Raw genomic sequence first — 72,089 nt, forward strand, 5'->3', positions numbered from 1 at the left:
AGACTAGGTGACCTGATTAGTATGACGGTTTCTGTTTACTATTGCCTGTAGTTAGTCGTACTCACTTAGCTTCGTGCTAACCCCCTCCTCTTCCCTGCAGGTTGACTGTTGCATACTTGATAGATTCCAGGGAGACGGATTCTTGGGAGATATGTTTGACTAGTCAGAACTCTGATGTCGCGTCTTTTCTATAAAAGTTGTAACTACGTTTAATATAACACCCGGTCATTTATTTATTGACGTGTTTATTATTAAGGGGATTTTATACATATAATATATCTATAAATTGGTCTTCCGCTGTATAAAAAAATCTGGGGTGTTATAAGTTGGTATCAGAGCTGGTTTAACCTGACTGACAGGTTAATCGTAAAGGGGGTTCTCACAGTGGCGACCTGTGATGAAGCATTGGCTCTTACCCTTTGCGATCCCTTTATGTGTAAAGGGTTGGCCGGCTGTGCGGAGACACGAGCTGTAAAACCAGGCTTTGAGATACACTCAGTGGTCACCCTGTGTGCAGGAACATCACTGAGTGGGATGCGTCCCCAACTTGTTTTATAAGTTGGTATCAGAGCGTAGGTTGGGCAGCATGCGCACGGAAGTGACATGTTCCCAAACTGTGTGTCGAGTCAAACATATCTTGGAGGTGTGTTAAGTGAGCGAAGTAGGTATTGATTAGTTAGTTGGCGGAAACTAACAGGTTATCTACTAAGCTTTTGTGTGTGAGATGTTGTGATAAGACAGGTATGAAAATCGATTCCACCCTGCTGGTGCCCCATTGACCCTCAGTACTGACAGAACTTCGGTGGATGCGTTATGCTGATTTTGATGAAGGATTTGACGAGTATTAGTTGACGTGGCTCCAATGATGAGGATTCAGTTGCAGAGTTGATGAGGGTTAAGGGTGCGGGTGCGATCGAGGTGTTGATAGAAACAGAAGATGTCTTCTTATTCATAATGGTACATTCTTGTTACATTACTGTAACTATTATTATTATTGAACCTGTAGATTGTGTTCATGTCTTTGTCAAATTTTGTATGTATTGTTAGGATAATCTGTGATGAGTAGTGATTCTAGTTGCGATTGACTAATTATTCCTGTAAGATAGAAGTAGATGATAGTTGACGGATCTAGTTACGACGATTGTGTCTGGAACTACCCTTGCCACTATCGGGATTTTATTCCCTTAGACTGACTGCCATGTTCTGTAAGACTTTATAGACATGACCTTTGGAATATTGGGTCATGCTGTTGTGAATTGTTGTTATATGGCCTGTTATACTATACGTGAGACTACTGTTGACCTAGACTGGAAGAATTGAGGTGAATAATTTGGAGTATTAACCAAGATGAATATTAAATCTTATCTTTACAATTGACTGTTGGGACACGTGTAGTGACCCATAGAGATTGATTAGGGTAGTGACCCCTTGATGATTGGTGAAGGTCCCGAAACCTATTGTGTAACTATGTGAAGTGGAGATTTAATGCTTGTAAACCGTGACTGAAACAGTAGATGACGGATTCGATGATATTGTAGTATGACGAGACTTGTTGTGTTGGACTTAGATGAAATGTAATTCCATTCCATAGATCGACGGGACACACTTAGTGGCCCGTAAGGATTGGGATAGAGTAGTAGTTTTCTTTTCTTCTAATAAGAGGACCCCGACCCTGTTTGTTACTGTCGTATGTATGTGGTTGCGTGTCATGTATGATGTAGATTTTTGGTTCATATGTTTGTGATCGTAGTAAGACCTTGAGGATTCGCTTTTCCTGCCTTAGACTCCTGTGAGTTGGTGGTGATCTTTAAGAAGTATGTTTGAAAGGAACTTTTCATGTAGTCTTGACTGAAGATAGGAAAATTATGTTTTGTTGTTATGTGAGGATTATTACTAGCCTGACTGTACCGTTGCAGGATTTGACTAACTATGTAGGACTCGTAGAGTTGTCCTGAGAAGTTGTTGACTTTTGTGAATTGATGTGACTCATTAGATGTCAGTATAGGAGACGTTCGTTTAGTGACTTTTTTGGAAGTGGAGAAGACTTTAATCGGAATAGGAATTCAGTTCCAACTGAATTGTGATGAATCTTGAATAGTCAGGAGACGTGATTAGGACAAGTGATCATATTACTGTTAAGGTAGAATCATGGATTTGATAGTTCGATAGTGACTAATGTGAATATCTTATCTTTTGAAGATTTGAATGCAAGTTTGAGGACGGACAATAATAGTATTTCAAATAAGACGAAGTAAGTAGGTATAGTTTATTGAATGTTGGATCGGATTTTCAAATGTGGTTGCTAAAAAGGACTTAGTAGAATTAGGATCGTGCTAGAACCGAGTTAGGTGTTTACTTACAAGACTTCTTGCGGTTTTGATAGTCTTAGATTGTAAAATCTATTTGATTGGGGTATAGTGGAGAATTTATAACTACAAGTGACTTGAGAAAATAGATTCTGTTGTATCGATGAACTCTATTAAGGTCTTGTTCCGAAATACTCGAAATGAAAGTGTGATTTAGAATGATGTATTACGTCTGGCCAACAGAAATACATAGTAGTAAATCATACAGTAGTTTCGAGAGTCGGAAGAGATGTAACGAGTGTTAGATTGGGTGTTGTTTGACGATGAATGTGATTTTCGATGAACTGTTGACCGAGAGTAGACTTTTCTGACATAGTAATGTTAGTTGAACAATATTTGGACCTAGACTATTGATGATCAAATAAGCTTTAGTTTTGAGTTCTGATGAAGTTCGAAGTAAAATTAAGTCGATGCAGAGATCATTTTAGTGGTGTCAAACGCGTGTATTGATATTGTTTGATGGACTTAATTGTTAAATGGATGTTTATTGCTTGTGATAGTGGATATCGTTGACTTGAAATCCATGTTCGAATGATTAATGTTGGTTTAATATTGCATTTGTAAGTGTTTCTTCTAATGATGATATGAATAAAGTTATGCTTTAAGTGATGAATTTTGGGTAAGTATCAACCTAGATAAGTGATTCATGATGAAACCCTTAAATATCGAACTTGAACTAGGTATTTAATTGCGGGTTCTGGTAGCATTTTAACCAAGTGACGATCTTTCTGATGTAACTGTAACATTGGTGGGCATGTGTATTGATGTTACTTGAGGAAATTAATACTTGGATAATTACTTTCAGAATGTGTGGACAATTATTCTTTACTCAAGATTTGTGATGTAATAATTGAATTGATTTGAAATCGGGTTGGTAAGCATTTCTACTATGATTGAGTTAACCAGAATCACGATTTAGTCGTTGAATAATTGGGTGAATATTGAACCAAATAAGCTAATTTCAACGAAATTCTGAATATCGGGATTGAAACAAGTATTAAATTACGGAATTTGGGTAATTTAGTGTAATCCGAGTTGATTCGGCTATGTTGTAGTGATGAAATTAGCTAAGTTTGTGTATTCTAAGGTAAATGATAGCCATTATTCAGTGTTTTAGAGTGAGTTGATTTAGGAAATTCGAAGAAGGTGACTCGGGGATAACCTCAAAACATGATATCAGGTAGTGGGTCATTAGTAGTGACTTGAGAGTTAGTGTGTAAAATCTAGACATGAGATGGAATTTTTGTGGTATTTTGTAAGATTAATGATAGATTAAGTTTGGAATTTAGACGAAATTAGACTTGTTCAGTTATTAGATAGCGGTAGGTTGTCAGCATTGAATTTCTGTAGCTCGTGGTAAAGACTATTTCTAAGACCAGAATGTGAGGAACAGTGCAGATATCGTGTAGTGTAAGTAAGTAAGTTTGCAGATCAGTATATGGCGGGTCTTTGACCCTTGGATAGTAGACTAGTAGATGATGTGTTTGGCCTTAGACCGATAAGTTAGCTTTTGACCTACGAGAATGGACGGAGCTTTGAAAGGTGTATGATCGTTGGACATGTTTTGACTTAGATTATGTTGTGGCCCGTTGTGGTGGTTTGTAATACCCATGACCTTTGTTGATTTGATGATATAGAATTGTGGGCTAAACTGAGTTTTATCTTCATGTGACACGTGGGCAATAAACAGATGACTTAGAATAAACTGAATGGGATATTGGTGGATCAGTCCGATTCAATGAAATTGACAGTGTATAACCGCTGGTATCTTCAGAAAGTGGTGTGTAGTGACAGTTTGACGTGAAACTTTTCGTGGAAAACCAAGGAATGCAGACTGATTGATGTAAATTAGAGGACTAAATGATGGATAGTTACATATGATTCGAGAATACGATATGTAAGCGGAAACTTGTTGTGAATCATTTCGTGGAAGTCAATTAAGTTGATGATGGGTCTATATAATACTTTTGGGTTGTCTTGTATTTGAATGAATGTTGATTGCATCTAGTGTTGAATTGTTTGATCGTTATCCTCATAGCTTAGCTTTAGGATAAATGATGATGTGCATGGAACCTTGTTAAACTGTAGATTGTTGGTACTTGGTTACCCCTTCAAGCGATAATTATGATGCTATAGACAATTGTGGGATAAATTATCTGAATGTTGTGTTGCGTGATTAGAGTTGGTCGTAACAGAACGGGTTGGCATTGAATTGGTGGGTTTTTAAATTGATGATTTTTGGCTTATGGATTGACAGATGAGAATACTAATGAACCTTGGCAATGCTTGTTATCTTAGGATGTGTTTTGGTGTAGCTATCGGTGTGACCAATTGTGTTGGTATTTGTTACCTGTGACTCGTGTTGGCTATGACTTAGTAGATTCCGAGGAAATCTCTTTAAGGGGGGTAGATTTGTAACACCCTCAAAGCGGGCCTAGCTATTATATTACTATTTTGCCCTCAGGTTGTGTGGTGTTATTATATGCTTTTATTCTAATTTTATATTTTGTATTATTTAATGATGTGGATAGGACCAGTTTGTGACAACGGTCACATAACAGGTTTGTTTATTTAATTTGGACTCCGTTAGGGCAGTCAAATTAGGTACGAAAGATATCAGATAACTGATAAATACCCGTGTGTTACGGGGTATTATGTTTAACCTATGTATAAAAGCAAGAAACTACTTCTTCTCTCATTTTCTTGAAGCTTCCAAAATAATACCCCGTACCTAATTCTTTCTCCTTTGAAGCCATAATCATCAAAACTTGTTCTTGGGCTCAAATTGATCTTAGAATCGTTTTCTTTGTTGTCTACTGATTCTAACAAGGTAAGAATCACAAGCTTTCATACTTTAATCTTTGAGAAAATGGAGTTTTTGTGTTAGTTTTTACAAAGTGTGTAATTTGGGTCAAAATGGTTAGATTTGATGTTGTTTGAGTCCAACTCTTGTGAGTTTATGTTTCTACATGTTTAGTGTCTTTGATTTGGTCAGTTTTGAGGTCGTAATCGAGCTCTAGAGCAAGAATTGGTTGAATTTGGGCGAAACCCGTCAATTAGTTCTTCAGATTCTGCAGATAAACACAGTCGGCCGAGTGTCTCGAGACACTCGACCGACCGACTCGACCATCGACCGAGTGTGTCTGTGAAGGACCATCAACCGAGTGACTAGACACTCGACTGAGTGAGTGTAGACAGTCGGCCGACTGTATCTGACAGTCGACCGAGTGTCTTTGGTAGTCAATATTTTACTAAGTGTTGATTTTTTAGCCGTTATGCTGCCCGTTTGTATATTGATGATCATGATATTATAACTAACTTGTGAGTATTGTTTTCAGGTGATACAGATGAGGAGAATACTCGGTGACATTAGGCTATCGAGTGATGTCGGTATCGGTGAGTGGGACTAACTGGAGAACATAGTATATAGTAGCATGTTATGTTATGATTGCCATGCTTGTTAGATATGTTATGGGATTGTATACATATAATATATCTATAAATTGGTCTTCCGCTGTATAAAAAAAAAATCTGGGGTGTTATACAATAGCCCTATGGTGACGGTGGGTAAAGGATGTCCATTATATGGGACACCTGGTCCTCGAGCTCAGTTACCCGAGCACGGAGGATATGCACTTCCCTCGTCAGTTCCTCGACGACGGGGGATGCTGGTGGGGGAGGCAGTGCAGATGGTACAGGTGGAGCTGGTGGTGCAGATGATGCTGGTGGAGCTGGTGGTGCAGACGGTCCAGCACCAGAAGTAGACGGTGCATAACGGGAAGTCTTACGCATGAATGGATCAGCAGGGTAAGGCACAACCCACTTACGGGCGGTAACCCTAACCAACTGTCCGCGTGCGTCCACGAACGGTCTACCTCCGTTAACCCCTGGAATAACAGTACCATCGAAACGATACCGCTTCTTCAGCAGGGTAGAGGGCGGCTGCACGGGCGCCTCCTCAGGGTCCTCGTCGGAATCCTCGTCAGAATCCTCCTCGCTGGAGTGATCGGATGATGAGTCATCTGAATCATCTGAGGGTGGTTCTGCTCGACCGGTTGTGATGACCCGGAAATTTCTGACCAAATTTAAACTTAATCTTTGTATGATTAACATTTCCGACACGATAAGCAAAGTCTGTAAAACTGAATCTCAAAATTTTTGAACTACTTTCATATATTCAAATACCTTTCGGTTGCTCTTGACGATTCACGAACAATTATACGTATATAGATACATATATATTTACTATAACTTGAAAACGTAACAATGTATTAATTGTTTGATACCGTACATTAAACTTATTGGTTTAAATATTTATTTGAATATATATGATAAGTTGGAATATTAATTATGTGAATAACTTGCGACGTATATATAAAACGTGTTTATGAATGTTGAAAATATATATTAACTTGGTCATAAAACGATTTGTTATTATATATATATTAACAAATAGCGAGACAATGATTTATAGAAGTAAATGACCAAAACATTCGAAAGTTTAAGATACACTTTGAATGATATAGTTTATTGATAATTTAAGACTATATTTTGACAAAGGTATGAGTCACAAAACGTAAATTACGAGTTTTCTAAGCGTACGAAAATGCGTTCAAGAAACCGGAACTGGGACATAAGTCGAGTGACAACGTATGAGTCATCGGAACGAAAATTACAATTCAACTATGCACATGAATTTAATATAATATATAATTAATTATTTAAATTATATATATATTATATATATTATATAATAGTATGTCGACAAACAAGAAAATAAAAACATTTTGAGCTGGATCAGGTGGCCATGCGATCGCATGGAAAATACACTAAAAACCCATGCGATCGCATGGGCATCAGATTCCAAAAAGTTGCCTATAAAAGGCCAGTTTCTGCTCGAGTTTTGTTTACACATATACTACTCCCTCTATAATATTATTATTATTTATTATTTATATTAATATTATTAATATTATTATTATTAAGATTATTATTATTATTTTTTTATTATTATTAGTAGTATTATTATTATTACTAATTATATCACTTAAAATACTACGACGAGGTCCTGAGCGTGTCACTTTCAAAATGGGTTTTCAAGCGGGATAGAGCTAAGGAAACTATGGGTTATTACTAAAGAGGTTTAGGGTATTGTTCAAGGGTTTTGCTCGTGAGTCAAACTAGTATTTATCATCTCCGTTGCGTCTACGTACTTTCCTACAATATTGAATCACAATATTGATACGTAAGCATTTATATCTTATCTATTATATATTAATTGTGTATCCATTTCTAGTGCTCGAGTATATATATTTATGCATGCTTGTATGCTAAATTTCATCGTTAAATAGTTATGATGAATCACGAAGTAAATACATATATTACTGATAAAAGGTATATGATATGCATGTTTTTGAAAAGCTGGCGAAAAATCAATAACTTTTCATTTAGAAATCGCGTAATTTCGGTGAACGAATTAAAAGATATGATCAACTGAATTATAATTGACATTAATTGAAATTGCTTTTGAAACTTGTTTGTAAGATTGATAAATTGGATTTTTGAATATTACTAGCCAAGTAAATGAATCCTTATATAAGACACGTCTCGTTTTGTTGAATTATTGTCAAAATTGACTTTTTGAAACGACTTTGGATAACTTTTGTATGTCGATCTCGAGCATTAGGATTGTGATACACTATGACCTGACCTAGCTTGATAGATATTTATTAACCAACATATGTTCTCTAGGTTGAGATCTATGGTTATTTGGTAATCCGAGTTTCGATCACATTTTGGTGAACGACTTTATATGTTGCTAAGGTGAGTTTCATTGCTCCCTTTTTAAATGCTTTTGCAATATATATTTTTGGGCTGAGAATACATGCACTTTATTTTAAATGCAATGGACATAAGTACATACTAAATTCTACACCGAGTTTGAACTGAAAATCCCTTAGCTTTGGTAACTAGTAACTGCCAGTTATAAGAACTGGTGGGCGCGAGTAGTTATATATGGATCCATAGGGCTTGACATCCCCGTCTGTTCCAGGTATAGAAACCCTAGCCTGAACTATAAAACAGACGTATGCTATTTGATTTTAGTACACGTTGGATTACGTGTATTGTACATGTTGGTTGCATGTATGTTAAAACAGGGGTACTTATTATAACGTTAAAGTTTAGTTACCAGGGTGCTCAATTTTTTAGAATATTTTGATAAACATTTCTGGATGAAACAACTGAAATCTTATGATCCACCTTTATGTACAGATTATGCAAAACATTAAAACTATGAACTCACCAACCTTTGTGTTGACACTTGAAAGCATGTTTATTCTCAGATTCCCTAGAAGTCTTCCACTGTTTACTTATATGTTAGACAAGCTATGTGCATGGAGTCTTACATGGCATATTTTTCAAGGAAACGTTGCATTCACCAAATCATCACCATGTATCTTATTTTGACTGCATTGTCAACGGAAGTACTGTTGTAAACTATTATTTATGGTGATTGTCTATATGTAGAAATCATCAGATGTCGAAAACCTTTGATTTAAATATTCATTTATGGTGTGCCTTTTCAAAAGAATGCAATATTTACAAAACGTATCATATAGAGGTCAAATACCTCGCAATGAAATCGATGAATGACGTGTTCGTCCATATAGATTTGGAGCGATCGTCACACCGGTGGTCATAAGTCGATATCTTCTAGGCGGGATCGGCATGACACGTCCATCAGCAAGGCGTCTGACCCAATGTCCTCGCTCACTACGGAAAGGACCGTCCTCATTTCCCCCAGGAATCACAGCACCACCGGAATGGTGTTGTGGCTCCGGGAGTCCTGGGCTAGGTGGAGCTGGAATCTCCTCTAGGTCCTCGTCTCCGTCTGAGATGATCATCAGGTCAGGTGCATGGCTACTGTCCCCAGAGGACGAATCGCCAGAGTCACTGGAGCGTAGCGATGATGGGATCTGTAAGTCAGCAGTAGTAGCAGGCGAGGTGGCAGATGAATCTGAGTCGCTCTCCAAGTCAATGATAATGAGCGGGATATCCAACATCTGAACAAGGAAAAATAACTTTTTCCATGTCAGTAAGTCATATAGCAAGTACGTATTAGGCAAAGTAACTACGACAGTCTAGATCATCTATAGCAGTAAATAGCATGGCAATAATAACAAACCCTACAGAAGTATCATGCAATCTATAACAACCCTCACTTTTTGACTTCTGAAATTACTGAAATGACCCTAGGGTTTACTGTCTGACTATACGTATTAATTATTTAAGGGTTGTTATATACACAATCAATTTAACGTTGACCAAATAATAAACTTTTATTCGACACTCGCTGCTAATTAAAATTTATGCATTTCAGTAATATTATTTATAACTATTAATCTATAAGTAATAAATAAAAAGTGACATTTATATAAATAATAAAACAATTGGGAACTAAATAAAAATAAATACAAGTCATGAATTAGTAAAAAGAAAATAATACTTATCATGTAGTAAATGTAAAAATAATAATAATAATAATAATAATAATAATAATAATAATAATAATAATAATAATAATAATAATAATAATAATAATAATAATAATAATAATAATAATAATAATAATAATAATAATAATAATAATAGTAGTAATAATAATGAGACTAAAGAATCTTAAACAATTACATCCTTATGTTGACTAAAAATAAAGTATAAACTAGTACATCCTTATGTTGACTAATTATAAACTAGTACCACCTTTTGTTGACTAAAAATTATAAAATAAAATAAAATCATTAATTAGAACATCTTTATGTTGACTAACACTCTAATACTTGCACTATATAAACACACCTAGACTCCTAGTTTCTCATTCACAAATCACACCAAAATCCTCTCTCAAAAACAATCTCTCCCTTTCCCTCTCTTGTGGTATTCGAATCTTCAAGCTTGTTCTTTGTGTTCTTCAAGAATCTTCAAGGAGTTCTTCAAGATTTTCAAGGCTTTGATCTTCCATATTCATCGTGTTCATCTTTTCTTTGTTAATTATCTTGAATCTTCAAAGGTATAACATAAACCCTAAACTATTTACATAAACTTTAATCTTTGTTAATTCATATTCATATTATAAACTTGTTATTCATAAGTATATACATAAACACACCTAGATTTATATATACATATATACATGTAAAAACAATATTTATATATATATATATATACATATATATACGAATTATATATACATATACATATTAAAACCTTAAACCCTGATACTACTTATACTAGTACTTAACATGTATACACTATTACTATTACTAGCACCTATAACCTACTACTTATATTGTAGCACAAAAACATTTTGGGATATGTATTAGAGATGTATAGATCTTCGAACTTTCTTGACGAATGGTTTCTACGAGATTCTAGGCAGAGGGTTTGGATTTCCAATTTAAAGGGTCCTATGGCTCAAGCCCCTAGATCTAAATTAGTCATTCGAAGGGAAAGGAGTGATTGGAAGCTTATCTAATACGGCAAGTATCCTAAAATGGAAAACACTCATAAAAGTAGAAACTCTCTAGTCATAGAAGCTTAGTAAAATAAGAAACTTTCTAAAAATGGAAACTTTATAAAAATAGTAACGTACTAGGAATAGAAACTTAGTTAAACAAACTATACTTAAACACATACTTAAACTTAAACATGGGCAAAACACTTAACTACTCTTAAATGTCAATAGGTTGACTTTCCTGCTCACTCGTTCAACTCTTTATTCCGAGGAATAACTCTCTCTCTCTACTTACTAAGGTGAATTCATAGCCCCACTCTTTATTGCTAGCAAACTTACTTACTTTACTTGGGGTGAGACCCATGCTGTTTTTACTTTTTACAATTTAGACACAAGTACCAAACTGTTAAACTATGCTATACCCGGATATGTCCGACTAAGTCCCTACAGTGATATTTTTAATTGCTGCTGCATGCTTAATTATTGGGGGTAGTCCTATCGGGAGGAAAGTCCCCGATACATTTGACTAAGTCTTTGTATTACTTGATAATGAAATTAAATCGACAAGGACAGACACAACTTGTCATGGGGCAAACTTGAACGTTTAGTCTAAATATCACGCACTGGCATGACTTTTTGATCCTGCGGGAGATCAACGTTACAAACTAAATCTTGTGGTCTAAAACAACGATAACTACTTTTGTTAAACCTATGAACTTCACTCAACCTTTTTGGTTGACACTTTAGCATGTTTTGTCTCAGGTGCTATTTGATTTAAGCTTTCTTATCCACTACTTATGTGATGCTACTTGGACTTAGGATCAAGAGATATCGCATTTATTACTTCTGCATATGAACAATTACTTTATCGTTATTTCCATTATTGTAACGACATTTCATTTTTCGCTGCGTACTCAATAAAGTTAAATTTTCTCATTTAGTATTGTTTCTCGTATTATAATATGTTGGTTTATTTGATATTAGTAACGTTTCTTCCAGACCCTATTGGGAGGATGTTACAGATTGGTATCAGAGCATAACCAGGCTGTTATAGAGAACCAGGATTGCATTTTTATGTGTACCTTACTTGCTAGCTAGGGTGCCTTAGCAATCTAGAAAACTATAACCTTTCCTGCCTTAGACTTAAAGCACTTAGGATTGCCTTATAATCTTAACAATCATGCTTTACCAAACTTGACTTAAAGATTCTAATCAAAGTCTCTTTCCTAATGTATGACTACAACTTTCCTTGATCATAGTGCCTTTAATTGTTGCCTTTAACTGTTAAATGCTACACTATACTTTAGAAACTTTACTTATCTTAGAATGCCGAGCTAATCTAAGAACTCTGCTCACTTTCCTGAGTACTATCCAATTACACCACCGCATCTAAATGATACACAATGATTTCAGAAATTCTTGATATTCATAAGTCATCTATCATGGTTATGTGTATTACATATGTATTACATGAAATATTATCCATGATTTTAAAACTCTTATAATTGTTACTACTCACACTCAAACGTATATAACTCCCTGTTATATCACGTACCTATATGCCTTATGCCTTTATGCATCGGTTTGCGAATCAAAAAATGTCATTGGGTTATCACAGTATACGAATTGAAAGTCTTTAATCAAAAGATTATTAGATTACATACTTATCACTTTATGATCTCGGCACGTCATACTACCATTATTAAAGTATAGACACATCATATCTTATTATATCTTATCGTATCTATCCCAATAGATTTTGTCTAACACTTTTCCTAAATTCCATCCGTAAATTACGGAAATCTTTTTGCTATGACGAATATATCATCCAGTATTCAACACTAATCTCATATCAAAAACCCTAATTCCAAACACATAATATGGATTCCTCGAACTCTTCAAGCTCCAATGGCAGCGTAACCGGAATGAACCAACCAATTAGCCATCATCTATTTTGGATGAATTGGGGATGGGTTCGTAGTAAACTTAATCAATGGAGACAAGAAGAAGGTGATCCCTTCCACCAACCGAATTCACCTCTTGGTGAAGAACCTGAAGCAATTACTGGCGAACCCGTTCGGAACACTATTTTCACCCTCATTTCCAGGATATCCAGTCACGAATATATAATATATAAAATTTTAGATCTTATTCATCCACTTGTACGAACCGCCAATCATCCCGGAATAATAGAAGAAGTCAACGAGCTTCACGCTCGAGTAGTGGCTCTGGAGAATATGGTGCGAAACCTACGAACACCAGCAGCAGAACCAGCAGCAGAACCAGTACCACCAGTACCATCGGCATCACCACCAACATCACCAGCTTCACCAACGACAACATCCGCAATCCACGCCTCAACATCACACTCAGTACCTCAAACATCAACAACATACGCCCCATAGGTACCAAGGAATATTAGTAATAATGAGTTAAGATGTATTGACTCATTCTTCCTGAAGAATTACGTATGTATACTTTATATATATGGATTTGAACAATAATAAATCTTTTCGTACTAAGCTATTACGTGTGAATCTTAACTAGTATGTACTACATGGTTAATTCATATCACAATATGCTATGATGTACATCTTTTGTTAATAACTTAACAATCGTTAATCATTGCTTCAACACAATAAACTCCATTTCGTAATAAACCAAGTGTATTACTCAAATACATGATTGATTGTATAATTTAATTTTCGATGTACTCGAAACTTTCTAGAAAACATCATTAGTGCCTTATGAATTTCACAAGAATTCCACGAGCACCAACATCATATACCGAAGTATATCAATAACAATGAACGATGAAGTATTGATTCATAACTTCATTAGCGAAATATTTCACGACAATTATGAAATCTCTAAGGTTTTGGAGATTATTTATTCTCGTTTCAACAGCAAATCAAATGAGTTTAATATTATATTAACTCATTAAAACCATGATTACATCTGAAGAATATATATATGAACGTATACCTTCTCTTTTGTACAAACTGTTAATTGTAAAAAATATTTTAACGGGTAGGTAAAACCCGAGAGATATTCATATCTCATATAAATATGTTACATTGTACATTCTTCCATTCTGATTCAGCAGTTGTTAACTATACTACTTACATTCACATGATATATGTATATGTTCACCAAAGAACAACCATTTTCATACAAATTCAGTTACATATTCTGATTTTGACATATCGGAACTTAAGTAAAGCTTTAGTAAGTGTTATCTTCCTAAAGATCACTACATTCATGAATTATATTCATTCGTATTCTATGATGAATTATCACATCAAACCACCGAACTTACCATTCCTTACTTTTGAAAATCACAACATTTCTTCGTCAACCGTTAGATCCATTTATGGATGCATCTTACGCTTAAACGCTTCAAATTCAAAATTCTTGAAAACATCCTTTGAATCTTGACGATCGCAATCAGCGTTTAATCATCTAAAAATGAAATTTCTTGAAACCATCTCGGATTCATAACCGATGATTCAAATATGGCTGCATTAAATGCAGAGGAAACAGAAAAATTGTAGATGGTCTTAAGGGCCAACAGTTTGATAATAAAGAATGGTACGTTGGAAAAGCTCAAAAGAAAATTTGGAACTGAAAAACGGATTGAGCTAACCATGGAGGAGACCAAGGACAAACACAAGGGCCAAACCCTATATTCAAAGAATCCAGGTAATTCTGGATCCGGTGAAATCTTTAGAGAATATCTTGCTCCGAAGTCATATTAAAAGCTTGCGGAAAATTTTTCTTCATCAACTTTCGAACTTAGAAATTCCAAAATATCATCATAAATATCCTCTATATTTCGAAAGATATCTTCATAACGATTCATGTCCGCAATTAAGTATCTCCTTGCGATATCTTTATAAAGGAAACTGTTTTAGTTTCTATATTCTGTAAAATTCGAGTTTAAATTATAAATGCTTTGAAGAAGTGTTGGGAATTGAAGCATGAGTTAGTATAATATAATGACGTCAGGCCAACGTGATTATATTACAGTAAGTCATGCTAAGTTTTTAATGGAAGATGATGATTCATAGATTTTATAATCATCATTTGCCATGTTACTCGACTCTTACATTCTATTTAACCTCTAAACATATCAAGAAAATATTTTTCTTGATGATTCGGTCTTTTCCGGATATTCTGGTAATATGACAAATCAAATCGTGCTATTACCTTTCCTTTCTACTTTATATATTATGATCATTTGAAACTTCATACCTATGAATTCTGGACCATTACTCGCTTGACTTGAAGTCGGGAAGAAGAAACAAAAGCATAAAGCTCCGACATATAAGGGAAAATATAAAGCTCGATAACGACTCCGAAATTACAAACCGTGTATATCAATGCGTATAGCAATATAAAGACACGGGATAATTAAAAACACTATAACCCCAAGAGCATAGTAGAAGTAAACAGATTCCTCTGGCGGTAAAAGAAAAAGAAGAATGACTGCATATATGGTCACTATAATAACCAGGATCAGAACTAGATTAAGCATTTTCTTAATCTTTTGGAAGTTTTATTTGAGGAAGAAAGTATAGAAGTGGTGAAGATAATGAAACGGAAGAAGCTAATTTATAGCAAAATTCTAAACACAACAATCGAGACAATCCACCGCATTTAATCAAAGAAAATCTCAAATTCCTTAATTACCGGAGAATCAAATCTTATAGATTACGAAGATTTCCTTTAATTCCGGAAATCAATCGTGACTACGTCAAAAGTTAAGGCGAACATTTAATTTTCTCATTTCACTCTTTTATGATAGCTTCGTTTATACTCTTCCTATAAACGAATCGTTTTATCCATATTATTCAATAGTAATAAAACTTTATTTTTCAACTTATATTCATCATTAAAATATTCTTGTTGTAAACAATGAAGATCTCTATCAAATTGCATGACTGTGATTTTCACGAACTCCTCTCTGTTTGTCTGCCCTAATATTGTGGCATAAAATGCTCAAGGTTTTAAATGAGCTCAATACTATTCATAACACATTTCATGAATCCAATTTACTGAAATGACTTGTATAACATCATCATTTTGAATGATCTTCGCATTAATGATAAAATGCACTTCGTTGAAGAACCTATAGAAATCATGGAAGGAGAGGTCAAACAAACGCGTAAAAGCAACATACCTATCAGTAAAGTCTGTTGGAATTCGCGTAGAGGCCCCGAATATACCTGGGAACGCAAAGACCATATGAAACGGAAATATCCCCATCTCTTCTCAACTGCTGATGCATCCGAGAAGTCTACCTAAAACTTCGGGACGAAGTTTTTATTAACGGGGAGGTACTATAACAACCCTCACTTTTTGACTTCTGAAATTACTGAAATGACCCTAGGGTTTACTGTCTGACTATACGTATTAATTATTTAAGGGTTGTTATATACACAATCAATTTAACGTTGACCAAATAATAAACTTTTATTCGACACTCACTGCTAATTAAAATTTATGCATTTCAGTAATATTATTTATAACTATTAATCTATAAGTAATAAATAAAAAGTGACATTTATATAAATAATAAAACAATTGGGAACTAAATAAAAATAAATACAAGTCATGAATTAGTAAAAAGAAAATAATACTTATCATGTAGTAAATGTAAAAATAATAATAATAATAATAATAATAATAATAGTAATAATAATAATAATAATAATAATAATAATAATAATAATAATAATAATAATAATAATAATAATAATAATAATAATAATAATAGTAATAATAATGAGACTAAAGAATCTTAAACAATTACATCCTTATGTTGACTAAAAATAAAGTATAAACTAGTACATCCTTATGTTGACTAATTATAAACTAGTACCACCTTTTGTTGACTAAAAATTATAAAACAAAATAAAATCATTAATTAGAACATCCTTATGTTGACTAACACTCTAATACTTGCACTATATAAACACTCCTAGACTCCTAGTTTCTCATTCACAAATCACACCAAAATCCTCTCTCAAGAACAATCTCTCCCTTTCCCTCTCTTGTGGTATTCGAATCTTCAAGCTTGTTCTTCGTGTTCTTCAAGAATCTTCAAGGAGTTCTTCAAGATTTTCAAGGCTTTGATCTTCCATCTTCACCGTGTTCATCTTTTCTTTGTTAATTATCTTGAATCTTCAAAGGTATAACATAAACCCTAAACTATTTACATAAACTTTAATCTTTGTTAATTCATATTCATATTATAAACTTGTTATTCATAAGTATATACATAAACACACCTAGATTTATATATACATATATACATGTAAAATATATATATATATATATATATATATATATATATATATATATATATATATATATATATATATATATATATATATATATATATATATACATATATATACAAATTATATATACATATACATATTAAAACCTTAAACCCTGATACTACTTATACTAGTATTTAACATGTATACGCTATTACTATTACTAGCACCTATAACCTACTACTTATATTGTAGCACAAAAACATTTTGGGATATGTATTAGAGATGTATAGATCTTCGAACTTTCTTGACGAATGGTTTCTACGAGATTCTAGGCAGAGGGTTTGGATTTCCGATTTAAAGGGTCCTATGGTTCAAGCCCCTAGATCTAAATTAGCCATTCGAAGGGAAAGGGGTGATTGGAAGCTTATCTAATACGGCAAGTATCCTAAAATGGAAAACACTCATAAAAGTAGAAACTCTCTAGTCATAGAAGCTTAGTAAAATAAGAAACTTTCTAAAAATGGAAACTTTATAAAAATAGTAACGTACTAGGAATAGAAACTTAGTAAAATAAACTATACTTAAACACATACTTAAACTTAAACATATGCAAAACACTTAACTACTCTTAAATGTCAATAGGTTGACTTTCCTGCTCACTCGTTCAACTCTTTATTCCGAGGAATAACTCTCTCTCTACTTACTAAGGTGAATTCATAGCCCCCTTCTTTATTGCTAGCAAACTTACTTACTTTACTTAGGGTGAGACCCATGCTGTTTTTACTTTTTACAATTTAGACACAAGTACCAAACTGTTAAACTATGCTATACCCGGATATGTCCGACTAAGTCCCTATAGTGATATTTTTAATTGCTGCTGCATGCTTAATTATTGGGGGTAGGCCTATCGGGAGTAACGTCCCCGATACATTTGACTAAGTCTTTGTATTACTTGATAATGAAATTAAATCAACAAGGACAGACACAACTTGTCATGGGGCAAACTTGAACGTTTAGTCTAAATATCACGCACTGGCATAACTTTTTGATCCTGCGGGAGATCAACGTTACAAACTAAATCTTGTGGTCTAAAACAACGATAACTACTTTTGTTAAACCTATGAACTTCACTCAACCTTTTTGGTTGACACTTTAGCATGTTTTGTCTCAGGTGCTATTTGATTCAAGCTTTCTTATCTACTACTTATGTGATGCTACTTGGACTTAGGATCAAGAGATATCGCATTTATTACTTCTGCATATGAACAATTACTTTATCGTTATTTCCATTATTGTAATGACATTTTATTTTTCGCTGCATACTCAATAAAGTTAAATTTTCTCATTTAGTATTGTTTCTCGTATTATAATATGTTGGTTTATTTGATATTAGTAACGTTTCTTCCAGACCCTATTGGGAGGATGTTACACAATCGAACACAGATAGTAGCATGCAGTAGTGAAAACAAGTAGCAGTATTTGACATATAGCAGTAAAAGCAAGCAGCAGCATGCAGCAAGTTCCGCAGAAACAAGTAAACTAGCAAGTTGTAGATTAGTCCTATTAGTGAATCCTACTCGGTCCGGTCTAGACTCACTAATGCGGCCTAATTCCCTACAACCAATGCTCTGATACCAAATGTGACGCCCTGTACAAAATTAACATGTACGGATCATCAACAAAAGGATCATTACAAGGTCAAACACTATATGTTGTTTTAAAATAAGTTTGCATTCATAAGAAAGGGTGACGTCATAACCAACATCAAAAGTTTTACAAACGATAGTAGGATTCTACGAATAGAAGCAATTAACAATAGTACGAGACCCAATGGTCATTAAAAATTCATTGTTTCAAAAGTAACATAGTTGTGAATGCAAGGTAAACGTTTCATGCAGAGACATCTCTAACAAAAGCAGCGGGAGTCTACATAGCAAGACTACTACAGCGAAAGCATCAAACCTCTAAGCACCTGAGAAAACATGCTTAAAAATGTCAACACGAATGTTGGTGAGCTATAGTTTAAATTGTAACAGTAATGTAAGGTAGGCCACGAGATTTCGTATTTCAAAATAGTATGAAAAGTATATGTTCAACCGTGGGCACTTGGTAACTAACTTAACGTAATAACACCCCCTAAAAGTACACTTGGTGAGTGCGTAAGTTTACGAAGTATTTAACACCCGTTAAATGCTAGCGCGACTAGCCCGAGTGGGGATGTCAAACCCTATGGATCCATATCTAAGATTCGCGTTCACTGGTTCAAAAACCAATGACTAAACGTTACCGAGCTAAGGGGAAAGTTTATGCCGTTATATAACCCACACATATATAAAGTTTAAGTACTCGTGCCTAGTATGTAAAACGTAAAAAGCGCATGTATTCTCAGTTCCCAAAATAGTTAAAGTAAAAAGGGATGTTATAACTCATAGTGAAAAGTAGTAAAGTCGGTACGAGATAAGTAAGCAAGTAGTTGGTCCGAAAGGTCCTCAACCTAAGTCAAAAGTTACTAAGTCAATAAATCGTTCCCAAAGGTTTAAAAGTATGTAAATTAGGTCTTAAGTATCATCATCATTCAACAACATAAGTAAAAAGTAAAGTAAGTTTTCAATCAAGAATAGAGATCGAAACAAAGGCTTATTTCATTCAGCTGCCATGACCTCTATACAAACTGAAATGAGGTGAGACCAGTGGCTACGGCTCCGTATGTGAGTCCTTTAACCACTGACCAATTTTCAGAAAGAAACCCGTCTTCGTTTGACCGTGGCAATAGTTTAAGTGCGAGTAGGTCAGAAATTTCAGCACAACGTTAAAAGGGCGTAGTGACTTTCGGAAGGCTATAAATCCTAAACCGTAAATCGGATTAAGATGAGGCCTAAACGGAAAATCATATACTCGAACCGAACTTACTGGAAATCAACTTTTCAGTAGCCTAGGGAGTTTGATCAGACCCAGAAAACATTAAGTAAAGTGCTCCGGTGGGGTTCTTGGTGCATGATGTTCATCACGGTTCTCATCCTTAATGCTTGTAGCTTCAAGTGTACAACTCGTTGATGTTTTTGCATCACCTTAACCAAGTTTTGACCATCATAACACTAGTGTATGTCTAAGATAAATAGAACAACTCATTTAAGGGTTGTAAAAAGGTTGATGAACCAAAGTTACATCAAGATCTTAGATCCGACACATACATGAGTTCTAATAGTAATATTAAGCTATAAACTTGAATGTAAACTAAATTGATATTGCTTTAGACATACATATATTTCAACATAATATCATTTATATTTCATCGACTTTTACCGAAACGAAGACATTCAAATGCATAATTCACGAGGAAAACGGCAAAAGTAAACGCGAGCTTAAAGTAAGAAGAAATTCGATAAAACAACAGATTTAAACCAAATATATATCAAGATAATGTTTACCTGAATACAAGTTCAAGATGATCGAAGAGAAAGAGTTCAAATGAAAAGTTCCAAGTCGATATACATCAACACGGGATCAACAAAGAACAAACGAAAAAATAAAAATAAGAAAACAGTCGTTTACTCCTACGCGAAACGTGTGCAAAGCTACGCGAAACGCGTAGTATTTTAGTCCTATGCGAAACGTGTGGGTGTCTACGCGAAACGCGTAATTTTGAGTCAAGATTCAGATCCGAATTACAAATGGGACGGTTGTTTTTTGGTTTTATATTACAACTTTACACTTTACATCATAAAAAGAGGAATATTACAGATTCAACTATTGGCCACCTACTCTTCTCAATGTTATACATATGGAGTTCTGTGACAGAAAGAAAAATATATTTGAAGAGAGGAAACAGTACAATATACACACTCCTCAAATTTCCATTTTTTAGGAGTTAGTAGAGTAGGACTTAGGATAGTAGAGAAAGAATACTGTCCATTTTCAATTCTAAAACTTCAATCCGTATCATCTATTTTTATTTTTCATTCCGTACCAAATTAAATTTCAAATTCAAATAGAATAGTTTCAGTATTGTATGGGTATTATTGTTCATGTGCACGGGTGCTGTCATTTCCATTTCTTACCATTTATAATCATTAAATTGAAGACCTTTTGTAAGTTTGTTACTTTCATTTTTATTATTGTTATTGTTACTTATTATTATGTTTATGTTTATGTATTATTATATTTACTCCCGTACCATTATCATGATTAGTTAGTAAATTCCCATAGTGTTCGCTTAGATGTAGAGCCCCCTAGTGAAATGGATTGTTATCATTTGTAAAAATTAAAATGTAACTTAAGTATTTTTAACATTGAGCCTAATTAAAAGAACCATAATTATGTATCTAGATATTTAACCCTTGTCACATAATTTATTAGATTCAAATAACGAAAGTTATTTTTATTTATATAAATTAAGCTTCAACATTAAAAGTGATTTAGACGAACTTATGAATAGGTTATTAACACTAATTTAGAAATAAAGTTCGGTGGTTTGGGTAATATCATTAGTTATATAAAAGTGAAATTGTAAAAAGGGAAACCGTTATGATTTGGGTTTTAGCGAAAGTCAAAACTAGATTGGGTCTCAATCTAAATACTTGAGAAATAGTAAACTACCTAAATAAGGTTAAATGAAAATGAGATTTAATTTAGCTAGTTAAACCTTTATTTATTCGAAAGAAAAATATTAAGTTTATACTAAAACCTTTTAATAGAGCTTAACTTTAAAACAATCCATGGATCTAGAGGTGAAACATTTAAGTGAACACTCCCATTTATTTATTGCAAATAATTATTATTATTATTTTTACTTATTATTACTCACAAAATTAAAATACAAATAGATTTTCTTCAGTTCAAATACGTACTGTTTTGTCACATCAAACATAACATACGCGTATCACGTATAATTTCACACGAACCGCGTATAGTTGAAAGTATACGCGAAACGCGTATATACGTACACGAAACGCGTAAGTGTATATACAGTACTGTTACGATTTTAGTTTAAATTCCAAGTTTTAATTAAATCTTTTTATTATTATTTCCCTTTTCTACTAGATTAACTATTGGTAATTTAATCTCTTGAACTCCATTCTCCCTGTGAAACTAACCGAATTTACCAACAAACTAAACTATGCGGATAGGACTAGTTGCCTATATGTGTGAAATCAACCTGAATTCATTAAAACACCATATATACAATAAAACAATTCGTGTAACAAAATAACTCAAATCCGTTCATAAAATAAAGGTACTGTTTCAAACCATCAACTTTTTGGCGCCGCTGCCGGGGAGAAATTGTTCATTCAGGGATTTAATTACTTCTAGTTATTTGATCCTTTCGTCGGGATTTATTTTCCTACGAAAGTTCTGTTTTATTTTTCTCTTTGTTCTTTTTAAATTTCAACTAGGTTCCAGTCATACTGTAATATGGATGATTTTGAGAATATGACCATGAAAAATTTTTTTAATGCCCAACAATTTAATCAATACTCTCAAACAAGTTTTGATGATAATTGGTGCGATTCATCTATGTTTAATAGGGTTGAAACTACATATATTTGTGAAAATTGTGGAGGTTACCATTTGACTTGGGAATGTGATTATCATATTTCCATGGATCAAATGGAGAGTTATGAACCCATGAACTATATATGGAATGAATATCAAGAGAATAACTCGAATCCAGATTTTTATTATCTAAACCAACCTTATTACAATTCCCCACAAAATTATCAACAATACCAATTTTCTAACCAAATGCCACAAAATTTTCAACAAACTCAAAATGAAGAAAATTACTCGTATGATTTTCAAAATATTATGATGAGTTTTATTGGAAGTCAAACCGAAACTAGGGAATTACTAATTCAACAATGGCAACAAAATCAAACATCTATTCAAAATCTAGAAAGAGAAATGGAGCATTTGTTTACTATTCTTTCAGAAAGACAATCAGACGATTCATCGTTTGAGTCTTCATATTGTTATCATAACCCTATTTTACAGGTTCCAAATGAACAAACAGTTGAGGATAAGGTGCAAATTGAAATTGTAAAAATAAATTCACATGAACCTCTTGAATTAAAAGAATATGAAACCTCTATGAAATATATAAATAGGATAAGTCAAAATGAATATGTAGTGAATGGAAAGAATAATGATGACGATTTTAATTCCGAGGTCGAAGTGGTAGAACCGGTTATTCATACACTCGAGAACTTTTCAGTTTATAATAATTCACTCGGGTATAGTTGTGATAATGAGGAGGTCGAGTTGATGAAATCATCAGGGATCATTGGGGATGAGGAGTTTAATATATTAAAATAACTTGAGGAGTCACCTTCTCATGTTGAATTTGTATATCCTCAAGAGGTTAACACTTGGAATACCTTGAAAGATGACCCATTTGGGAAGGATCCACCTAGGAGAATAAAATTTTTATTGCAAGCCACACTTAGAGAAGAGTTGTGCGTTGACTCTCGGGTTGAGTCATTCTTTTTCAGTCAACTGAAAAAGGATTTATCTGATATATTATATACCACCCGAGATGTAAATGAATGGCTCACTCTTCTAAATCGTGGAACTTTCTCCACTGATTTTACATGTCGTTCGATAAATATAGAGAAATTTGACCCCGCTAGGCAATAAATTATGGGGTCGAGTCGAAAAAAATGACTTGTTAAAAAAATCATGTTTTTAATTGTGCCTTTTATTCATTATGAGATTTATAAATTTAAAAATCTAAAAATATAAAATAATAATAATAATAATAATAATAATAATAATAATAATAATAATAATAATAATAATAATAATAATAATAATAATAATAATAATAAAGGTGTTTATTTCTATTATTGTTTCTCAAAAATTTTAAAAATTTTAACTTTTTAATACAATAATTTTAAAAATTGAATTTTAAAATTTATGAAAAGATAAAGATCAGGTATAAACAACCGAACTTTCCGTTATAAGAAATATAAATTTTATAAATGATATTTTAAAAATTCAATTAGTTACTAAGTTGAAAAAAAAAATTTATTGTGTTTTTAGTTTATTATATTTTTGTTTATTTATATATATACAAAAATTATAAGTGTGGGGTAAAATTTTTGTACTACTAAAGTACAACCCCATCTTGTGTGTGATTAACATGTTTGTTGACAGGTACTTATGATGATGTTGCATTCGACATAACGAAACACTACATTTATATTGTGATAAAGGGATTGGATATATTCATACGATAAGCATTTTACAATGTCCAATTACTTAACAAAGGAAGTTCTAAATACTTTACACTTTTTGTCCTCTCAAATTTATACATTTAATCTGATTTTATGTAATGAGGGTATTACATAATCTTAAGTGTGGGGTGGGAATATATAAATTCTTGAGAACTTATAACTTGGTGGTTTTTATGAAAAATTTTGAAAATTTTTAAACAAATATATCTAGTCAATTTTTTAGGTAATTATGAGCAATTAAAGATTAGGTGTCAAAAACCGAAATTATTGTCTCCATACATTAAAAATACATAAGATTATTCGATTAAAACCTATAAAAAAAACCCAAGTATAACAGAATTTATAAACCCATATTTTAGAAACCATTTATCACATGTTTCTATGAAGTTTATTGCAGATACCATTGCTTTGAAATGTATAAACCTGAATATCCTATTAAGGAAGTAAAGTCTTCCAAAATGACACACTTGCTAACTTATGTTAGAAGATGTAGTCCAGAACAGCTGTAGGTTGACGAAAAATCTTGAAAAGTCATCTCTATCATCGGCTAGAAATCCACCTCACCTCAGCATCAAACAGGGTTTTTGGTGGTCAGACTAATCCTAACCATGAGATGGATATGTCTCATACAATGGGGGGCACATTGCAAATTAGCTTTTAAGACTAATGGATCTAATCCCCAGATGGATGATCTCCGTAAAGATCAACCGCATCTATGCTTGATCGCGGTCAACATACATATGCCATAACAAATTGAGGTGTGCAAACTCATGGTTCACCGATGATATTTGGACACGATATAATTTTATTCTAAAACTTATGCTATTTTATGAATTATATTGTGTAAAACCATTTTTAGGACATTCGGATTCAAGTTCCATGATACTTCAATTATGGGGGCGGATAGCTTGCTAATCGCCGACTGAGACTACAGTTTTCAGTTACCCTCAACCGGAATTTGAGGTTAAAACCGGAAAACGTGTCTACTGTAAAAACTAGCATGCCATTTTATAAAATCTTAAAACGTTTTCACAAGGTCCAATTTTCCCTAAGGATCCAAATTTTTAAACCTTAATCACGAGTTTCTACTTTGTTTCTGTTGTCAGAATCTCATTTCGTGTGGTGTGCGTGTGATCCAATAAATATTGTGTAGTGTTTCCAACTTATTCCATATAGCGTGTGTTTCATTTCGTGTAGCGTGTGTTGTGTGAGTTAATGTTCGATATGGAAAAAATATGTAATGTTCCGATTCTATTTAGAAGATGTAATTGCTTGAGGACAAGCAACGTTCAAGTGTGGGGTATTTTGATATTGCTTTAAACATACATATATTTCAACGCAATATCATTTATATTTCATCGGCTTTTACCAAAACGAAGACATTCAAATGCATAATTCACGAGGAAAACGGCAAAAGTAAACGCGAGCTTAAAGTAAGAAGAAATTCGATAAAACAACGGATTTAAACCAAATATATATCAAGATAATGTTTACCTGAATATAAGTTCAAGATGATCGAAGAGAAAGAGTTCAAATGAAAATTCCAAGTCGATATACGTCAACACGGGATCAACAAAGAACAAACGAAAAAATAAAAATAAGAAAACTGTCGTTTACTCCTACGCGAAACGTGTGCAAAGCTATGCGAAACGCGTAGTATTTTAGTCCTACGCGAAACGTGTGGGTGTCTACGCGAAACGCGTAATTTTGAGTCCAGATTCAGATCCGAATTACAAATGGGACGGTTGCTTTTTGGTTTTATATTACAACTTTACACTTTACAGCATAAAAAGAGGAATATTACAGATTCAACTATTGGCCACGTACTCTTCTCAATGTTATACATATGGAGTACTTTGACAGAAAGAAAAATATATTTGAAGAGAGGAAATAGTACAATATACACACTCCTCAAATTTTCATTTTTTAGGAGTTAGTAGAGTAGGACTTAGGATAGTAGAGAAAGAATACTGTCCATTTTCAATTCTAAAACTTCAATCCGTATCATCTATTTTTATTTTTCATTCCGTACCAAATTAAATTTCAAATTCAAATAGGATAGTTTCAGTATTGTATGGGTATTATTGTTCGTGTGCACGGGTGCTGTCATTTCCATTTCTTACCATTTATAATCATTAAATTGAAGACCTTTTGTAAGTTTGTTACTTTCATTTTTATTATTGTTATTGTTACTTATTATTATGTTTATGTTTATTTATTATTATTTTTACTCCCGTACCATTATCATGATTAGTTAGTAAATTCCCATAGTGTTCGCTTAGATGTAGAGCCCCCTAGTGAAATGGATTGTTATCATTTGTAAAAATTAAAATGTAACTTAAGTATTTTTAACATTGAGCCTAATTAAAAGAACCATAATTATGTATCTAGATATTTAACCCTTGTCACTTAATTTATTAGATTCAAATAACGAAAGTTATTTTTATTTATATAAATTAAGCTTCAACATTAAAAGTGATTTAGACGAACTTATGAATAGGTTATTAACACTAATTTAGAAATAAAGTTCGGTGGTTTGGGTAATATCATTAGTTATATAAAAGTGAAATTGTAAGTTATGATTTGGGTTTTAGCGAAAGTCAAAACTAGATTGGGTCTCAATCTAAATACTTGAGAAATAGTAAACTACCTAAATAAGGTCAAATGAAAATGAGATTTAATTTAGCTAGTTAAACCTTTATTTATTCGGAAAAAAAAATATTAAGTTTATACTAAAACCTTTTAATAGAGCTTAACTTTAAAACAATCCATGGATCTAGAGGTGAAACATTTAAGTGAACACTCCCATTTATTTATTGCAAATAATTATTATTATTATTTTTACTTATTATTACTCACAAAATTAAAATACAAATAGATTTTCTTCAGTTCAAATACGTACTGTTTTGTCACATCAAACATAACATACGCGTATCGCGTATAATTTCACACGAACCGCGTATAGTTGAAAGTATACGCGAAATGCATATATACGTACACGAAACGCGTAAGTGTAGATACAGTACTGTTACGATTTTAGTTTAAATTCCAAGTTTTAATTAAATCTTTTTATTATTATTTCCCTTTTCTACTAGATTAACTATCGGTAATTTAATCTCTTGAACTCCATTCTCCCTGTGGAACGAACTGGATTTACCAACAAACTAAACTACGCGGATAGGTCTAATTGCCTATATGTGTGAAATCAACCTGAATTCATTAAAACACCATATATACAATAAAACAATTCGTGTAATAAAATAACTCAAATCCGTTCATAAAATAAAGGTACTGTTTCAAACCATCATAAATAAACAAGATTTTAAGTTATAGAACTTAGATCTTAGTTAGATCTTGAAGATCCTAGACTAAAAAGTCTAGATCTAATGTTCTTAAGTTAAACCCTAAGTTATGGAACTTGGATCCTTACTTTAATAAAACCATAAGTTATGAAACTTAGATTTTAATCTTGTAGAATGTATATATAAGCTTATAAGCTTTTGTTTTAGACAAAATTGGAAGGCCATAAGCTAGAGAAACTTAGATCCAACATAAGTGTATAAAGTTATAACTAGAAAGTTTAACTTCCATGTTCTTGAACTTACAAAGTTTAAACTTTAGTTTCAAGAAAAATGAGATCAAGTTTAACTAATAATACTTGACCAATATTATACAATCACGAAATAAATAAATAAATAAAAGGAAGAAATAAACTAAAGTTACAAGTAACAAGTTCATGTTTGTTTCATACTTAAGGAGATTCAAGTCAAGGCTTGGATCTTAAGACAATAAACCTTAAGTTTCCAAAACATGAACACAAGTAAGATCCTAAAGCTTATGAACTTTAGATATTTATAATATTTCAAGTGTAGAACCATAAGCTAACAAGCTTAGATCCATGTGCTTGGTTCCTCATCAAACAAAGGATGGAAGAAGCAAGATTACATGAAGATACAAAATAGGAAGCTTGATCTTTAACAACAAACAACAAGCAAGTAACACGATGATGATACTTGGCGATTTTTAAAGAAAGAAAGAAGAAAGAAAAACAAAGTTTTTACTTACAATTTAGAGAGAAAAGTTTAGAGTAAAAGTGGTGTAAGAAGATATGTGTAAAATGGGGTTCAAACTAGCTTATAAATAACAAAAAAGAAAAATTTTGAACTCCCTCCCCATGCCAAAAAGGCCGACGGTTTATGGCTCCCAAAGGGGGTGGTCAATGTTCATCTTTCAAGTGTGGGAGGGTGGTGTATGCTAGGAAGGAGTATAAGTCAAATACATAGGAAAGAGGTGCATGCATGCTTGAGACATCTTTGTCTCCTACACCTTAATTAATCTTGTTTAATCTTAATTTATCACTAGCATAAAAATGGGCTTACTAATTAGTCCATTAAGTGGTGTAGGGTGGGCCTTGATAGCCCAAGTCCAATAATGAAAGCCCATGTATAAGTATGCAACAAATTAGTAAAAGCCCAAGTAATTAACTACTTATATTAGTTAATTAGAAATAATTAATAATAATTAATTATGAACGTAAATAATATTCGAAATATTATTCGTGAAAAGCACGTGTCGAAAAGACGAGTCGGGACATGGAAAGTCAATTACGGTGACAAGGAAAATGTATAAGAATACATTTATTAACACGCAAGTATTAATAACAAATATTAATAATATAAGTTGGAAAATTCAGGGTCGTTACACGTTGTACGATGTTACAAGTTGGTATCAGAGTATAGGTTTGACAACATGCACACTTGGGTGTCGTGTTCCTAAACCATGACTTGAGTTGTGTCAAAAGTATTGGTGAGGATGGGGTTAAGTGAATGTAGTGGTCTTATGTGTTAACCGAGAAGACGTGTATGGCTAATTAAGACTGGAATGCAACTAACCCCTCGACTCCTGGAATCTTCAGAGCACCTGTCGAAGGGTATGTTTTAGATTACTGTCATAACAGCCATATCCTCGATCGAAATATAACTAGAGAAACCTCCGCCTTATTTACTTTTACACATTTTAATTTATTAGTTTTGAAACCTATAAAACCTCACTTTAAACCTTATCTAATCAACCAAAGATTTTTTAATTGCCTAACTTTAAATGCTACACTTTTTAAAGAATGACCCTACGTCATACTACCGCTACCACCCAATATGAACAGAAGTGATAGTTAGATTTAGTTCCTAGCCTTATCAATAAGTTCTACCCGATTTACTGAAGATTGTCCTTACGCTTAACGACACGTAAAAAAATTGACTACTCTGGGTGTATCCAGAAGGCTAAACAAAGTGAAAAAACTGCCACTGTTCTCGTTTTGAGGCTCAACCGATCAATCATGAGTCGCAAACACAACAAAGACCAACTCCACCGTCAATCTCATCTACCATACCACCAGTAGTTTAAATAAAACCTCCTAATTAATCAGGTCTACCTGGAGAATCAACTGAGCATGCCAGTATACTGAGAACCATGTTGATAAAAGTAATGGCTTGTTAATCAGAATTTGAAAGCTGAGGTGACCGGTCAAGTTTAGACCATTAAGAATCAGACAAAATTGATTGATAAATTAGCCAAACATTTTAAAGCTATGGATGACAAGATTGCTACATTATCAAACATAATTATTGAGCAAGGCGCAAAAATAAAAGCTTTTACCGGAATAGTTGATAACTAGGATACTTTGATACTCACAACTGTAGCATCAACTCGGTAATGTGATGAAAGGTTAAAAGCTACAGAAGACAAAATGTTTGCTGAGCCTAAGGTTTATTTGAGCATTAAGTGTGTTGGGTTAGCAAAGAAAAGGTTGATGAAGGTAGTGATGGGTCTGGTATATATTTAGAAGAGTCTGATGATGAAGAAACAGAAAATGATACTGTAGAGGTACATATAGATGCTGATGCAAGCAAAAAATATGGTGTAGGCACGCGTGATGATCCTGTATACATAACACCTCCTCAAATAAATAATCGTTTAAACATATTTTGGATATGCAGGGTGATATTATGCATTCTGTCATGAATGATACAAAGGAAGGAGAAATCCTTTACAATCTCTTTGTAGATCAGATGGTTGAGGTGATGGGTCAAGATCAAAGAATAGTTGAGCAAGATAAAGACCCATCGTCAGCATTTGATGTACTTTCTCCTGAGCACGTTTAAGATGAAGATATTGAGGTAGTTGAGATAGAAGATATTACTGTAGAAGAATATCCCACTTATAGAAATTCTAACATTGAAGACCTGCCTTGTACTACCGTTGATTTCAATCAATCGGAAGACGAATTAAAGAGAAAATTTGAAGAGTAAGACAATGCTAGAGCTAAAGAAAGAAAAGCTGATAAAGTTAGTGCCACTACAACACAAGGAAGGATCCAAGGACTGGATTACCTTTAAAGGTTGTACAAACTAGTGCGCATCATTAAGAAAGTTCATATCAGAAGAATGCCACATAGTATTCATCAAAGGTTCAAATGGTGGTACTTTGACGACCGATTGGAGGAAGCAGTCATAGAATTGGGAAAAGACGGAGATAATGAATGTGAGAAGATTCAGATTTTTATCTGATGTGGCTGAGGAATCTAGCAGAAGAAGATGTATATGTTTTGTATGATAGGAAGATTCTTTGTCGACTCGAGAATTGCAAACAGGTAATATAATATCAGAGAGTGATCCTTATATGTTATGTTTTGGACCTTGCTTAAGTGATATAGACACATAGACAAATTGAGAACAAATGGCTGAAGACATAAGTGTTTGATGAACTGGCTCCTAAGGAGAGTTTGTAAGTGCATATTGCAAGTCCCATGTTCACAATCCGTTTAATCCAATCATTATGTTTGAATAACTGATGTAAATGGACTTTAAACATTTTGGTTAAGTTTGTTTAAGTTATGTTTGAATGATTATGTATGTTTGCATGTTTATATAATCGTAAATCTTTCAGGAATAAACATAAATGTATTAAACATCTCTTAAAGTTTACAAGGTCATTGCACGAATGACAGACTTATTCGCACGAATGAGTCTTGTTGGTGTAATGTTATATCATACTTTTCATTCGCATGAATGTGTGAGACATCCGTACGAATGTCTTACGACCTGATAGATTATAAATTAGGGGTGTTTATCGGTTCAGTTTTCGGTTTGTTCGATGTATTCGGTTTTGAAATTTTTTTGGCAAAACCAAAAACCGAATTCAAATTGATAACCGAACCGAAAGTGAAAATCGAATTCAAATTCGGTTCAGTTTCGGTTGAAACCGAAAATCATGAAAAAATTCAAAACTATGATAGTTTTATTGTGGCGTTACTGATGTCTTAGTTATTTACAACCTAAAACAATGACGTACTATTAAATAATCAAGAATTCAATGATTTATTACTATTTAAAGTTTAAATGTGATGTCTGCTACTTCCGTTATTAAGAAGATGAACATAACAATTTAAGTAACATAAATATAATGTAGCCCACATAATCGTCATATGACTGAGAACCTATTTAGATGATTGGATCTCAAAATATAATGACATTTAAACATAAATATACAATTTATATATATTAAAATTTTTGATTTCGGTTTTGCATTCAGTTTTTGGTTTAACCGAATTCAGAATTTCTAAAACCGAGAACCAAACCGCAAAAACGAATTCAATTTCGGTTTCAGTTTTACTCGATCCGAAAATCGTTTTTCAAATTCGATTTCTGTTTGGTTCCGGTTTAGTTTTTGGGTTTAACGGTTTCAAACCAAATATATGTTTTGGACCTTCATGCTTGAGTGATATAGACACATCGACAAATTTTGAAAACAAATGGTTGAAGACATAAGCGTTTGATGAACTAGCTCCTAAGGGGAGTTTGTTAGTGTATATTGTAAGTCTCAATTTCATAATCCATTTAATTCAGTCATTATGTTTGAACAATTGATGTAAATGGACTTTGAACATTTTGGTCAAGTTTGTTTATGTTATGTTTGAATAATTATGTATGTTTGCATGTTTATATAATCGTAAATCGTTCAGGAATAAAATGTAAATGTATTAAACATCTCTTAACGTTTACAAGGTCATTCGCACGAATGACACACTTATTCGCACCAATGAGTCTTGTCGGTGTAATGTTATATCAGACTTTACATTCGCATGAATCTATGAGACATCCGTACGAATGTCTTGAGACCTGATAGACTATAAATAGAGGTTACGAGTTTCTTTCGCATATTAGACACTTTCACAAACCCTAGCCGACTTAAACTTTGTGATTTCGTTCTTGTTCATTACATTCTCAATACGAATATACAATTCTAGGTGTCGATATAATCCATTACTAAGCTAATAGGTTTGATTTAGTAGATTCTGCGAGTAAAGTTATTTGATAATAACTTATGTTATTGATTTCGGCTCAATTGATCGAGGGTACATTTATTTTCAAGATCATTAGTTATGACACATCCAAACAAAAGAAAAGAACTTGATTTAAATATATTAAACTCCATGAGAATCTGGCAACTAAATACGGCCCGAAAGTTGCTTAATGAGCCCAAAATAGATATTTGACAAATTTAGCACGTTATCACATCGGGCCGGTGGTGGTGATTAATTGCTCAATATGTCAAAATTCATTATCGAGTACCAAAACAAGTTGTGTATCTTTAGTTAGTTAACAACATAATTTCATTACCTTAAGTAGAAAAATTTAAATACTATGATACGTACTTCTTATAAACCTACACCAATATATTAAGCAAAACATGAATTACATGTTTAAATTGAAATAAAATCAATCCGTCCAAACAATTGTAGTAAAAATTAAAATTAGATTTAAATATGTGGTTAAATCGTAAAATGAAAATCAATTTTGGTGTTTAATTTGTTGATATTAGTCGACTTAAAAATAAGTTACTAATAGTCAGATTAATACAAATACTTTAGTATTTGATTCTGGCTGTGAGATTAAGAACATCAACTTGATGTGAAGGAGTGGGATTATACAATCACCAATTATATAATTAATGATGCATACTTTAATGGCAATTAATATTACTATTGCTTTATGTTAAACTAATAATTTTCGTACGTATAACTAATAATTTTCTTGCTCGATAATCTTACTAAAATAAAAAGAAAATACCCTTTACATGTTACCTATGATAATGAACTATTATTAAGAAAGTATTGACGTTTCAAGAAGTCCATGTTTTTATGTCCATATCTTATCTCTAACGTTTCTAACTTTCCAATGTCGACTAGTTTTATACTTTTATGTTAACGAATCTAAAAACGATTTTTCAACTGAATTTAACGGGTATCGTTATCTATCTAACCAAAACACAAAAAACAAACTAAGGAATATCACTTAAGTATAGAAACAATCATGTCAATTTCATCAACTTTGGTTTTTAGGTACTTCACTTCATTCTAAGATCTGTTTCTTATTTTTTATATTGAATCTGATTGTCTAAATAATACTCCCTATATGATGTATTTAAGAGATAAGTGATTAACAAATATTTATTATTCATTTTACATATTAAAAATTTGTATAAACAATAGAAACTATCAAATTAACCCTTTGTGTGAGAGAGTTAAAAAAAACCAATTAATACTAATTGTCTAAATTAATTTGATTGTTTAAATTAATACTCCCTATATGATGTATTTAAGAGATAAGTGATTAACAAATATTTATTATTCATTTTACATATCTCTTAAATCCAAAGAAAAGTCAAACCAGACAATCTTTTTGGGATGGAGGGAGTATCAAATTAACCTTTTATGTGAGATAGTTAAAAAACCAATTAAAAAGTCATGATATAAATATAAATTTACTCTTATTTAAATATATTTTTACGACGTACTTATATCTTATTTAATAAGTCATAAACAAGTACACTTGAGTGATTCTCCATATTGAGTTCAATACTACTAAAGATACTTCTATCTTAGCCACATTTAATTGAACTTTTTTTTTTCAAATTAACACCAACTCTTTTCATTTTCTTTTAACTTAACCGTCCCTATCTTACATTTTTACCTCAAACTTTAAACTAATTAGATTAAGTTTTAAATACACTAAATAATTAATAAATAAAAATAATACGTTAATAAAAATTACATTAACCTAAAAACATTACATTAATAATTAAAATCATTACATAAATAAATAAAAAATTATATTGATAACTAAATTTCAAAACAATAATAAATTATACGAAACGTATAAAAATAAAACTAATCGAGATTAGATTATTCTTCGTCTTCGTCTTTGGGTGGCGGTTGTAGTAATTGTGCTTTAAGACTTTCGCGGTAATACGAAAGAAGTTTTTGCTCTTTTGTTGAAAATTTCGGATTAATGGTGATGTTGAGCAACTTAAACGCTGACTCATTCGCTTGATAATTGACGATTACGTTTTTTTTGTTGAGTTTTCACAATTTCTTATTTGGATATGATGATCTGAGAACAAGCGTCATCAGACGAGTAACATGAGGAAGCGACATAGAACGATCCTGAACTTTTAGGAATTTTTCAGCTAAATCCTCGATCGGGTGGACGACGGATGGGGTCGTCCGCGAATAAATCAGCAACACTCGGGTTTATATCAACCCTCAACGGTTCGTCACCTTCTTAAATGATCAGTGGTTCCGGTACTCGGCGTCTTTGGTAGCTCATAATGTTTTCCATAGAGTTAGACTTCCGGCAGTCACAAACAACTGTCCATGTGTCTTGGTGAGTAAAATCTTGACCCATACGACCTCGAAATCCCGTACGTGAAACTTCCATGATATCTAAGTCGTTAGCCCCACTGCGGCTGTTCTTTTTTATAGCGATTGTGAATAGAAACAAATATCTTAATGTCTTTTGACATTTTCCCCCATTCTCCCGTTAGTTGGTCAATGTCCCTTTTGCGATCAACCAAACGATTATAGTTGGCTAATATCGTATTCCAAAAGAATTCATAGTTTTAGATTTTCCAATTTAAGGATTTACTAAAGTATCGCGACAACGTTCCTCTAAATATTTTCTCTCTATCCGGTGTCTAATGCATTACTTGACGTTTTGAGCATTCACTTGTGGAATGTAAGATATTTGTTATGAAATGAATGTTTGTGTTAATTTAATGAAAATGGTTGTTTTTGTGAAATATATGGGGTTGTATGATACTTGTTGTGGGTTAAATGGCATTTGTTGTTGTTACATGAATTGTTGTTGATAGAATGCGTTTGGATTGTGCAAATTTTGAAAACGTTGTTTGACTTGGAGTCGAATGAGAAGGTGACGGGATAGGATTTTTTTACCATATTGTAAAAATCATTAAGTGAATTGTTGTTGTTGAGTTGACAAAATTTATTGTGAAATTTTGGTGCAAAAAGTTAAAAGAATTGTAGTGCTTTTTATATAAAAGAGTTGTGTAAAATGTGTATGATATTAGTTGTACTTATAGTTGAACGCGAGTATTTTAAAAACATTATATATTGTGACAATATTTTTAAGTTTTTTATAATCTAACGGTTCTTATAAAAAATTTCATGTAGGACCCGTCCTGTCGGCGCCAAGCAGCGTCAAGCCCTTAGCTGGCGCACCCTTTAACTTTTTTTAAGGCAAGGCGCCAAAGCGTAGCTAGTGAGGATTGAACATTAGTCTCTTTTGGAGATTTTCAAGTACTCAACCACTAAGACGCTTCTTATCTTCTTGAAGTCGTCACTAACAAATGGGTTGGCGTAACTCTCACTTTTCACGTAGATTAGCACGGGCTCGTCAAGTGTTGTGCTAGTCAGTGGCTTAATGTTAGAAAAAACTGTGTTGGGGGAGAATGTGAGTTAATGTGGGATTATGCTAAATGACTATACTAATCTTAACCCATAACAATAAGTGTTTTGATAATGACATATGCACACAACTAGAAGGTGATGGTAGACATCTTGACATAAATATACAAGTTCACTAATCCACACTTACTCTAGCAAAAGACCAAAATCAAACAAAGCTTAAAAGGAAAATGTAAGCTACACGGTTAGGTCCACGGTCGACCGCAGGTCAGACCGTGTAACCTTGCACCCTGGTTTATGAAACTAAGCGTGCATGGTCGACTCCACGGTCAACCGTGGGTCGACCGTAAAAGGTTATGTCCTAATTTCCACCAATTTTAGTTCGACCACTTTGGGACATCTATAATTTATGAAACTTATTTAAACATGCTTAGAATAGTTGCCACCTTCATACCCAAAGGAGTTTTGGTCACTAGAACACTAATCTTGGTTAATCACACCTAATGACACCTTAATGACGATTAAGCCTTGATTAAGGATAACACATAAGTGTTATACGAAAACATGTACATCTAAAATGTATCTAGACATACTTAGGATGGTCACCAAGTTCCAACCAAGAGTTGCTCCTTCCTTGTGCATGTGTTGGACATTAATGTATACTTATACATTAATCTTGCAAAAGCCACTTTGCAAGTAAAAACTACATAGCCTTAGTTCAATGCTATGCTATCACTATATGTTTAATCCTATATTAATCAGTGATCTCTTGCTAGTCATTACATGAATATTACTTGACTCCTTGCTATTAATACATGTGTATTATTTGACTATGTGCTAAATGTTAAATGCTAAATACTAAGTAGTTACTTAATATGTATATGTATTGTAACGACCCTGGATTTTCCGACTTATATTTATTAATATTTATTATTAATACTTGCGTGTTAATAAATGTATTTTTATACATTTACTTGTTGCCGTATTTGACTTTACATGCCCGACTTGTCTTTGTGACACACGTACTTTTCACGAATAATATTTGGAATATTATTTACATTCATGATTAATTATTATTAATCATTTTAGTTAACTAATGCAAGTAGTTAATTACTTGGGCTTTTTAATTATTTGTTGGTTACTTGAACTTGGACTTTTATTATATGGACTTGGAAGCCCACCCTACACACTTAATGGACTAGTAAGCCCATCTTTTAAGCTAATGAATCATTAAGGAAAAGCATGGTTAATTAAACTAATTAGGAGACTTGTTACTAGCATACTTACACCTCTTTCCCATGCCATTTAACTTTATTACTACTTCTAGCTTACACCATCTCCCCATGCATGAAAGATTGCTTTTGACCTTGCCCCATTTGGCCCCATGGCCGACGGTTTGCATACATGGGAGGGTGATCCATTTTCATTTTTTTAGCTACTTATTTGTTAGTTTACTTCATTTTTCACACACACACTTACTTACACTTCATTTTCTCTCATCTTTTCTCTCAATATTGTAAGTAACAAGCTTTACTTTCCTTTCTTTTTTTTCTTCTTGAAACCGAAACATAAATATCATCATTCTTCTTGTTTAGTTACTTGTTGTTGTTTGTTGTTGTTAAAGATCAAGTTCTATAACTTGTATCTTCATGTAATCTTGGTTACTTCCATCTTTTGTTTGATGAAGAACCAAGAACAAGAATCTAAACTTGTTAGTTTATGGTTCTACACTTAAATGTTATAATATTTAAAGTTCATAAACTTTAAAATCATACTTGTGTTCATGTTTTGTAGACTTAAATTCTTAAGATCCAAGCTTGACTTGAATCTTCTTAAGTATGAAACAAACATGAATATAATACTTGTAACTTCAGTTTATTTCTTTCTTTTGTAAGTACTTTAAGTTGATATGTTGTTAAATTTGGTCAAGTATTACTAGTTAAGCTTGATCTCATATTTCTTGAAACTAAAGTTAACTTTATAAGTTCAAGAACATGGAAGTATAACTTTTTAGTTATAACTTCATACACTTGTGTTTAATCTAAGTTTCTATAGCTTATGGTCTTCCAAATTTGTTGTAAACAAGAGCTTATAAACTTATATACATTTTACAAGTTGAAAATCAAAGTTTCATAACTTATGGTTTCATTAAAGTGAAGATCCAAGTTCTATAACTTAGGATCTAACTTAAGAACACTAGATTTAGACTTTCTAGTCTAGGATCTTTAAGATCTAACTAAAATCTAAGTTCTACCACTTAAGATCTCGTTTATTTAGATTACTTTCAAGTTTGTAGCTTAATATTACTAGTAGAACTCATGTATGTGTCGGATCTAAGATCTTGATGTAACTTTGGTTCATCAAACTACTTACAACCCTTAATTGAGTTGTGCTACATATCTTAGACTTACACTAGTGTTATGATGGTCAAAACTTGGTTAAGATGATGCAAACACATCAACGAGTTGTACACTTGAAGCTATAAGCATCAAGGATGAGAACCGTGATGAGCATCAAGCACCAAGAGCCCACCGGAACACATTACTTACTGTTTTCTGAAACTGATCGGTAACCTGGGCTACTGGAAAGGTTGATTTCAAGCTAGTTCGGTTCGATTATATGATTTTCCGTTTATACCTCATCTTAATCCGAGTTACGGTTTAGGATATATGGCCGTCCGAAAGTAACTACACCCTTTTAACGTTGTGCTGAAATTTCTGACCTACTCGCACTTAAACCGTCGCCACGGTCAAACTAAGACGATTTTGGTTCTGGAAATTGGTCAGCCTCTAGGGGACTCATATACGGAGCCATGGCCACTAGTCTCAACTCATTTCAGTTTGTATAGAGGACGTGGCGACTGAACGAAATCAGCCTTTATTTCAAACTCTATTCTCGATTAAAACTTACTTTACACTTTTTGATTAATGATGAATGATGATGATACTTAAGATCTAATTTACATACTTTTAAACCTTTGGGAACGATTTACTGACTTAGTAACTTTCGACTTAGGTTGAGGACCTTCCGGACCAACCACTTGCTTACTATTTCCCGCGTATCGACTTTACTACTTTCCACTGTGAGTTATAGCATCCCTTTTGTAGTGACCCGAACTTTTCCATGTTTATATATATTAATTGAGATTGATATTTACATGATTAAATGTTTCCAACATGTTAAGCAATCAAACTTGTTAAAACTTGATTAATTGAAATATGTTTCATATAGACAATTGACCACCCAAGTTGACCGGTGATTCACGAACGTTAAAACTTGTAAAAACTATATGATGACATATATATGGATATATATATATAGTTAACATGATACTATGATAATTAAACATATCATTAAGTATATTAACAATGAACTACATATGTAAAAACAAGACTACTAACTTAATGATTTTTAAACGAGACATATATGTAACGATTATCGCTGTAACGACATTTAATGTATATATATCATATTAAGAGATATTCGTACATCATAATATCATGATAATATAATAATTTAAAATCTCATTTGATATTATAAACATTGGGTTAACAACATTTAACAAGATCGTTAACCTAAAGGTTTCAAAACAACACTTACATGTAACGGCTAACGATGACTTAACGACTCAGTTAAAATGTATATATATGTAGTGTTTTAATATGTATTCATACACTTTTAAAAGACTTCAAGACACTTATCAAAATACTTCTACTTAACAAAAATACTTACAATTACATCCTCGTTCAGTTTCATCAATAATTCTACTCGTATGCATCCGTATTCGTACTCGTACAATACACAGCTTTTAGATGTATGTACTATTGGTATATACACTCCAATGATCAGCTCTTAGCAGCTCATGTGAGTCACCTAACACATGTGGGAACCATCATTTGGCAACTAGCATGAAATATCTCATAAAATTACAAAAATATGAGTAATCATTCATGACTTATGTACATGAAAACAAAATTACATATCCTTTATATCTAATCCATACACCAACGACCAAAAACACCTACAAACACTTTCATTCTTCAATTTTCTTCATCTAATTGATCTCTCTCAAGTTCTATCTTCAAGTTCTAAGTGTTCTTCATAAATTCCAAAAGTTCTAGTTTCATAAAATCAAGAATACTTTCAAGTTTGCTAGCTCACTTCCAATCTTGTAAGGTGATCATCCAACCTCAAGAAATCTTTGTTTCTTACAGTAGGTTATCATTCTAATACAAGGTAATAATCATATTCAAACTTTGGTTCAATTTCTATAACTATAACAATCTTATTTCAAGTGATGATCTTACTTGAACTTGTTTTCGTGTCATGATTCTGCTTCAAGAACTTCGAGCCATCCAAGGATCCATTGAAGCTAGATCCACTTTTCTCTTTTCCAGTAGGTTTATCCAAGGAACTTAAGGTAGTAATGATGTTCATAACATCATTCGATTCATACATATAAAGCTATCTTATTCGAAGGTTTAAACTTGTAATCACTAGAACATAGTTTAGTTAATTCTAAACTTGTTCACAAACAAAAGTTAATCCTTCTAACTTGACTTTTAAAATCAACTAAACACATGTTCTATATCTATATGATATGCTAAATTAATGATTTAAAACCTGGAAACACGAAAAACATCGTAAAACCGGATTTACGCCGTCGTAGTAAAACCGCGGGCTGTTTTGGGTTAGTTAATTAAAAACTATGATAAACTTTGATTTAAAAGTTGTTATTCTGAGAAAATGATTTTTATTATGAACATGAAACTATATCCAAAAATTATGGTTAAACTCAAAGTGGAAGTATGTTTTCTAAAATGGTCATCTAGACGTCGTTCTTTCGACTGAAATGACTACCTTTACAAAAACGACTTGTAACTTATTTTTCCGACTATAAACCTATACATTTTCTGTTTAGATTCATAAAATAGAGTTCAATATGAAACCATAGCAATTTGATTCACTCAAAACGGATTTAAAATGAAGAAGTTATGGGTAAAACAAGATTGAATAATTTTTCTCATTTTAGCTACGTGAAAATTAGTAACAAATCTATTCCAACCATAACTTAATCAACTTGTATTGTATATTATGTAATCTTGAGATACCATAGACACGTATACAATGTTTCGACCTATCATGTCCACACATCTATATATATTTCGGAACAACCATAGACACTCTATATGTGAATGTTGGAGTTAGCTATACAGGGTTGAGGTTGATTCCAAAATATATATAGTTTGAGTTGTGATCAATACTGAGATACGTATACACTGGGTCGTGGATTGATTCAAGATAATATTTATCGATTTATTTCTGTACATCTAACTGTGGACAACTAGTTGTAGGTTACTAACGAGGACAGCTGACTTAATAAACTTAAAACATCAAAATATATTAAAAGTCTTGTAAATATATTTTGAACATACTTTGATATATATGTATATATTGTTATAGGTTCGTGAATCAACCAGTGGCCAAGTCTTACTTCCCGACGAAGTAAAAATATGTGAAAGTGAGTTATAGTCCCACTTTTAAAATCTAATATTTTTGGGATGAGAATACATGCAGGTTTTATAAATGATTTACAAAATAGACACAAGTACGTGAAACTACATTCTATGGTTGAATTATCAAAATCGAATATGCCCCTTTTTATTAAGTCTGGTAATCTAAGAATTAGGGAACAGACACTCTAATTGACGCGAATCCTAAAGATAGATCTATTGGGCCTAACAAACCCCATCCAAAGTACCGGATGATTTAGTACTTCGAAATTTATATCATATCCGAAGGGTGTCCCGGAATGATGGGGATATTCTTATATATGCATCTTGTTAATGTCGGTTACCAGGTGTTCACCATATGAATGATTTTTATCTCTATGTATGGGATGTATATTGAAATATGAAATCTTGTGGTCTATTGTTACGATTTGATATATATAGGTTAAACCTATAACTCACCAACATTTTTGTTGACGTTTAAAGCATGTTTATTCTCAGGTGAATACTAAGAGCTTCCGCTGTTGCATACTAAAATAAGGACAAGATTTGGAGTCCATGTTTGTATGATACTGTGTAAAAACTGCATTCAAGAAAATGATTTCGATGTAACATATTTGTATTGTAAACCATTATGTAATGGTCGTGTGTAAACAGGATATTTTAGATTATCATTATTTGATAATCTACGTAAAGCTTTTTAAACCTTTATTTATGAAATAAAGGTTATGGTTTGTTTTAAAAATGAATGCAGTCTTTGAAAAACGTCTCATATAGAGGTCAAAACCTCGCAACGAAATCAATTAATATGGAACGTTTTTAATCAATAAGAACGGGACATTTCAGTTGGTATCCGAGCGTTGGTCTTAGAGAACCAGAATTTTGCATTAGTGTGTCTTATCGAGTTTGTTAGGATGCATTAGTGAGTCTGGACTTCGATCGTGTTTACTTGAAAAATGATTGCTTAACAAATTTTGTTGGAAACTATATATTTTTAACATGTGAATATTATGTGATATATTAATCTCTTAACGCGTTTGATATTATGTGATAGATGTCTACCTCTAGAACAAGTCCCATTGACTCACCTAATAATAATGAAGAGTCAAATGTAAATTGGAATGATTCATGGACTGATTCACAAGTTCCCGAAGAGGAACCGGAAGAAGAGTCGGAACCGGAAGAAGAATCGGAACCGGAAGAAGAATCAGAACCGGATGAAGAAATAGAACCGGTGGGGGAAATAATAAAATGGTTAAGTAAAAGAAAATCCTCAACCAACCGACCAAGGTTAATTATGGTCAATGGTGTTTCCGCCAAGGAAGCAAAATATTGGGAGGATTACCAATTCTCCGATGAATCGGATTCCGACGAGAATTCCGATGATGTTATAGAAATTACCCCAACTGAATTTAAAAAGGCAAAAGAAAATAATAAGGGAAAGGGCATAAAAATAGAGAAATCTAATTCCAACCCCGATGAACTTTATATGTATCGTCAACCCCCGAAGTCCTTAAGTTGTAACAATGACCCGGGAACCTCTAAACCACCAGGTTTTTCTAAACCATTGTGGAAAACGACAGTTAGTATTAGGGGAACATCATATATCCCTAGAAACTTGGCAAAACGAACCAAAACCGAAGAAGAAGAAACGAGCGAGTCGGAATAAGATAGTTGTATTCGTGTGGTGTAATATATGTAATATAGTATTCTTATGCTTTATGATATATGTAAAAATTGCTTGTATTAATAAGTATTTTTTTTTATGAATCTAACTCTTGTCTATTTTACAGTTTAAAAACACAAAATGGATAGACAACCCAATATTTTAAGAGACCTACCCGGAGACATGATTGATGAAATCTTGTCTAGAGTCGGCCAGAATTCCTCGGCACAACTATTTAAGGCGAGATCAGTTTGTAAGACATTCGAAGAACGTTCCAAGAATGTCTTGGTTTATAAGAGACTTTCGTTTGAAAGATGGGGGATATCACATTGGGAAACCCATAAGTTACGATGTGTTTACTTTGACGCATATATTGCGGGGAACCCAAATGCTATTTTACGCAACGGGTTAAGAAATTATTTTGACTCAATATATCCGAATATTGGACTTCGTGATTTAGAAAAAGCGGCTAACATGCAACATAAAGAAGCATGTTATGCTTACGGATTAGTAATGTTCGCTTCTCACCAAAGTGAGAACAAGAACATCGGGCTACAACTATTAAACAAAACGTTTCCACAAGTGACGGAGTCGGTAATTGGGGTAAGAAATGAGGTTTTTAGATTATTACGGGACTGTTGGACATTACGTAACCCTCGTCCCTTTGACGACGTTACAACACGCTGTCTTATCAACGTCCATAATGTGACAACCCGGAAATTTCCAATCAAATTTAAACTTTATCTTTATATTATTTCGACACGATAAGCAAAGTTTGTTAAGTTAAATCTCAAGAATTTTAAACTGTGTTCATACATTCATTATAACCTCGACCAAATTTCGACGATTCATGAACCGTTATATATAAATAGATATGTATATATATGTATATATATATATATATTATAACTTGAGAATATTAATAAAGTATTAAACGTATATTACTTTACACGAACGTATTTGTTTCAATATGTTTATCGATGGAATTAGAAGATAATATCAAATGATTGATTTATTAGATACATTGTGATATGATTACGGGTCTATGTTATGAGGTCCACTGTGATTTAAGAAATCTTTTCTTTTTGACAACATTCGGAAAATGGTAAAGTGATTTATAAGTAAGAACGTGGAGTGTAAATAACTTAGATGTTGGATATCGACAAGTTAAGTAACTCGACATTTTTCATACGTTTATTTAACCTTTGGACTTTATCCCATGCTTCACCAACAGACCGTAATTTAAAAACTTGAAACCTATTATGAATATATATGATTCTACTTTTCTAAAACGTTTTATGATATAACGATTTCTATTATTTTAACCTTTTAACAAAATGATTCTTAAATATATTTAGTTTTGGAAAACAAAATTATCAAATTTATTTGATTTATTTTCAAACGTACAAAAACGTTTTTAGTTTAAAAAGAACTTTATTATTAAAATGTATATAACTTTTATAAATATCTAGAACCAATTTTGACAACTCATTACTTAACCAGTATGATAAAGATAACGATATTTATATTTTATTTTATTAAATATAAATAATGATTTAAATTAATTTTATATATATTTATACGCATATTATACGTACATAGTTTTATACTTTTACTATACTTTAACTTTACCTTTACTTTACTTTTACTTTACTTTAACTTTAATAATTTACTTTAATAATTCATACTTTAATAATTCACTTTAATAATTCATACTTTAATAATTCACTTTAATAATTCATACTTTAATAATTCACTTTAATATTTCATACTTTAATAATTCACTTTAATAATTCATACTTTAATAATTCACTTTAATAATTCAAAAATCTATTATAAATAGAATTCAATAGGTTTCATTATTTCATAGAAACTTGAAATATATTTCTCTAAACTCTCTCAATCGACTTACATATATATATATTTACTCAGTATTATTTCAAGATATTATTAGTATACATAAAATACTACGACGAGGTCATGAGCGTATTATTTCAAAATGGATTTTTCGAGCGGGATAGAGCTAAGGAAAACATGGGTTATAGCTATGGAGGTGATGGGTATGGTTCATGGGTATGCTCGTGAGGTCAATATAGTGTTTATCAATTTCCGTTGCGTCTACATACCTTTCCTGCAATATTGAATCTCAATATTGATATGTGAGTACTCATAATTTAACTTTTACATACTAATAGTGTATCCCTGACTAGTGCTCGAGTATTTAGGATTATGCATGCTTGTACTTTTGATATTGCCCTTAGACAGGTAAGGTTGAATCTTGAATTATTTACACTTGCGGTTGAGATAAGGTATAAGATATGCATGTCCTTGGAAAGCTAGCGAAAAATTAAGAACTTTTCCTTTAGATATCGAATGGTTTCGATGAACGGATTAGAAGTTATAATCAATTGAATTTTTGATATTTTTATTAAAAATGATTATTATTATCGTCGTTTTTATCGTCGTTCTAGTTTTATCTTATTATTATCATTATTATTATCTTTATCAATAAAAGGGATTTATCATTAAATTGTTATTTTTTTTATTTATTACTATCGTTATTATCGTTAAAGTTATAATTAGTATTATTATTATTATCCAATTATTATTATTATTATTATTATTATTAGTATTATTATTATTATTATTATTATTATTATTATTATTATTATTATTATTATTATTATTATCATTATTAATATATATATCATTATTTAAAAATGGTTATTGTTATTGTTATTATTATTATTATTATATTATCATTAGGATAATTATTAGTATTATCGTTAGTAATGTTATAGTAACTATCATTATTAATATTAGTGTAATTAAAACAAATATTTGTAACACCTAATTATTTTGATTACTATTATTATCATTATTATGAACACGATATAAAAGACGATTAAAAGCTATTAAACGAAACGATTAGGAATAAATGAGTAAGAGTATCATGATGAAATCAAAATATTATAAGATATTGATTTAGATAAAATTATCGTTCTTATTATTTGTTATCATTACTATTATTATTAAAAGTATCGTTAGTATTAAAACTATCATTTTAACAAAAATTATTATTTTAATAGAAATATCATTGTTACTATAAAATATCATTATTGTTATTATTTTAAATAGAATTATTATTTTTAAAGATAATATTAAAAATTATCGTAAATATTAAAGTTATCATAATTAGAATTATCGTTTTATCATAATGTCATCTTAGTAATTATAAATATTGATATTTTTATAATAAGAATTATTATTACAAAATAATACAACTTTTACTTACTATCATTATAGATATTATTTTATCAAATAAATATGTGATACAAACATATTTTACTACGTGTAATAACTTACTTTAATAATATCTATCATATTATCTTTATGATATTAAATGAACCCTATAAATTTTATTACTTAATATATATAAAAGTATATTTTATTATATAAATTTAATATAAAATTTTATTTATTAATAAATAAATTATATTATTTACTCTAATAAATTTTTTAAAAATATTTAAAAATATAAAACGACGATATTTAAACTCTATATTAATCATGTATAGATTTTTGGAAATTATTTTGAGACAAATTTACTTTTGTTGACTTTTGCATATTAGTCTCGAGCATTAGGATTGTGGTACACTATGACTTGACCTAATTTGTTAGACAAATATTGACCAACACATAAATATATATAATTAATTTAGGTTCGTGAATCCGAGGCCAACCTTGCACTTGTTCAATGACGTTATATGTATTTTTACTACGAAATACTGTATGGTGAGTTTCATTTGCCTTTTTACCCTTTATATTTTTGGGCTGAGAATACATGCGCAATTTTTATAAATGTTTTACGAAATAGACACAAGTAATCGAAACTACATTATATGGTTGAATTATCGAAATCGAATATGCCCCTTTTTATTAAGTCTGGTAATCTAAGAATTAGGGAACAGACACCCTAATTGACGCGAATCCTAAAGATAGATCTATTGGGCCTAACAAACCCCATCCAAAGTACCGGATGCTTTAGTACTTCGAAATTTATATCATGTCCGAAGGAGGATCCCGGAATGATGGGGATATTCTTATATGTATCTAGTTAATGTCGGTTACCAGGTGTTCACCATATGAATGATTATTTTTGTCTCTATGCATGGGACGTATATTTATGAGAACTGGAAATGAAATTATTGTGGTCTATTAAAATGATAGAAATAAATGATTATGATAAACTAATGAACTCACCAACCTTTTGGTTGACACTTTAAAGCATGTTTATTCTCAGGTGTTAAAGAATTCTTCCGCTGCGCATTTGCTCATTTTAAAGATATTACTTGGAGTCTTTCATAGCATATTTCGAAGAACGTTGCATTCGAGTCATTGAGTTCATCAAAGATTATTATTAAATCAATTTATAGTTGGATAGTGGATATTATGAAATGGTATGCATCTCTGTCAATTTTCGATGTAAAGAAAGTTTGTCTTTTAAAAACGAATGCAATGTTTGTAAAATGTATCATATAGAGGTCAAATACCTCGCAATGTAATCAACTATTGTGAATCGTTTATAATGTATATGAACGGGTCCTTTCAGTTGGTATCAGAGCGGTGGTCTTAGCGAACCAGGTCTGCATTAGTGTGTCTAACTGATAAGTTGTTAGGATGCATTAGTGAGTCTGGACTTCGACCGTGTCTACATGTCAAAAGTTTTGCTTATCATTTCTAGTCGAAAATCATCTGCTTATCATCCTTAGGAAATTACTTGCTTATCATTATTAGTCTAAACACGTCTTGCTACATTAATTGCATGAGTAGTGTATAGACAAAATTCATATCTTAGCGTATCTGCTAAATCATATCTTATCGAATCTGTTACTTTAAACTTTGTCTGACATATTCCGTAAATTCCTCCGTAATCTATGAAATCTGTTGCTCTATATATATAGATATTCTATGTAATTAGAATACCATTCGATAGCCGAAAAATCATTTCATATCGAAAAATCCTTTATTCAATCGTACTAAATGGAATTCGTCATTAGTTCAAGTTCCTCAGATTATGAAATGGAATCCCACTCAAGCTCCGAAAGTAGTGTGACCGGAATGGATCAACCAATCAGTCATCACCTATTCTGGATGAATTGGGGATGGGTTCGTTGTCTCCTCAATCATTGGAGACAAGAAGAAGGCGATCCTTTCCATACACCACATTGCCCTCTTGACGAAGAACCTGAAGCACTTACCGGCGAACCTATCCGAAACACCATTTTCTCTCTCATTTCCAGAGTATCTCATCACGATTATATACTCCATCAAATTCTAGATTTTATTTATCCGCTCGTCCAAACCGACAATCACCCTGGTGTAATAGAAGAAGTCAACGAGCTTCACGCTCGGGTAGTGGCTTTGGAGAATATGGTGCAGAAATTACAAACACCAGTAGCAGCACCAGCAGCAGCACCAGCAGCATAACCAGTACCACCATCATCAACGCCAACAGTACCATTACCACCTCCAACCACAACCGCGTCGTAAACCTCAACTTCACAATCTGTCCCACGAGCATCAACGTCATACGCACCATAGATTTCAAGGAATACCAGCAACAATAACTGACGATGTATTAATTCATAACTTCATTGGAGAAACATTTCACGGAGATTATGTAATCTCTAAAGTCTTAGAGATTATCTAATCTAGCCCTAACCATAAATCAGTTAAGCGAACCAAAATGATAGAAGGAATAGTAGAAACCCTGACAAAAATGGTGTGTGATTAACAAGCTAAACTTGTTTTACCAACAGCATCAACAGTACCGTCAGCGTCACCAGCATCGTCAGTACAGTCAACATCAGAATCAACAACACCTATAACATCACAAACTCCGTCAGTTCAAGAATCACTGTGGACATCATTACGAATCAATAACGCGTATAATGTATCAAGGAGTTATGAAGAGTTAACTCATTCCCTCTGAATAAATTATATGTATATTTTATATATACATATTTTGAAATAAAAATAAATCTTTCCGTGCTAAGCTATTGTGTGTGAATCTTAACTACTCGGTTAATTCATCTTACAAATATGCAATAATGTACGTCCTTCACCCGCAACTTAACCATAGTTAACTACAATCTCTGTCTCAATTCAACAAATTCCAATTCATAATAAATCAAGTATATATTTGATTTTACACTTTCATCATCGATGTAACCGAAACTTCTCAGATACCATCACTCGTACTTTGCGAAGTTCACAAGAATTTAACAAAAATCAACATCACGCCTCAACAAATAACGAAGTATTGATTCGTAATTTCAATATTATTGAAGAAATACTTATGTAATCTCTAAAGCCTTCAAGGGATTATTCAATTCTAGTTTCAACCGTAAATCGAATGAGTTTAATTTAGTATTAACTCATTAAAATTTATGTTATATCTGAGGAGAATATATACATATATATTTTCACAAAGACTGTAATAAAATTCTCATGTACAAAATATTAATTGTGAAATTTTTTAACGGGTAGGTAATACCCGAGAGATATATATATTCACAATTAATATGTTACATTCTTCGAATTTGATCAAGCAAATTATCAACTATACTTCCTACTTTCACAATAATATACATTCTTTCATAGAGATCAAAACAACCATACTCATTCAAACCCAATTACAAATTTTGATTTTGAAACCTCAGAATTCAATTCGAGATATAATCGGTATCATCACTTTTAGATTCCTACATCTTTCAAAGCTATACTTTGACTTCAAAACTGTGTTAGAACATCAAATGTATATTAACGATTACAATCTGTGTTCAAACCCTTCAAAAATATCTGAAGACACTTCAAATAATGAGCAATCGAGATGATGATCCAACCACATATTACCCACAGTTAGGTACTTAAAAAGCACTCGAAACCAAAGTCATAATTCCACACATATCTGTGTCAGATTCTTTGGCATTTATTAGCAAAAATAACTTTGCAATTCCTTTTCAAAGTAGCCAGTTTTGTCACAGCTCCAGCAAGTCAACTTCGACTTTTCAGTCAGACTAACCTTATTATAACCTTGAGATATACACCATCGTTATCAGGGAACCTTCTACATCCCACCACATTATTAGCAGATGTACCAACAACTTCATTACCCTTTGACTTTAACCTCTTCAAAAAGTCATTATAGTTATTCATTGAAACCCCACCATTTACTCATTCGCATCTTGTAACAAGAATTGCCATACGAATCATCGGGAATTAGCAATCATTAATTTGAAATCTCGCAGCATGTCTACGCCAACAGTTATATGTGTACGTACAACGTCTATCTCCTGGACTTACATACTTTGAATGTGAAGTTTCTGAAAAACACCTTGAACTGCGAACTAGTTCTTGAAATACTGACGAAGCAGCAACAACTGTAAACGATCTTAACAGTAAAAAGTTTGATGATAAAGAATAGTGTATTGGCAAAGCTCGGAAAAAGAGAAGTTTTGGAACTGGAAAATGGATTGAGCAAAGTATGTAAGAGGCTGTGGACAAATCACAAGGGTGAAACATGCCTTCAAAGAATCTAAATGATTCAGCACCTGCTGAAGTCATTAAAGGAATACCTTGCTCTTGACTCTAAACCCCTGCGGACAATATTCTTCATCATCCTTTGATATTAGAAATTCTAAGATATCATCAAATCTTTCATTATAAATATCCTCCATATTTCTGAAGATATTTTCTTAATTATTCTTATCCGAAATCATTTACCTCTTCGCGCTATCTGTATTACATCATAAAAGAAACTATTTTAGTTTCTAAATTCTGAAACATTCGAGTTTAAAATAGGAATATTTTTTTTGAAGTAGTGTTGGGAGCTGAAGCATGAGTTAGTATAATATAATGACACTTGATCAACGTGATTATATTACAGTAATTCATGATGAGTTTCTAAATGGAACGTGATGATTCACAGATCATAACTTCATCATGTGCCATGTTACACGACTCCTATAATCTATTTAATCTCTAAAATATCAAGAAAATATTTCTTGATGATTCGGTCTTTTCTAGGGTATTCTGGTAATTTAACAAATCAAGATCGTGCCATTACAATTTCCTTCTTAGAACATTAACTATGTTCATTCAGAAATTCATATCTACGAATTTTGGACCATTACTTACGGTGCTTAATCTCAAGAAGAGGAAACGAAAGAATGAAGCTCCGAAATAGAAATAGGAGTATAAATCGTAGCAAATAGAAGGGAGCATTAACTGTGGATGACAATATTTATAGAAGATAGAAGCAGGGACTTCGAAATATAAAGGAGGATATAAAGCCCAACGACGACCCAGAAATTATAAACCATAAATATCGATGCATATAGTAATATAAAGACACGGGAGAACTAAAAACACTATAAAACTAAGAGTATAGTAAAAGTAAATAGATTCTTCCGGTGGCAGATGAAAGAAAAGAATGACAGATATGAAAGTTAGGAGTATATCAAGAATTTGAACTGGATGGAGCATATTAGTGAATAAAAGGTGTGAGTTGTGAAAATAAGGAAACGAAGGGGGTGGATATATAATAAAATATCCGACAGAGCAATCAAAACATATTATCGCATTTAATCAAAGCTGATCTTAACTTCCTTAATTTCCGAAGAACCAAATCTTATTACGAAGATTTTCTCTAGATTCCTTGAATTTCGGAAATCAACCGTGACTATGTCATTGGTTAAAAAGAACGTGCATTTACTCATTTCATTCTTTTGTGATAACTTCACTCGTACCCTTCACAAAAATCAAATTGCTTTATCTATATTACTTGATGATAATAAAACTCTAATTTTCAACTCGTATACGTCATGAAAACATACTTATTGTCAGCCATGACCATTCCATTCAAATTTCGGGACGAAATTTCTTTAACGGGTAGGTACTGTGACAACCCGGAAATTTCCAATCAAATTTAAACTTTATCTTTATATTATTTCGACACGATAAGCAAAGTTTGTTAAGTTAAATCTCAAGAATTTTAAACTGTGTTCATACATTCATTATAACCTCGACCAAATTTCGACGATTCATGAACCGTTATATATAAATAGATATGTATATATATGTATATATATATATATATTATAACTTGAGAATATTAATAAAGTATTAAACGTATATTACTTTACACGAACGTATTTGTTTCAATATGTTTATCGATGGAATTAGAAGATAATATCAAATGATTGATTTATTAGATACATTGTGATATGATTACGGGTCTATGTTATGAGGTCCACTGTGATTTAAGAAATCTTTTCTTTTTGACAACATTCGGAAAATGGTAAAGTGATTTATAAGTAAGAACGTGGAGTGTAAATAACTTAGATGTTGGATATCGACAAGTTAAGTAACTCGACATTTTTCATACGTTTATTTAACCTTTGGACTTTATCCCATGCTTCACCAACAGACCGTAATTTAAAAACTTGAAACCTATTATGAATATATATGATTCTACTTTTCTAAAACGTTTTATGATATAACGATTTCTATTATTTTAACCTTTTAACAAAATGATTCTTAAATATATTTAGTTTTGGAAAACAAAATTATCAAATTTATTTGATTTATTTTCAAACGTACAAAAACGTTTTTAGTTTAAAAAGAACTTTATTATTAAAACGTATATAACTTTTATAAATATCTAGAACCAATTTTGACAACTCATTACTTAACCAGTATGATAAAGATAACGATATTTATATTTTATTTTATTAAATATAAATAATGATTTAAATTAATTTTATATATATTTATACGCATATTATACGTACATAGTTTTATACTTTTACTATACTTTAACTTTACCTTTACTTTACTTTTACTTTACTTTAACTTTAATAATTTACTTTAATAATTCATACTTTAATAATTCACTTTAATAATTCATACTTTAATAATTCACTTTAATAATTCATACTTTAATAATTCACTTTAATATTTCATACTTTAATAATTCACTTTAATAATTCATACTTTAATAATTCACTTTAATAATTCAAAAATCTATTATAAATAGAATTCAATAGGTTTCATTATTTCATAGAAACTTGAAATATATTTCTCTAAACTCTCTCAATCGACTTACATATATATATATTTACTCAGTATTATTTCAAGATATTATTAGTATACATAAAATACTACGACGAGGTCATGAGCGTATTATTTCAAAATGGATTTTTCGAGCGGGATAGAGCTAAGGAAAACATGGGTTATAGCTATGGAGGTGATGGGTATGGTTCATGGGTATGCTCGTGAGGTCAATATAGTGTTTATCAATTTCCGTTGCGTCTACATACCTTTCCTGCAATATTGAATCTCAATATTGATATGTGAGTACTCATAATTTAACTTTTACATACTAATAGTGTATCCCTGACTAGTGCTCGAGTATTTAGGATTATGCATGCTTGTACTTTTGATATTGCCCTTAGACAGGTAAGGTTGAATCTTGAATTATTTACACTTGCGGTTGAGATAAGGTATAAGATATGCATGTCCTTGGAAAGCTAGCGAAAAATTAAGAACTTTTCCTTTAGATATCGAATGGTTTCGATGAACGGATTAGAAGTTATAATCAATTGAATTTTTGATATTTTTATTAAAAATGATTATTATTATCGTCGTTTTTATCGTCGTTCTAGTTTTATCTTATTATTATCATTATTATTATCTTTATCAATAAAAGGGATTTATCATTAAATTGTTATTTTTTTTATTTATTACTATCGTTATTATCGTTAAAGTTATAATTAGTATTATTATTATTATCCAATTATTATTATTATTATTATTATTATTATTATTATTATTAGTATTATTATTATTATTATTATTATTATTATTATTATTATTATTATTATTATTATTATCATTATTAATATATATATCATTATTTAAAAATGGTTATTGTTATTGTTATTATTATTATTATTATATTATCATTAGGATAATTATTAGTATTATCGTTAGTAATGTTATAGTAACTATCATTATTAATATTAGTGTAATTAAAACAAATATTTGTAACACCTAATTATTTTGATTACTATTATTATCATTATTATGAACACGATATAAAAGACGATTAAAAGCTATTAAACGAAACGATTAGGAATAAATGAGTAAGAGTATCATGATGAAATCAAAATATTATAAGATATTGATTTAGATAAAATTATCGTTCTTATTATTTGTTATCATTACTATTATTATTAAAAGTATCGTTAGTATTAAAACTATCATTTTAACAAAAATTATTATTTTAATAGAAATATCATTGTTACTATAAAATATCATTATTGTTATTATTTTAAATAGAATTATTATTTTTAAAGATAATATTAAAAATTATCGTAAATATTAAAGTTATCATAATTAGAATTATCGTTTTATCATAATGTCATCTTAGTAATTATAAATATTGATATTTTTATAATAAGAATTATTATTACAAAATAATACAACTTTTACTTACTATCATTATAGATATTATTTTATCAAATAAATATGTGATACAAACATATTTTACTACGTGTAATAACTTACTTTAATAATATCTATCATATTATCTTTATGATATTAAATGAACCCTATAAATTTTATTACTTAATATATATAAAAGTATATTTTATTATATAAATTTAATATAAAATTTTATTTATTAATAAATAAATTATATTATTTACTCTAATAAATTTTTTAAAAATATTTAAAAATATAAAACGACGATATTTAAACTCTATATTAATCATGTATAGATTTTTGGAAATTATTTTGAGACAAATTTACTTTTGTTGACTTTTGCATATTAGTCTCGAGCATTAGGATTGTGGTACACTATGACTTGACCTAATTTGTTAGACAAATATTGACCAACACATAAATATATATAATTAATTTAGGTTCGTGAATCCGAGGCCAACCTTGCACTTGTTCAATGACGTTATATGTATTTTTACTACGAAATACTGTATGGTGAGTTTCATTTGCCTTTTTACCCTTTATATTTTTGGGCTGAGAATACATGCGCAATTTTTATAAATGTTTTACGAAATAGACACAAGTAATCGAAACTACATTATATGGTTGAATTATCGAAATCGAATATGCCCCTTTTTATTAAGTCTGGTAATCTAAGAATTAGGGAACAGACACCCTAATTGACGCGAATCCTAAAGATAGATCTATTGGGCCTAACAAACCCCATCCAAAGTACCGGATGCTTTAGTACTTCGAAATTTATATCATGTCCGAAGGAGGATCCCGGAATGATGGGGATATTCTTATATGTATCTAGTTAATGTCGGTTACCAGGTGTTCACCATATGAATGATTATTTTTGTCTCTATGCATGGGACGTATATTTATGAGAACTGGAAATGAAATTATTGTGGTCTATTAAAATGATGGAAATAAATGATTATGATAAACTAATGAACTCACCAACCTTTTGGTTGACACTTTAAAGCATGTTTATTCTCAGGTGTTAAAGAATTCTTCCGCTGCGCATTTGCTCATTTTAAAGATATTACTTGGAGTCTTTCATAGCATATTTCGAAGAACGTTGCATTCGAGTCATTGAGTTCATCAAAGATTATTATTAAATCAATTTATAGTTGGATAGTGGATATTATGAAATGGTATGCATCTCTGTCAATTTTCGATGTAAAGAAAGTTTGTCTTTTAAAAACGAATGCAATGTTTGTAAAATGTATCATATAGAGGTCAAATACCTCGCAATGTAATCAACTATTGTGAATCGTTTATAATGTATATGAACGGGTCCTTTCACATAACGGTTATGTTCCACAAGACCAAGGATGGGAAGTAGTCCTAGTAAAACCAGAATGCATGACTTGTTTCTGGACGTATGAATTACGTGTTTTTATTGTCTTTGCTAAACGACTTGTGTACTAGCTAGAATTATCTTCACAACTATCTTGTATCAAAGTTATTGTGTGCTATATTTCATGCTTTATGTAAAATAAGCGGTATTGTAAGTTTGTAAAATATTGTATAAAAGTTTGAACGAGAAATATTATTATAATCAGTTTTTCATATAGAATTGTAGTAGTTGAATTGTATATTAGCTACTAAGTATGAACTTAACGGGTAGGTACTACCCGAATTTAAACTTATAAAACGCTAATATGAAGAAAAAGCTTTTATAAATGAGTTCATATTATGCTACGAAATACTATTAACTACTCTTAATATTCTGTATGATTAACTTGTTCCATTTGACTATTTTGAAGGAAATGGCACCGACTACTCGACACACCGTGAATATGAATGAAGAGGAATTCCGTACTTTTCTAGCTTCAAACATAGCCGCAGTACAGGCTGCGCTACATACCAACAATAACCTTGGATCTAGCAGTACAGGAAATCATGTAGGATGCACCTACAAAGAATTCACTGCCTACAAACCTTTGGAATTCGATGGAACCGAAGGACCGATCGGATTGAAACGGTGGACCGAGAAGGTTGAATCGGTGTTTGCCATAAGTAAGTGTACCGAAGAGGACAAAGTGAAGTACGCTACGTATACCTTCACAGGTTATGCGTTAACATGGTGGAATACCTATCTAGAGCAAGTGGGACAAGACGATGCGTACGCACTACCGTGGTCAGCATTCAAGCAATTGATGAACGAGAAGTACCGTCCCAGAACCGAGGTCAATAAGCTCAAGACAGAACTTAGAGGGTTACGAACCCAAGGATTTGATATTACCACGTACGAAAGACGATTCACAGAATTGTGCCTATTGTGTCCGGGAGCATTCGAAGATGAGGAAGAGAAGATCGACGCATTTGTGAAAGGATTACCGGAAAGAATCCAAGAAGATATAAGTTCACACGAGCCCGCCTCTATACAACAGGCATGTAGAATGGCTCACAAACTAGTGAACCAGATTGAAGAAAGAATTAAAGAACAGACTGCTGAAGAGGCCAATGTGAAGCAAGTCAAAAGAAAGTGGGAGGAAAACGGTGATAAGAATCACCAATACAACAACAACAGCAATTACAACAATAATCGCAACAATTATCCCAACAATCGCAACATCAATCGCAACTACAACAAACGGCCCAACAACAACAGCAACAACAACTACAACAATCATCCCAACAACAATAATAACCGCAACAACAACAACAATCAGAAGCAGCTATGCCAAAGGTGTGAAAAGTATCACTCGGGGTTCTGCACCAAATTTTGCAACAAGTGTAAAAGAAATGGTCATAGCGCGGCGAAGTGTGAGGTCTACGGACCAGGGGTTAATAGAACGAAAGGAACAAATGGTGTCGGAATGAGTAATGGCGGAGCAAGTAGTGTCGGAGCAAGTTATGCCAATGTAGTTTGTTATAAATGTGGAAAACCGGGCCACATTATTAGAAATTGCCCGAACCAAGAGAACACGAATGGACAAGGCCGCGGAAGAGTTTTCAATATTAATGCGGCAGAGGCACAGGAAGACCCGGAGCTTGTTACGGGTACGTTTCTTATTGACAATAAATCTGCTTACGTTTTATTTGATTCGGGTGCGGATAGAAGCTATATGAGTAGAGATTTTTGTGCTAAATTAAGTTGTCCATTGACGCCTTTGGATAGTAAATTTTTACTCGAATTAGCAAATGGTAAATTAATTTCAGCAGATAATATATGTCGGAATCGAGAAATTAAACTGGTTAGCGAAACATTTAAGATTGACTTGATACCAGTAGAGTTAGGGAGTTTTGATGTGATAATCGGTATGGACTGGTTGAAAGAAGTGAAAGCAGAGATCGTTTGTTACAAAAATGCAATTCGCATTATACGAGAAAAAGGAAAACCCTTAATGGTGTACGGAGAAAAGGGCAACACGAAGCTACATCTTATTAGTAATATGAAGGCACAAAAACTAATAAGAAAAGGTTGCTATGCTGTTTTAGCACACGTCGAGAAAGTACAAACTGAAGAAAAGAGCATCAATGATGTTCCCGTTGCAAAAGAATTTCCCGATGTATTTCCTAAAGAATTACCGGGATTACCCCCACATCGATCCGTTGAATTTCAAATAGATCTTGTACCAGGAGCTGCACCAATAGCTCGTGCTCCTTACAGACTCGCACCCAGCGAGATGAAAGAACTGTAAAGCCAATTACAAGAACTTTTAGAGCGTGGTTTCATTCGACCAAGCACATCACCGTGGGGAGCTCCTGTTTTGTTTGTTAAGAAGAAAGATGGTACATTCAGGTTGTGTATCGACTACCGAGAGTTGAACAAACTTACCATCAAGAACCGCTACCCACTACCGAGAATCGACGACTTATTTGATCAACTACAAGGCTCGTCTGTTTATTCAAAGATTGACTTACGTTCCGGGTATCATCAAATGCGGGTGAAAGAAGATGATATTCCAAAGACTGCTTTCAGAACACATTACGGTCATTACGAGTTTATGGTCATGCCGTTTGGTTTAACTAATGCACCAGCTATGTTCATGGACCTTATGAACCGAGTGTGTGGACCATACCTTGACAAGTTTGTCATTGTTTTCATTGATGACATACTTATTTACTCAAAGAATGACCAAGAACACGGTGAACATTTGAGAAAGGTGTTAGAAGTATTGAGGAAGGAAGAATTGTACGCTAAGTTTTCAAAGTGTACATTTTGGTTGGAAGAAGTTCAATTCCTCGGTCACATAGTGAACAAAGAAGGTATTAAGGTGGATTCGGCAAAGATAGAAACTGTTGAAAAGTGGGAAACCCCGAAAACTCCGAAACACATACGCCAGTTTTTAGGACTAGCTGGTTACTACAGAAGGTTCATCCAAGACTTTTCCAGATTAGCAAAACCCTTGACTGCATTAACGCATAAAGGGAAGAAATTTGAATGGAAGGATGAACAAGAGAAAGCGTTTCAGTTATTGAAGAAAAAGCTAACTACGGCACCTATATTGTCATTGCCTGAAGGGAATGATGATTTTGTGATTTATTGTGACGCATCAAAGCAAGGTCTCGGTTGTGTATTAATGCAACGAACGAAGGTGATTGCTTATGCTTCTAGACAATTAAAGATTCACGAGCAAAATTATACGACGCATGATTTGGAATTAGGCGCGGTTGTTTTTGCATTAAAGACTTGGAGGCACTACTTATATGGGGTCAAAAGTATTATATATACCGACCATAAAAGTCTTCAACACATATTTAATCAGAAACAACTGAATATGAGGCAGCGTAGGTGGATTGAATTGTTGAATGATTATGACTTTGAGATTCGTTACCACCCGGGGAAGGCAAATGTGGTAGCCGATGCCTTGAGCAGGAAGGACAGAGAACCCATTCGAGTAAAATCTATGAATATAATGATTCATAATAACATTACTACTCAAATAAAGGAGGCGCAACAAGGAGTTTTAAAAGAGGGAAATTTAAAGGATGAAATACCCAAAGGATCGGAGAAGCATCTTAATATTCGGGAAGACGGAACCCGGTATAGGGATGAAAGGATTTGGGTACCAAAATTTGGAGATATGAGAGAAATGGTACTTAGAGAAGCTCATAAAACCAGATACTCAATACATCCTGGAACGGGGAAGATGTACAAGGATCTCAAGAAACATTTTTGGTGGTCGGGTATGAAAGCCGATGTTGCTAAATACGTAGGAGAATGTTTGACGTGTTCTAAGGTTAAAGCTGAGCATCAGAAACCATCAGGTCTACTTCAACAACCCGAAATCCCAGAATGGAAATGGGAAAACATTACCATGGATTTTATCACTAAATTGCCAAGGACTGCAAGTGGTTTTGATACTATTTGGGTAATAGTTGATCGTCTCACCAAATCAGCACACTTCCTGCCAATAAGAGAAGATGACAAGATGGAGAAGTTAGCACGACTGTATTTGAAGGAAGTCGTCTCCAGACATGGAATACCAATCTCTATTATCTCTGATAGGGATGGCAGATTTATTTCAAGATTCTGGCAGACATTACAGCAAGCATTAGGAACTCGTCTAGACATGAGTACTGCCTATCATCCACAAACTGATGGGCAGAGCGAAAGGACGATACAAACGCTTGAAGACATGCTACGAGCATGTGTTATTGATTTCGGAAACAGTTGGGATCGACATCTACCGTTAGCAGAATTTTCCTACAACAACAGCTACCATTCAAGCATTGAGATGGCGCCGTTTGAAGCACTTTATGGTAGAAAGTGCAGGTCTCCGATTTGTTGGAGTGAAGTGGGGGATAGACAGATTACGGGTCCGGAGATTATACAAGAAACTACTGAGAAGATCATCCAAATTCAACAACGGTTGAAAACCGCCCAAAGTCGACAAAAGAGCTACGCTGACATTAAAAGAAAAGATATAGAATTTGAAATTGGAGAGATGGTCATGCTTAAAGTTGCACCTTGGAAAGGCGTTGTTCGATTTGGTAAACGAGGGAAATTAAATCCAAGGTATATTGGACCATTCAAGATTATTGATCGTGTCGGACCAGTAGCTTACCGACTTGAGTTACCTCAACAACTCGCGGCTGTACATAACACTTTCCACGTCTCGAATTTGAAGAAATGTTTTGCTAAAGAAGATCTCACTATTCCGTTAGATGAAATCCAAATCAACGAAAAACTTCAATTCATCGAAGAACCCGTTGAAATAATGGATCGTGAGGTTAAAAGACTTAAGCAAAACAAGATACCAATTGTTAAGGTTCGATGGAATGCTCGTAGAGGACCCGAGTTCACCTGGGAGCGTGAAGATCAGATAAAGAAGAAATACCCGCATCTATTTCCAGAAGATTCGTCAACACCTTCAACAGCTTAAAATTTCGGGACGAAATTTATTTAACGGGTAGGTACTGTAATGACCCGAACTTTTCCATGTTTATATATATTAATTAAGATTGATATTTACATGATTAAATGTTTCCAACATTTTAAGCAATCAAACTTGTTAAGACTTGATTAATTGAAATATGTTTCATATAGACAATTGACCACCCAAGTTGACCGGTGATTCACGAACGTTAAAACTTGTAAAAACTATATGATGACATATATATGGATATATATATAGTTAACATGATACTATGATAAGTAAACATATCATTAAGTATATTAACAATGAACTACATATGAAAAAACAAGACTACTAACTTAATGATTTTTAAACGAGACATATATGTAACGATTATCGCTGTAACGACATTTAATGTATATATATCATATTAAGAGATATTCGTACATCATAATATCATGATAATATAATAATTTAAAATCTCATTTGATATTATAAACATTGGGTTAACAACATTTAACAAGATCGTTAACCTAAAGGTTTCAAAACAACACTTACATGTAACGGCTAACGATGACTTAACGACTCAGTTAAAATGTATATACATGTAGTGTTTTAATATGTATTCATACACTTTTAAAAGACTTCAAGACACTTATCAAAATACTTCTACTTAACAAAAATACTTACAATTACATCCTCGTTCAGTTTCATCAATAATTCTACTCGTATGCATCCGTATTCGTACTCGTACAATACACAACTTTTAGATGTATGTACTATTGGTATATACACTCCAATGATCAGCTCTTAGCAGCTCATGTGAGTCACCTAACACATGTGGGAACCATCATTTGGAAACTAGCATGAAATATCTCATAAAATTACAAAAATATGAGTAATCATTCATGACTTATGTACATGAAAACAAAATTACATATCCTTTATATCTAATCCATACACCAACGACCAAAAAACACCTACAAACACTTTCATTCTTCAATTTTCTTCATCTAATTGATCTCTCTCAAGTTCTATCTTCAAGTTCTAAGTGTTCTTCATAAATTCCAAAAGTTCTAGTTTCATAAAATCAAGAATACTTTCAAGTTTGCTAGCTCACTTCCAATCTTGTAAGGTGATCATCCAACCTCAAGAAATCTTTGTTTCTTACAGTAGGTTATCATTCTAATACAAGGTAATAATCATATTCAAACTTTGGTTCAATTTCTATAACTATAACAATCTTATTTCAAGTGATGATCTTACTTGAACTTGTTTTCGTGTCATGATTCTGCTTCAAGAACTTCGAGCCATCCAAGGATCCATTGAAGCTAGATCCACTTTTCTCTTTTCCAGTAGGTTTATCCAAGGAACTTAAGGTAGTAATGATGTTCATAACATCATTCAATTCATACATATAAAGCTATCTTATTCGAAGGTTTAAATTTGTAATCACTAGAACATAGTTTAGTTAATTCTAAACTTGTTCGCAAACAAAAGTTAATCCTTCTAACTTGACTTTTAAAATCAACTAAACAAATGTTCTATATCTATATGATATGCTAACTTAATGATTTAAAACCTGGAAACACGAAAAACACCGTAAAACCGGATTTACGCCGTCGTAGTAAAACCGCGGGCTGTTTTGGGTTAGTTAATTAAAAACTATGATAAACTTTGATTTAAAAGTTGTTATTCTGAGAAAATGATTTTTATTATGAACATGAAACTATATCCAAAAATTATGGTTAAACTCAAAGTGGAAGTATGTTTTCTAAAATGGTCATCTAGACGTCGTTCTTTCGACTGAAATGACTACCTTTACAAAAACGACTTGTAACTTATTTTTCCGACTATAAACCTATACATTTTCTGTTTAGATTCATAAAATAGAGTTCAATATGAAACCATAGCAATTTGATTCACTCAAAACAGATTTAAAATGAAGAAGTTATGGGTAAAACAAGATTGGATAATTTTTCTCATTTTAGCTACGTGAAAATTGGTAACAAATCTATTCCAACCATAACTTAATCAACTTGTATTGTATATTATGTAATCTTGAGATACCATAGACACGTATACAATGTTTCGACCTATCATGTCGACACATCTATATATATTTCGGAACAACCATAGACACTTTATATGTGAATGTTGGAGTTAGCTATACAGGGTTGAGGTTGATTCCAAAATATATATAGTTTGAGTTGTGATCAATACTGAGATACGTATATACTGGGTCGTGGATTGATTCAAGATAATATTTACCGATTTATTTCTGTACACCTAACTGTGGACAACTAGTTGTAGGTTACTAACGAGGACAGCTGACTTAATAAACTTAAAACATCAAAATATATTAAAAGTCTTGTAAATATATTTTGAACATACTTTGATATATATGTATATATTGTTATAGGTTCGTGAATCAACCAGTGGCCAAGTCTTACTTCCCGACGAAGTAAAAATCTGTGAAAGTGAGTTATAGTCCCACTTTTAAAATCTAATATTTTTGGGATGAGAATACATGCAGGTTTTATAAATGATTTACAAAATAGACACAAGTACGTGAAACTACATTCTATGGTTGAATTATCAAAATCGAATATGCCCCTTTTTATTAAGTCTGGTAATCTAAGAATTAGGGAACAGACACCCTAATTGACGCGAATCCTAAATATAGATCTATTGGGCCTAACAAACCCCATCCAAAGTACCGGATGCTTTAGTACTTCGAAATTTATATCATATCCGAAGGGTGTCCCGGAATGATGGGGATATTCTTATATATGCATCTTGTTAATGTCGGTTACCAGGTGTTCACCATATGAATGATTTTTATCTCTATGTATGGGATGTATATTGTATATATGCATCTTGTTAATGTCGGTTACCAGGTGTTCACCATATGAATGATTTTTATCTCTATGTATGGGATGTATATTGAAATATTAAATCTTGTGGTCTATTGTTACGATTTGATATATATAGGTTAAACCTATAACTCACCAACATTTTTGTTGACGTTTAAAGCATGTTTATTCTCAGGTGAATACTAAGAGCTTCCGCTGTTGCATACTAAAATAAGGACAAGATTTGGAGTCCATGTTTGTATGATACTGTGTAAAAACTGCATTCAAGAAAATGATTTCGATGTAACATATTTGTATTGTAAACCATTATGTAATGGTCGTGTGTAAACAGGATATTTTAGATTATCATTATTTGATAATCTACGTAAAGCTTTTTAAACCTTTATTTATGAAATAAAGGTTATGGTTTGTTTTAAAAATGAATGCAGTCTTTGAAAAACGTCTCATATAGAGGTCAAAACCTCGCAACGAAATCAATTAATATGGAACGTTTTTAATCAATAAGAACGGGACATTTCACCTTTTTTACTTTAACTATTTTTGGGACTGAGAATACATGCACTTTTTATGTTTTTACCTACTAGGCACGAGTACTTAAACTTTATATATGTGTGGGTGATATAACGGCATAAACTTTTTTCCCTTAGCTCGGTAACGTTTAGTCATTGGTTTTTGAACCGGTTAACGCGAATCTTAGATATGGATCCATAGGGTTTGACATCCCCAATTGGGCTAGTCGCGCTAGTATTTAACGGGTGTTTAATACTTCGTAAACTTTCGCACTCGCCAAGTGTACTTTTAGGGGGTGCTATTTATGTTAAGTTAGTTACCAAGTGCCCACGGTTATACATATACTTTTCATACTGTTTTGAAACACTGAAATCTCGTGGCCTACCTTACATTACTATTATACTTAAACTATAGCTCACCAACCTTTGTGTTGACGTTTTTATGCATGTTTTTCTCAGGTGCTTAAGGTTTGATTGCTTCCGCTGTAGTTGTCATGCTTTGTAGACTCCCGCTACACTTATTAGAGATGTCTTCGCATGAAACGTTTATTTTGAATTCAAACTATGTTACTTTTGAAACAATGAATTTGTAACGACCATTGGGTCACGTACTATTTTTATCGCCTTCTATTCGTAGAGGCACCTTATCGTATGTTAAACATTTGGCGTTGGTTATGACGTCACCTTTTCTTAACAATGCAAACTTATTTTAAAACAGCGTATAGTGTTTGATCTTGTAATGATCCTGTTGTTGATGATTCGTACACGATGGTTTTGTACGGGGCGTCACATTTGGTATCAGAGCATTGGTTGTAGGGAATTAGGTTGCATTAGTGAGTCTAGACCGGACCAAGTAGGATTCACTAATAGGACTAATCTACAACTTGCTAGTTTACTTGTTTCTGCGAAACTTGCTGCATGCTGCTGTTTACTTTTACTGTTATATGCCGTATACTGTTACTTGCTTTCACTACTGCATGCTATTACCTACTTTCGATTGCTTGATACTTGTCATTATTGCCATGCTACTTACTGCTATAGATGATCTAGACTGACGTAGTTACTTTACCTAATACGTGCTTGCTATATGACTTACTGACATGGAAAAAGTTATTTTTCCTTGTTCAGATGTCGGATATCCCGCCCGTTATCATTTTGGAGAGCGACTCAGACTCATCTGCCACATCGCCTGCCATTGTTGCCGATTCACAGATCCCGTCCTCTTTACCCTCCAACGACTCTGGCGCTTCGTCCTCTGGAGACAGTAGCCATGCACCCGACCCAGTGATCATCTCAGATAGACATGAAGATCCACCGGAGATTCCAGCTCCACTTATCTCAGGACCCTCGGAGCCACGGCACCATTCCGGTGGTGCTGTGATTCCTGGAGAATATGGGGACGTTCCTTTTCGGAATGAGCATGGTTATTGGGCTAGACGCCTTCCTGATGGACGTGTCGTGCCGATTCCACCTGGCAGGTACCGACTGATGACTACTGGTCGAGCACATCCACCTTCCGATGATTCCGACGACTCATCATTCGACGATTCTAGCGACGAGGATTCCGACGATGATTCCGATGAGGACCCTGAGGAGGCACCCGTGCAGCCACCCTCTACCCCACCGAAGAAGCGGTATCGTTTCGACAGAACCGTTATTCCAGGGGTTAACGGAGGTAGATCATTCGTTAACGCACATGGACTGAAGGTTAGAGTTACCGCCCGTAAGCGGCTTATGCTGTATCCTGCAGATCCATTCATACGTAAGGCTCCTCGTTACGCAGCATCTACTTCTGGTGCTGGACCGTCTGCACCACCAGCTCCACCAGCATCATCTGCACCACCGGCACCACCTGCACCATCAGCACCACCTGCTCCACCAGCCTCTCCCTCTGTCGAGGAACTGACGAGGGAGGTGGATACCCTCCGTGCTCGGGTAACTGAGCTCGAGGACCAGATGCCCCACATAATGGACATCCTTTACCCACCGTCACCATAGAGCTTTTGTATTAGGTTTCCTTATGTAATCCCGTTTGTAGTTTCATGTTTCACTCATATATTGTACGAATCTTATGCGAATGTATGCAACTTTTTATTAATGAATGGAACTTAGTGTTGTTTAATCTTTGTACGGTGTTCTATTTATGTTACTGTGTGATGATTTTGTGGTATCTGAATCTATTTACGTTACTTGACTAGCATGTGTTGTGTTGATTCCATGTTGGTTACCATATACTGTATTATTATTATTTGAATACTGGATTTTGACTTGAGTCAAAATTTTTGTTTAGAAGATCAATGGCCAACAGAAGATCAACGCCCACAGCAGCACATATCGAAGAAATGATAGCCGAACGGGTAGCCGCAGCTATAGCGGAAATGAACCCCCAAGCTCCACCGGTTATCCAGCACAATCATAACGAGTGCACATACAAGGAATTCCAAAGCTGCAAGCCCCACAACTTTAGTGGTACTGAGGGGCCAGTTGGACTGACTAGGTGGTTTGAGAAACTAGAAGTTGTGTTCCGTGTAAGCAACTACTCAGAGATGAACAAAACTAAGTATGCCTCATGTACACTGTCGGACGGCGCCCTAACCTAGTGGAACACACTTGCTCAAGCTAAGGGTATTGATGAAGCGTATGCTACCCCGTGGGAGGAATTTAAGGGGGCTATGATCGAAGAGTACTGCCCCAGAATGGAGATACAGAAGATGGAAACTGAGTTTTGGGGACTGAAAGTGGTAGGAAATGATCTTGATAGTTATAACCGAAGGTATCTGGAATTAGCTCTGATGTATCCTACGATGGTCACCCCCGAATTTAAGCGAATGGAACGGTATTTATGAGGACTCCCCAAGTCCATTCAGGGAAATGTCACCTCTTCAAAACCAGCTGATGTCGCGGAAGCTATGCGCATGGCGCATACCCTGATGAACCAAATCACCAGCCAAGAACCAGAAAAGGCTAAATCTGAATCGGGTAGTAGTGAGAAGCGTAAGTGAGAGAACAACAAAGGGAGGGTCTTTGAACAAAACCCTGCTAAGAGGCACAACGACGGAAGGAACCCTAATCCAAAAACTAGCTCGAACTCTAACTACAAGGGTAGTCTGCTGTAATGCAAGAGATGCTACAAGCATCACACTGGGTACTGCAACGTGGTCTGCAAAAGGACTGGGCATATTGGCAAAGACTGCAAGATCACCACCCTGAATGTGAAGACAAATCCTACTGGACCGAGAAAGTGTTATGAGTGTGGACAACCGGGCCACTTTAAAAATGAGTGTCCCAACAAGCGAAAGGACGGCGGACCACCGCGTGGCAGAGCTTTCAACGTAAACGCAAGGGATGCCCGTGAGAACCCCGACTTGGTCACAGGTATATTCACTATCAACAATCTATTAGCTTCTGTTCTGTTTGATACTGGTACCGATTGAAGTTATGTATGTAGACACTTTTGCTCTAAGATAAATTAGTCGTTAGTTCCTTTAAAGGAGAGTATGCTTGTAGAGGTAGTCAATGGAAAACTTGAGAAAGTTGACCAAATTAGTCGAGGAGCTATTATCAACATAGCTGGTGTAGATTTCGAGATTGACTTGATACCCATTAAGTTGGGAAGCTTTGATGTTATTGTCGGTATGGACTGGTTGACCAAGATAAGGGCCGACATTATCTGTGAAGATAAAGCTCTTCGTATACCACACAGAGATGGTGAGCCACTGATTATTTACGGAGAGAGATGTAGCTCGAAACTGAATCTCATTAGTTGCATGAAAGCACAAAAGATCATGAAGAAAGGACGTCTTGCTGTTCTAGCACATGTGAAAACATTAGAAACCGAAGTGAAGAGCGTGGACGATGTACGAATTGTGAACGAATTTTCTGATGTCTTTCCAGAAGAATTGCCTGGATTACCGCCACCAAGAGCAGTGGATTTTCAGATAGATTTAGTGCCAGGAGCTGCACCTGTAGCTCGCACACCTTATTGACTCGCACCTTCCGAAATGCAAGAGTTGTAGAGCCAATTACAAGAACTACTAGACCATGGATTTATCCAACCAAGTTTCTCACCTTGGGGCCACCTGTTTTGTTTGTGAAGAAGAAGGACGGATCCTTCCGCATGTGTATCGACTACCGTGAACTCAACAAATTGACGATCAAGAATCGGTATCCTCTTCCCCGAATTGACGATCTTTTTGACTAACTACAAGGTTCGAGCGTTTACTCTAAGATCGATTTACGATCCGGTTATCACCAGTTGAGGGTGAAAGAGAGCGATGTGATTAAAACTGCGTTCAGAACCCGTTATGGTCATTATGAGTTTCTCGTGATGCCATTCGGTCTAACCAACGCACCTGCCATGTTCATGGATCTCATGAATCGTGTATACAAGCCATACCTGGATAAGTTCGTTATCGTCTTCATAGATGATATCCTCATCTACTCCAAAAGCAAAGAAGAACATAAACAACATCTTCGTCTAGTGTTGGAACTCTTGAGAAAAGAGAAACTTTATGTAAAATTCTCCAAGTGTGAGTTTTGGTTGAAGAAAGTCCAATTTCTGGGCCATATTGTGAGCGACCAGGGTATCAAAGTTGATCTCGCAAATATCGAAGCTATCAGCAAGTGGGAAACCCCCACTACTCCGACTCACATTCGCCAATTTTTAGGCCTCGCCGGTTACTACCGAAGATTTATTGAAGGTTTCTCTCTGATTGCGCGTCCTTTGACCGCGCTGACTCACAAAGGGAAGAAGTTCATTTGGGAACCCGAATAGGAATCAGCATTTCAAACCTTAAAAAAGAAGTTAACCACCGCACCTATATTATCACTTCCTGAAGGCAGTGACAATTTCGTCGTTTATTACGATGCTTCGAAAAGTGGTTTTGGTTGTGTACTGATGCAACGCACAAAGGTTATCACTTACGCCTCTCGTCAACTGAAGATTCACGAACGAAATTACACAACGCACGATCTCGAGCTTGGAGCCATTGTCTTTGCATTAAAGCTGTGGAGACACTACCTTTATGGAAAAAAGAGCACTATTTTCACCGATCATAAAAGCCTCTAACACATCTTTGATCAGAAGCAACTAAATATGAGACAGCGTCTATTGATCGAGACGTTGAACGACTATGATTGTGAACTTCGTTATCACCTTGGCAAGGCCAATGTTGTAGCTAACGCTTTGAGCCGAAAGGAGAGGATGGCGAATCTTCGTGTTCAGGCACTGAACATCACCATTCATTCGAACCTCAATAGCCAGATCCGAGCAGCCCAAGATGAGGCTCTGAAGGAGGAGAATATATCTCATGAACACTTGAACATTCTCGTTTCTCGATTTGAAGTTAAGGAAATTGGACTCCGATGCTATGCCAGAAGGATTTGGGTACCTAGTTATGGAGATTTACAGAACCTTATATTAGATGAAGCCTACAAGTCGAGATATTCGATTCATCCAGGAGCCGGTAAAATGTTCCACGATCTCAAGGAACAGTACTGGTGGCCTAATCTTAAGAAGGGCGTTGCAACTTATGTTGGGAAGTGTTTAACTTGCTCGAAAGTTAAGGCCGAACATCAGAGGACTTCTGGGTTACTTCAACAATCGGAAATCCCGCAATGGAAGTGGGAAAGGATAACCATGGATTTCATTACGAAGTTACCAAAGACGGTGGGCGGATACGATACCATCTGGGTTATCGTTGACCGTCTTACTAAATCTGCACACTTCTTAGCCATGAAGGAAACTGATACGATGGTGAGACTCGCTCAACTTTACATAAAAGAGGTTGTATCTCATCATGGTGTGCCCTTATCGATCATCTCAGATCGCGATCCCCGTTTTGCTTCCAGATTTTGGCGTTCTTTGCAAGAAGCCTTGGGGACTCGTCTCAACATGAGCACTGCGTATCACCCACAGACCGACGGGCAAAACGAACGCACGATTCAGACTTTGGAGGACATATTGCGTGCTTGTGTTATTGATTTTGGAAAGGCTTGGGAAAGGCATTTGCCGCTAGCTGAATTCTCTTATAACAACAGTTATCATTCGAGTATTAATGCCGCACCTTTTGAAGCGTTGTATGGCCGCAAGTGCCGATCTCCTATTTGTTGGGCCGAAGTAGGTGAAACGCAAATCACCGGACCTGAGATAGTCCATGAAACAACTGAGAAGATTGTCCAAATTCAAGCGAGACTCAAGACGGCCCGTGATCGCCAAAAGAGTTATGCCGACCTTAAACTTAAAGACTTTGAATTCAACGTGGGTGACCATGTAATGTTGAAAGTCGCACCTTGGAAAGGTGTAATTCATTTTGGAAAATGTGGGAAGTTAAATCTGCGATACATTGGTCCTTTCGAAATCTTGAAGCGTGTTGGACCCGTTGCTTACCGTTTGAATCTTCCAACTCAATTGAGCTCAGTTCATCCTACCTTTCATGTATCGAATTTGAAGAAGTTTCTTGCTGAACCGGAACATGTCATACCACTGGAGGAACTTACGATTTATGACAAGCTCCACTTCGTAGAAGAACCTGTCGAAATTATGGATTGTGAGGTCAAAACTTTGAAACACAACATGATTCCGATCGTCCGAGTCCGATGGAATGCCAAACGAGGACCTGAGTTTACCTGGGAGTGAGAGGATCAAATGATGCAGAAGTATCCTCACCTTTTCCCAACTCCTCCATCTACCTCAGCTTAAAATTTCGAGATGAAATTTTCTTTAACAGGTGGGTAATGTAACGACCCTGGATTTTCTGACTTATATTTATTAATATTTATTATTAATACTTGCGTGTTAATAAATGTATTTTTATACATTTACTTGTTGCCGTATTTGACTTTACATGCCCGACTTGTCTTTGTGACACACGTACTTTTCACGAATAATATTTGGAATATTATTTACATTCATGATTAATTATTATTAATCATTTTAGTTAACTAATGCAAGTAGTTAATTACTCGGGCTTTTTAATTATTTGTTGGTTACTTGGACTTGTGCTTTTATTATATGGACTTGGAAGTCCACCCTACACACTTAATGGACTAGTAAGCACATCTTTTAAGCTAATGAATCATTAAGGAAAAGCATGGTTAATTAAGCTAATTAGGAGACTTGTTACTAGCATACTTACACCTCTTTCCCATGCCATTTAACTTTATTACTACTTCTAGCTTACACCATCTCCCCATACATGAAAGATTGCTTTTGACCTTGCCCCATTTGGCCCCATGGCCGACGGTTTGCATACATGGGAGGGTGATCCATTTTCATTTTTTAGCTACTTATTTGTTAGTTTACTTCATTTTTCACACACATACACTCACTTACACTTCATTTTCTCTCATATTTTCTCTCAATATTGTAAGTAACAAGCTTTACTTTCCTTTCTTTTTTTCCTTCTTGAAACCGAAACATAAATATCATCATTCTTCTTGTTTAGTTACTTGTTGTTGTTTGTTGTTGTTAAAGATCAA

The sequence above is a fragment of the Rutidosis leptorrhynchoides genome, chromosome 7 (assembly GCF_046630445.1).
Source record: "Rutidosis leptorrhynchoides isolate AG116_Rl617_1_P2 chromosome 7, CSIRO_AGI_Rlap_v1, whole genome shotgun sequence".
NCBI lineage: Eukaryota > Viridiplantae > Streptophyta > Magnoliopsida > Asterales > Asteraceae > Rutidosis > Rutidosis leptorrhynchoides.